The sequence below is a fragment of the Oenanthe melanoleuca genome, unplaced genomic scaffold (assembly GCF_029582105.1).
Source record: "Oenanthe melanoleuca isolate GR-GAL-2019-014 unplaced genomic scaffold, OMel1.0 S011, whole genome shotgun sequence".
Lineage (NCBI taxonomy): Eukaryota > Metazoa > Chordata > Aves > Passeriformes > Muscicapidae > Oenanthe > Oenanthe melanoleuca.
In genome coordinates, this window is record NW_026612660.1 from 19,460 (window position 1) to 81,264 (window position 61,805).

At 51.3% G+C, this 61,805-nt stretch overlaps 5 protein-coding genes and 1 long non-coding RNA gene across 11 annotated transcripts in view; 5 read left to right on the forward strand and 1 right to left on the reverse strand.

Moving 5' to 3' along the window:
* PPP1R16A (protein phosphatase 1 regulatory subunit 16A) overlaps window positions 1-5,874 on the forward strand; it is a 23,852-nt gene extending 17,978 nt beyond the window's left edge. For both annotated transcript variants that reach the window (XM_056515600.1, XM_056515601.1), the window contains exons 10-11: window positions 2,579-2,711; window positions 5,336-5,874. In XM_056515600.1, coding sequence (XP_056371575.1) covers window positions 2,579-2,711; window positions 5,336-5,704 — 502 coding nt within the window. In that variant the 3' untranslated portion in view covers window positions 5,705-5,874. The remainder of the gene's footprint in view (window positions 1-2,578; window positions 2,712-5,335) is intronic.
* A 6,394-nt stretch (window positions 5,875-12,268) lies between these two features.
* On the forward strand, window positions 12,269-27,061 carry GPT (glutamic--pyruvic transaminase). The gene is made up of 12 exons (XM_056515598.1): window positions 12,269-12,543; window positions 16,199-16,288; window positions 16,372-16,480; window positions 16,554-16,687; window positions 18,146-18,180; window positions 18,314-18,525; window positions 19,931-20,010; window positions 20,100-20,236; window positions 21,526-21,700; window positions 23,293-23,448; window positions 25,245-25,357; window positions 26,824-27,061. The coding sequence occupies exons 1-12, from the start codon at window positions 12,343-12,345 to the stop codon at window positions 26,912-26,914; spliced, it is 1,533 nt and encodes a 510-aa protein (XP_056371573.1). The 5' UTR covers window positions 12,269-12,342; the 3' UTR covers window positions 26,915-27,061.
* A 4,373-nt stretch (window positions 27,062-31,434) lies between these two features.
* Window positions 31,435-44,113, forward strand: LOC130266297 (alanine aminotransferase 1-like). 2 transcript variants are annotated; one of them, XM_056515614.1, is made up of 10 exons: window positions 31,435-31,629; window positions 32,485-32,593; window positions 33,811-33,941; window positions 34,723-34,966; window positions 35,896-35,975; window positions 36,658-36,794; window positions 38,394-38,565; window positions 39,266-39,421; window positions 39,550-39,710; window positions 41,946-44,113. In XM_056515614.1, the coding sequence occupies exons 1-10, from the start codon at window positions 31,459-31,461 to the stop codon at window positions 42,034-42,036; spliced, it is 1,452 nt and encodes a 483-aa protein (XP_056371589.1). In that variant the 5' UTR covers window positions 31,435-31,458; the 3' UTR covers window positions 42,037-44,113. The 2 variants fall into 2 exon arrangements, with proteins under 2 accessions (XP_056371589.1, XP_056371590.1); XM_056515615.1 differs by lacking the exon at window positions 39,550-39,710.
* A 430-nt stretch (window positions 44,114-44,543) lies between these two features.
* On the forward strand, window positions 44,544-50,233 carry LOC130266296 (leucine-rich repeat-containing protein 14-like). 4 transcript variants are annotated; one of them, XM_056515610.1, is made up of 5 exons: window positions 44,544-44,674; window positions 44,905-45,030; window positions 45,581-45,902; window positions 45,982-46,602; window positions 47,826-50,233. In XM_056515610.1, exons 3-5 carry the CDS (start codon window positions 45,625-45,627, stop codon window positions 48,388-48,390), a joined length of 1,464 nt encoding a protein of 487 aa, XP_056371585.1. In that variant the 5' UTR covers window positions 44,544-44,674; window positions 44,905-45,030; window positions 45,581-45,624; the 3' UTR covers window positions 48,391-50,233. The 4 variants fall into 4 exon arrangements, with proteins under 4 accessions (XP_056371585.1, XP_056371586.1, XP_056371584.1 ...); XM_056515611.1 differs by having other exon boundaries at window positions 45,612-45,902; XM_056515609.1 differs by having other exon boundaries at window positions 44,544-45,030; window positions 45,612-45,902.
* Window positions 48,605-54,265, reverse strand: LOC130266301 (uncharacterized). Its single transcript, XR_008842814.1, has 2 exons — window positions 54,144-54,265; window positions 48,605-53,192 (listed from the first exon to the last, which is right to left on the reverse strand). It is a non-coding gene; the product is annotated as an uncharacterized LOC130266301 (long non-coding RNA).
* A 295-nt stretch (window positions 54,266-54,560) lies between these two features.
* LOC130266295 (leucine-rich repeat-containing protein 14-like) lies at window positions 54,561-59,691 on the forward strand. The gene is made up of 3 exons (XM_056515608.1): window positions 54,561-55,188; window positions 55,276-55,905; window positions 58,098-59,691. The coding sequence occupies exons 1-3, from the start codon at window positions 54,896-54,898 to the stop codon at window positions 58,651-58,653; spliced, it is 1,479 nt and encodes a 492-aa protein (XP_056371583.1). The 5' UTR covers window positions 54,561-54,895; the 3' UTR covers window positions 58,654-59,691.
* The last annotated feature ends 2,114 nt before the right edge of the window (window positions 59,692-61,805 follow it).

Sequence of the window (61,805 nt, forward strand, 5' to 3'; positions counted from 1 at the left end):
GGAGTGATTGGGGTGACAGTGGGGGTCACTGGGCGAGGGTCCCCATGGCCATAGTGACACTGGGGAGGGATCAGGGTGACACTGGAAGGGTCAGGGTGACACTGGGAGTCACTGGGAGGGGTTCGAGCTGACACTGGGGGTCACTGGGTGAGAGTCCCCATGGCGATGGTGACACTGGGAAGGTCAGGGTGGCACTGGGAGTCACTGGGAGGGGTCTGGGGTGACACTGGGAGTCACTGGGCGAGGGTCCCCATGGCCATGGTGACACTGGGGAGGGATCAGGGTGACACTGGAATGGTCAGGGTGACACTGGGGGTCACTGGGAGGGGTCTGGGGTGACACTGGGAGTCACTGGGCGAGGGTCAGGGTGACAGTGGGAGGTGCTGGGAGGAGATTGGGGTGGCACTGGGAGGTGCTGGGAGGGGATTAAGGTGACACTGGGAGAGTCAGGGTGACACTGGGAGTCACTGGGAGGGAATTGAGGTGACACAGGGGGTCACTGGGAGGGGATTTGGGTGGCACTGGGAGTCACTGGGCGAGGGTCCCCATGGCCATGGTGACACTGGGGAGGGACCAGGGTGACACTGGGGGTCACTGGGAGGGGATTGGAATGTCCCTGCTGACATTGGGAGGGTCAGGATGACACTGGGACATGCTGGGAGGCAATTGGGGTGGCCCTGGTGACACTGGGAGGGTCAGGGTGACACTGGGGGTCACTGGGAGGGAATTGGGGTGACACTGGGAGTCACTGGGAGAGGATTGGGGTGGCCCTGGTGACACTGGGAGGGTCAGGGTGACACTGGGGGTCACTGGGAGAGGATTGAGGTGACACTGGGAGTCACTGGGTGAGGGTCCCCGTGGCCCTGGTGACACTGGGAGGGGTTGGAGTGACACTGGTGACACTGATGGGGATCAGAGGTTGTGTCCCCATGGCCCTGGTGACACTGGGAGCATGTCCAAAATCCCTGTAACTCCTGAAATCCCCATAGTCCAGATATCCCAGAAACCCCATAATCCCCATAATCACAAATCCCCATTAGTTCCCATTAATTACTCCCATTAATTAATGCCACTAATTACCCCATTAATTGCAGGAAGGTGGTGCACAGGGCCAGCGTGTCCAAAATCCCTGTAACTCCCCAAAACCCCATTATCTCATAATCCCATAAATCCCAAATTCCTTGTAATCCCATAATCCCAATTCCCCATTAATTCAGGTTAATTTCCATTAATTCCCATTAACTAATGTCGTTAATTACCTGTTAATTGGCAGGAAGGTGGTGCATAGGGCCAGCCTGTTGGAAATCCCTGTAACTCCCCCAAATCACCATAGTCTCATAATCCCCATTAATCCCCATTAATCCCCTTAATCCCCATTAATTCTCATTAATAATCGTTAATTAATCCAATTAATTACCATTAATTTTAGGAAGGTGGTGTGCAGGACCAGCCTGTTGGAGATCCCTGTAACTCCCCAAATCCCCATAATCCCATAATCCCCATTAATCCCCATAATCCCCATTAATCCCTATTAATCCCCATTAATAATCATTAATTAATGCCATTAATTACCATTAATCACAGGAAGGTGGTGCGCAGGGTCAGCCTGTCGGAGATCCCTGTAACTCCCCAAGTCCTCATAATCCCATAATCCCAAACCCCATAATTCCATAATCCCAAATCCCCATTAATCCCCGTTAATCCCATTAATTAACACTGTTAATTACCATTAATTGCAGGAAGGTGGTGCGCTGGGCCTGCCTGTTGGAAATCCATGTAACTCCCCCAAATCCCCATAATCTCATAATCCCCATTAATCCCCATTAATCCCCTTAATCCCCATTAATTCTCATTAATAATCGTTAATTAATCCAATTAATTACCGTTAATTTTAGGAAGGTGGTGCGCAGGGCCAGCCTGTTGGAGATCCCTGTAACTCCCCCAAATCCTCATAATCCCATTATCCCATAGCCCCATAATTCTGGAATCCCAAATCCCCATTAATCCCCATTAATCCCCATTAATCCCCATAATCTCCATTAATCCCCATTAATCCCTGTTAATCCCATTAATTAATGCCATTAATTACCTCTAATTGCAGGAAGGTGGTGCGCCGGTCCTGCCTGTTGGAAATCCTTGTAACTCACCCAAATCCCCATAATCCCATAATCCCCATTAATCCCCATAATCCCCATTAATCCCCATTAATTCCCCATTAATTAATGCCGTTAATTCCCGTTAATTGCAGGAAGGTGGTGCGCAGGGCCAGCCTGTCGGAGATCCCTGTAACTCCCCAAATCCTCATAATCCTATAGCCCCATAATTCCATAATCCCCATTAATCCCCATTACTCCCCATTAATTCCCATTAATTCCCATTAACTAATGTCGTTAATTCCCGTTAATTGCAGGAAGGTGGTGCGCAGGGCCAGCCTGTCGGAGATCCCTGTAACTCCCCAAATCCTCATAATCCCATAATCCCCGTTAATCCCCATAATCCCCGTTAATTCCCGTTAATCCCCATTAATTAATGCCGTTAATTACCGTTAATTAATGCCGTTAATTCCCGTTAATTGCAGGAAGGTGGTGCGCAGGGCCAGCCTGTCGGAGCGCTCCAGCCTGTACCGGCGGCAGCAGCAGCGCGAGGCGCTCGTGTGGCAGCGAGGGGGACACGGGGACAGCGAGGACGAGGGGACACCGGAGAGCACCGGGGTCAGGGACACTGCTGGGGACAGTGGGGACACTGGGGACACTGCTGGGGACATGGGGGACACTGGTGGGGACAGTGGGGACACTGCTGGGGACACCGGGATCAGGGACACTGCTGGGGACACTGGGGACACTGCTGGGGACAGTGGGGACATTGGGGACACTGCTGGGGACAGTGGGGACACTGCTGGGGACACTGCTGGGGACATTGGGGACACTGCTGGGGACACTGGGGACACTGGGGACACTGCTGGGGACATTGGGGACACTGCTGGGGACACCGGGGACATTGGGGACACTGCTGGGGACACCGGGGACACTGCTGGGGACACTGCTGGGGACACTGCTGGGGACACCGGGGTCAGGGACACGGGGACAGCGAGGACAAGGGGACAGCGGAGGGCACCGGAGTCAGGGACACTGCTGGGGACAGTGGGGACACTGGGGACACTGCTGGGGACACTGCTGGGGACACTGCTGGGGACAGTGGGGACATTGGGGACACTGCTGGGGACACTGCAGGGGACAGTGGGGACACTGGGGTCAGGGACACGGGGACAGCGAGGACAAGGGGACACCAAAGAGCACCGGGGTCAGGGACACTGCTGGGGACACCGGGGATACTGGGGACAATGGGGACACTGGGGACACTTGGGGACATTGGGGGAATGGGGACATTGGGGGAATGGGGACATTGGGGACGTTGAGGGTGCTGAGGGGGCATTGGGGCTTTTGGGGACATTGGGGACATTGGAAACATTGTGGGGATTGGGGACATTGGGGGCACTGGGGACGCTGCTGGGGACATTGGGGACAGTGGGGTCAGGGATGCAGGGACAGCAAGGACAAGGGGACACCGGAGGGGACGGCCAGCACTGGGGTCAGGGACACTGCAGGGGACACTGGGGACATTGGAGACACTGGGGACATTGGGGACATCAGGGACATCAGGGACATTGGGACACTGGGGACATTGGGGACATTGAGACATCTGGGATGAGGGACCTTGGGGACATCATGGGACATTGGAGGTGACATCAGAGTGAGGGACACTGGGGACATCATGGGACATTGGGGACAACGTGGGGGTCAGGAACACTGGGGACATCAGTGGTGACATTGGTGTGAGGGACACTGGGGACAACGTTTGGGGTGAGGGATCTTGGGGACATTGTGGGACTTTGGGGACAATGTGGGGGTTAGGGACAGTGGGGACATCACTGTGGGTGACATTGGTGTGGGGGACTCTGGGGCAATGTGGGACCTTGGGGACATCGTGATGCTCTGGGGACATTGGGGGTGAGGGATCTTGGGGACAATGGGGGTGACATCATGGTGAAGGACATTGGGCATAATGGGGGACATTGAGGGACCTTGGGGACATCAGTGGGGGTGACATCGAGGGGAGGGACACTGGGGACAATGTGGAACATTGAGGACATTGAAGGTGAAGGACATTGGGGACATTGTGGGACCTTGGGGACACGGTGGGACACTGGGGACTTTGGGTGATGGAATTTGGGGACAGTGGGGGGAACTTTGGGGACTTTGGGGACATGGAGGGTGAGGGACCTTGGGGACACTGGTGACAGTGCGGGACCTTGGGGGCAATGTGGGGCCAGGGACAGTGGGGACATTGGGGGTGACATCGAGGGGAGGGACACTGGGGACAATGGGGAACATTGGGGACATTGTGGGACCTTGGGGACATTGGGGCTGAGGGACTTTGGGACATCATGGGACCTTGGGGACATTGTGGGTGAGGGACACTGGGGACATCAGGGGTGACATAGGAGTGAGGGACACTGTGGGACCTTGGGGACATTGTGGGGGTCAGGGACATTGGGGACATTGGGGGTGACATTGGGGGAGGGACTTTGGGACAATTTGGGACACTGGGGACATTGGGTGATGAACTTTGGGGACAGTGGGGGGAACTTTGGGGACATTGGGGACAATGTGGGGATGTGGGACACGGGACATCACTGGGGGTGACATCACGGGGAGGGACACTGGGGACATCATAGGACATGAGGGACATTGGGGACAATGTGGGACCTTGGGGACAACATGGGACACGGGGGGCATTGGGGACATTGGGAACAACGAGAGACCTTGGGGACATCGAGGGTGAGGGACCCTGGGGACATTGGGGTCATTGGGGATGAGGGACCTTGGGGACATTGGGGTGAGAGGCACTGGGGACATCAGGGGACATTGGGGACATCACTGGGGTGACATTGGGGTGAGGGACACTGGGGACAATGTGGGACATTGGGGACATTGGGAACAACATGGGAATGAGGGACAATGGGGACATTGGGGGACATTTGGGACATTGGGGGTGAGTGACACTGGGGACATTGGGGACATCAGGGGTTTGGGGACACTGGGGACATTGGGGACGTTGGGGGTGAGTGACATGGGGGACATTGGGGACACTGGGGACAACCTGGAGGTGACATCAGAGACTTGTGGATGTCAGAGGAGAGCACACTCACTGTCAGGGTGACACTGGTGACAGTGGGAGGTGACAAAAATGACAAATGTGGCACTGGGAGGTGACACTGGTGACATCACCCTGACTGTCCCCATTGTCCCCCCTCCCCCTTTTTGTGTCCCCTCAGGTCCCCTCCCCGCTGCCACCCCCGGACGCCCCCTCGCTGTCCCCTCACCCCAACGGCTCCGCCACCTCCCCGGTGTCCCCAGCGGTGTCCCCAACGTCCCCAGCGTCCCCTCACGGTGACAAAAGCCACCCCCACACCTTGGCCGACCTCAAACGGCTCCGGGCGGCCGCCAAATCCCAGAACAGCGACCCCAAAAACCCCCAAAAAAACCCCAAAACCCGCCCTGGGGACAGTGGGGACACCCTTGGGGACACTGGGGACACCCTTGGGGACACCCTTGGGGACACGGGGGACCCGCCCCTGCTCCGCCTCACGGCGCCGCTTGACGACGCCCCCCCCGAAAAGCAGCGCTGCTGTCGCCTCATGTGACCCCAAATTTTTTGGGATCGCCTCCAGTTTTTTGGGGTCACCTCAAATGTTTTGGGGTCACCCCAAATTTTTTGTCACCCCCTCCTCCTCTCAGAATTTGTCACTTTTTGTCCCTTTTGTCCTTCCCTCCCCCCAAAAAAAAAAAAACGGGGTTGGATTTTTGCAGCAGGTTTGGTGTGGTTGTGGTTTTGTTTTTTTGGGGTCACCCCCCAAAAATTTTTTTTGGGGTTTTAAAATGGGTGGTGGGATGGGGGGACATCAAAAAGTCACATTTTGGGATCCCAAATTTGTATTTGGGGTTTTTGGACCCCCAAATCTCACTGGGAAATTTTGGGGATCCCCTAAATCCATATTTGGGGTTTTGGGATTTCCCCAAATCCTAAATGGGGTTTCCAGGACCCCAAAATCCCATTGAGAACTTTTGGGGACCCTAAATTTTTATTTGGGGTTTTGGAATCCTCAAATCCCACTGAAAAATTTTGGGGACCCCAAATCCACACTGGGGGGGGAGGGTGGGGGCAGGGACCCCCAAATGAATATTTGGGGTTTTGGGATCCCCCAAATCCCACAGGAAACTTTTAGGGACCCCTAAATCCACATTTTGGGGTTTTGGGATCCCCAAATCCCACTGAGAATTTTTGGGGACAACCCAATCCTAAATAGGGTCTCCAGGATCCCCCAAATCCCACTGGGAACTTTTGGGGATCCCCCAAATCCACATTTGGGATTTTAGGACCCCCAAATTCCCCAGGAAAGTTTTAGGATCCCCTAAATCCACATTTGGGGTTTTGGGAGCCCATAAATGCAGATTTGGGATTTTGAGACCCCTCAAATCCCACTGGGAACTTTTGGAGATCCCCTAAATCCACATTTGGGATTTTGGGCCCCCCAAATCCACATTTAGGGTTTTGGGAACCCCCAAATCCCATAGAAAAATTTAGAAACCCCTAAATCCATATTTGGGGTTTTGAGATCCCCCAAATCCAGACTGGGTGGGATCAGGGACCCCCAAATTCATATTTGGGGTTTTGGGGACCCCTAAATCAACATTTGGGGTTTTAGGAACCCCCAAATCTCACAGGGACGTTTTGGGATCCCTAAACCACATTTGGGGTTTTGGGGATCCCCCAAATCCCACAGGAGCGTTTTAGGACCCCCCCAAATTCACATTTGGCGTTTTGGGAATCCCTAAATCCACATTTGGGGTTTTAGGACCCCAAATCCACACTGGGAAATGTTGGGGATCCCCTAAATCCAAATTTGGGATTTTGGGCCCCCCAAATCCACATTTAGGGTTTTGGGAACCCCCAAATCCCATAGAAAAATTTTAGAAACCCCTAAATCTTTATTTGGGGTTTTGAGATCCCCCAAATCCAGACTGGGTGCGATCAGGGAGCCCCAAATTCATATTTGGGGGTTTGGGATCCCCAAATCCCACAGGAACATTTTAGGATCCCCCAAACCCACATTTGGGGTTTTGTGAACCCCCAAATCCATATTTGGGGTTTTGGGAACCCCCAAATCCCATAGAAAAGTTTTGGGATCCCCTAAACCACATTTGGGGTTTTGGGGATCCCCCAAATCCCACAGGAGCGTTTTAGGACCCCCCCCCAAATCCACATTTGGCGTTTTGGGAATCCCTAAACCACATTTGGGATTTTGGGAACCCCCAAATCCACATTTGGGATTTCAGGACCCCCAAACCCCGCAGAGAACTTTTCAGAACCCCCAAATCCCAAAAGGAACCCCCCAAAACCCCAAACCGGGACCTTTACAAACCCCCAAAAAATCCCCCAACCCCCACCCTACAACAAACCCCGCCCGACCCTAAAACTTTTTAAATTTTTTTTTTTTTAATTTTTTGGGGTGGCCCTTTATGGGGGCGGGGCCCCCCAAAATCCCAAACCCGCCCCTCCCCCAATCCCGTTTCTATTTCGGGTCCCGCGGCAGCTGCAGGCGAAGGTCAGAGCTCGTTTTAGGGTGACCCCAAAAACCCCCAAAAAAACCCCAAAAGGGACCCCAGGGGGGTGTGGGGAAAGGGGTGGGGCTGGTTTTGGGGTTTTTTTGGGGTTTTTTTTTGGGGTGCTGGAAGGGGGTGATAAGGGAGGGGGGCGGTCCTAAAAAATCCCCGAGGGCGGGAAGGGGGTGGGGGGAGGATTTGGGGGATCCTAAAAGGGGAATTTGGGACTTGGGGGATCCTAAATGGAGGAATTTAGGGGGGAAATGGGATTTAGGGAATCCTAAAAGGGAATTTAGGGGGGAAATGGGATTTGGGGGATCCCAAATGGGATTTGGGGGATCCTAAATGGCATTTAGGGGATCGTAAAAAGGGAATTTATTGGATCCTAAAAGGGAAAAATGGGATTTTGGGGATCCTAAATGGGGGGAATGGGATTTAGGGGATCCTAAATGGAGAAAAATGGGATTTGAGGGATCCTAAAATGGGAATTTGGGGAGGGGAATGGGGTTTGGGGGATCCTAAATGGGGGGAAATGGGATTTGGGAAATCCTAAATGGGATTTAGGGGATCCCAAATGGGGGAATTTGGGGGGTCTTAAAATGGATTTAGAGGATCCTATATGGGATTTGGGGGATCCTAAATGGGAATTTAGGGGGGAAATGGGATTTGGGGGATCCCAAATGGGATTTGGGGGATCCTAAAAGGGAGAAATGGGATTTGGGGGATCCTAAAAGGGGGAAAAATAGAATTTGGGGGATCCTTAATGGAAAAATGGGATTTAGGGGATCCTAAATGGGATTTAGGGGATCCTAAATGAGGGAATTTAGGGGAAAATGGGATTTAGGGGATTCTAAATGGGGGGAGACAGGATTTATGGGATCCCAAATGGAATTTGGGGGTTCTCAAATGGAAAATGGGATTTGGGGAATCATAAATGGGGAATTTAGGGGGGAAATGGGATTTGGGGGATCCTAAATGGGATTTGGGGGATCCTAAATGGGATTTGGGGGGGTCCTAAAAGGGGAATTTGGGGGGGAAATGGGATTTGGGGGATCCTAAATTGGATTTAGGGGATCCTAAAAGGGGAATTTATTGGATCCTAAAAGGGAAAAATGGGATTTTGGGGATCCTAAAAGAGGGGGAATGGGATTTAGGGGATCCAAAATGGGATTTGGGGGACCCTAAATTGGATTTGGGGGATCCTAAATGAGAAAAATGGATTTGGGGGATCCTGAAAGGGGGAATTTAGGGGGAAATGGGATTTAGGGGATCCTAAATGGGGATTTAGGGATTTGTAAAATGGGATTTGGAGGATCCTAAATGGAAAATCTTGGATTTGGGGGATCCTAAATGTGGGAAATGGGATTTAGGGGATCCTAAATGGGGAATTTATAGGGAAAATGGGATTTGGGAGATCCTAAATGGGGGAATTTAAGGGATCCTAAAATGAGAATTTAGGGGGGAAATGGGATTTAGGGGATCCTAAATGGGATTTGGGGGACCCTAAATAGGATTTGGGGGATTCTAAATGTGGGAAATGGGATTTAGGGGATTCTAAATGGGGGAATTTAGGGGATCCTAAAAGGGGGAAAATGGGATTTGGGGGATCCTAAATGGGATTTAGGGGATCCTAAATGGGGGCAATGGGTTTTGGGGGATTTTTAAATGGGGGAATTTGGAGGATCCTAAATGGAAAAATTTAGGGGGAAATAGAATTTAAGGGATCCTAAATGGGGAATTTAGGGTAAAATGGGATTTGGGGGATCCTGAATGGGGGAAATGGGATTTAGGGGATCCTAAATGGAAAAAATGGGATTTGGGGGATCCCACATTGGGAGGATCTTTTGTGATCCCCAAATGAGGGTTGGGGGTTTTTGGGGACCCCTGTGGGAGATTTTTGGGGTGCCGAAATGAGGGCTGGGATCTATGGGGGGATTTTTGGGGTCCCCAAATGAGCGTTGGGGATTTTTGGGAGGATTTTTGAGGGAATTTTTGGGGTCCCCAAATGAGCGTTGGGGATTTTTGGGAGGATTTTTGAGGGAATTTTTGGGGTCCCCAAATGAGATTTGGGGATTTTTGGGACCCCCCCCAATGGGAGAATCCATTGAGACCCCAATATTGGGGGGGTCCCACACCGATCTCCCCCCCCCGCGCCGCATTTGGATTCTTCCTGCCACGCCCCCTCTATCAACCAATCAGCGTCAAGTGGGCGTGGTCTCCGTGATGATTGACAGCGCGGGGGCGTGGCCGGCGCGGGCGTGGCGGTTGGCGCCGCTGGGGGCGCCATGTGAGCGGGGAATTGGGGATATTTTTGGGATATTTTTGGGATATTTTGGGACATTTTGGGATATTTTGGGGGGATGGGTCTGTGGTCCCAAATTCCCGCATCCCCCCTGTCCCTCCGCCCCACCCCAGTGTCGCCTGTCCCCAACCCAGGGGTGACACGGCCCCGGTGCCACCCCCTGCCCAGTGCCCGTTGTCACCGGTGCCCGTTGTTCCCAACGCCACCCCTCCCCCATTGCCCGGTGCCACCTTCGTGCCCAGTGTCCCTTGTCCCTGGTGCCACCCCCATTGCCGGTGTCCCTTGTCCCCGGTGCCACCCCCATTCCCTGTGTCCCCTTCCCGGTGCCATCCCCATTCCCGGTGTCCCCTGTCCCCGGTGCCACCCCCTTTCCCAGTGCCAGTTGTCACCAGTCCCCAGTGCCAGTGCCAGTGGCCGGTCCCTGTTTGTCCCTGTCCCTGGTGCCACCCCCATTCCCCGTGTCCCCTGTCCCGGAGCCACCCCCTGTCCCCGGTGCCACCCTCATTCCGGTGTCCTCTCTCCCGGTGCCACCCCTTTCCGTGTCCCCGTTGTCCCCCGTGTCCCATTCCCAGTGTCCCATTCCCGGTGCCACCCCCGTTCCCGGTTTTTCCCAGTCTCGGTGCTGGTGTCACCGCTCGGTCCTCGGTGCCACCTGCCCATTCCCGGTGTCCCACTCCCAGTGTCCCATTCTCTGCCACCCCTTTCCCTGTCCCTGTCCCCATTGTCCCCAGTGTCCCATTCCCGGTGCCACCCCTTTCCCGGACCCCGCTGTCCCCAGTGTCCCATTCCTGCGGTCCCATTCCCCTGTTCCCGGTGTCCCATCCCCGGTGCCACCCCTGTCCCTTTCCCCGCTGTCCCCGGTGCCTTTTGCTCTCGGTGCCACCCCTGTCCCTGTCCCCAGTGTCCCATCCCCGGTGCCTTTTGTCCCCTCTTTTCCCGGTGCCACCCGTTTCCCAGTGTCGCAGTGCCACCCCTTTCCCAGTGATCAGTGTCCCATCCCCGGTGCCACCCCCGTCCCTGTCCCCTCTTTTCCCGGTGCCACCCGTTTCCCAGTGTCGCAGTGCCACCCCTTTCCCAGTGATCAGTGTCCCATCCCCGGTGCCACCCCTATCCCCGCTGTCCCCGGTGCTCTTTGCTCCCGGTGCCACCCCTTTCCCTTTCCCAGTGTCCCCGCTGTCCCCGCTGCCACCTGCCCCATCCCGGTTTGTCCCCCCAGTTTCCCGGCGCCACCCCAATTCCCAGTGTCGCTGTCCCCTCTGCCCCGGTGCCTTTTGTCCCCTCTGTCCCGGTGCCACCCCTTTCCCTGTCCCTGACCCCGCTGTCCCCGGTGCCTTTTGCCCTCGGTGCTCTTCGCCCCCGGTGCCACCCCTTTCCCAGTGTCCCTGTGCCACCCCTTTCCTTTTCCCTGTCCCCATTGTCCCCAGTGTCCCATTCCCGCTGTCGCATCCCCAGTGTCGTTTGTCCTCCCTATTCCCGGTGTCCCATCCCATTCCCGGTGTCCCACCCCCGGTGCCACCTCTTTCCCAGTGTCCCTTTCCCTGACCCGGCTGTCCTCGGTGCCACTTGCCCCGTTCCCGGTGTCCCATCCCCGGTGTCCCATTCCCGGTGGGGTTTGTCTCCCCAGTTTCCCGGTGCCACCCCAATTCTCAGTGTCCCAGTGCCGCTCCTTTCCCAGTGTCCCGGTGCCACCCCTGTCCCTGTCCCCGCTGTCCCCGGTGCCTTTTGCCCGCAGTGTTTTTTGCTCTCGGTGCCACCCGTTTCCTTTTCCCTGTCCCCGTTGTCCCCAGTGTCCCATCCCCGGTGCCTTTTGTCACCCCCCGTCCCGGTGCCGCCTCTTTCCCAGTGTCCCGATGCCACCCCTTTCCCTGTCCCCGCTGTCCCCGCTGCCACCTGCCCATCCCCTGTGTCCCATCCCCGGTGTGGTTTGTCCCCCCCTTTCCCGGTGCCACCACAATACCCGGTGTCCCGGTGTCACCCCTTTCCCTGTCCCCGTTGTCCCCAGTATCACGTCCCCGGTGTCCCCGATGTCCCCCCCCCGTCCCGCTGCCACCCCTGTCCCTGTCCCCGCTGTCCCGGGTGCCTTTTGCCCGCGGTGCCACCCTGTCCCCGTCCCCTCCCCGCCCCCCCGGTTGCCCGTTGCCCTCCGCTCGTTGCCCCCCCCCGCCGCTTGCCCGTTGCCCGTTGCCCGTTGCCCGTTTCCCCTCGCGGATCCGCCGCACCGCTCCCTCCAAACTCTTTTGTGTTGGGCTGTGAGAACAACTCTTTGGATTCCTCCGGGTTTATTATTATTATTATTATTATTATTATTATTTTTTGGGGTGGAGGACGTGGTGGGGGGGGTGGTGCCGGCGCTGTCGCGATAGCGGCGCTGTCGCGATGCGGGCGCTGAGGGCGCTGCGGCCCCGCAGGCTCCTGGCGATGGCGGCGGCGGCGGCGGCGGCGGCGGCGTCCGGGGGCGGCCGGCGGGGCCGGGTGCTGACCCCGGACACCATGAACCCCGCCATCCGCCGCGTGGAGTACGCGGTGCGCGGCCCCATCGTCACCCGGGCCCTGGAGATCGAGCGGGAGCTGCGCGAGGTACCGGAAAAAAAAAAAAAACCAAAATAATAATTAATAATAGTAATGATGATAATGGAGCCGGGGAACCGGGGGGTAAACCGGGAAAAGCGCGGGGGAGCGGGAACAGCACGGACCGGACCGGGAGAATGCGGGGGTGAAGTGGGAAAAGAAATCCCGAACCGGGAATAGCCCGCGGGAACCGGGAACAGCACACGGGAACCGGGACAAGTTGTCCCGGAGCGGGAAACGGGATCCCGAACCTGGAACAGCACACGGGAACCGGGACAAGTTGTCCCGGAGCGGGAAACGGGATCCCGAACCTGGAACAGCACACGGGAACCGGGACAAGTTGTCTTGAACCGGGAAAAGCGATCCCGAACAGGGAATAGTCCGCGGGAACCGGGAATAACACCCGGGAACCGGGACAAGTTGTCCCGGACTGGGAAAACCCGCCCTGAACCGGGAAAAGTGATCCCGAACTGGGAACAGCCCCCCAAAAACCGGGACAACTTTTCCCGGACCGGGAGAACCGGGCTGTGAACGGGGAAACGCGATCCCGAACCGGGAGCAGCCCCGGGGACTGGGACAGCTTGTCCCGGACTGGGATAATCCGACCCTGAACCGGGAAAAGTGATCCCGAACCGGGAATAGTCCACGGGAACCGGGACAAATTGTCTTGGAGGGGGATAACCCGTCCCTGAACCGGGAACAGCAAACGGGAACTGGGACAAGTTGTCCCGGACTGGGAAAACCCGTCCTGGACCGGGAAACGCGATCCCGAAGCGGGAATAAGACCCGGGAACCGGGACACCCAGTCCCGGACTGGGAGAACCCGGGTGTGAACTGGGAAAAGAGATCCCGAACTGGGAATAACACCCAGAACCGGGAAAACTTGTCCTGGAGAGGGAGAACCCGCCTGTGAACCGGGAAAAGCGACCCCGAACCGGGAAAAGCGATCCCGAACCGGGAACAGCCCCCAAAAACCGGGACAAGTTGTCCTGAACCGGGAAACGCGATCCCGAAGCGGGAATAACACCCGGGAACCAGGAAAACTTGTCCTGGAGCGGGAGAACGTGACCCTGAACTGGGAAAAGTACACGGGAACTGGGACAGCTTGTCCCGGACTGGGATAATCCGACCCTGAACCGGGAAACGCGATCCCGAACCGGGAACAGCCCCCGAAAACCGGGACAACTTGTCCCGGACCGGGAAAAGCAACCCCCGAACGGGGACAGGTTGTCCCGACTGGGATAATCCGACCCTGAACTGGGAAACGCGATCCTGAACTGGGAATAGTCCACGGGAACCGGGATAAACCCCCCAAAACCGGGATAAACCCCCAAAATCGGGATAACCCCCCCAAAACCGGGAAAAGCTCCCCAAAACCGGGAAACCCCCCCAAAATGGGGATAACTCCCCTAAAATCGGGATAATCCTCCCAAAAATCGGGATAAGCCCTAAAATCGGGATAAAACCTCTCAAAATCGGCATAAATCACCCCCAAAACGGGATAATCACCCAAAAACCGGGATATCAACCTCAAAATCGGGAAAACCCCCTAAAATCGGGATAAAACCCCCAAAATCGGGATAATCCCCCCAAAAAATCGGGAGAATTTCCCAAAATCGGGATAACCCCTCCCAAAATCGGGATAAATACCCCTCCAAAAATCGAGACAAGCTCCCAAAAATCGGTATAAACCCCCAAAAACCGGGACAATCCCCCCAAAAATCGGGATATCATCCCCAAAATCGGGATAACAAAAAGAAAATATTTTTCCCCAAAAAACCGATTTTTTCCTCAAAAAAGGGATTTTATCCCAGAAAAAGAGATTTTTTTTTCCCAAAAAATGGATTTTACCCCCCAAAAATAGCTTTTATCCCCTAAAAAGTTGGTTTTACCCAAAAAAAGGATTTTTCAAAAAAAATGGGGCTTTATCCCCCCAAAAAGAGGTTTTGCTTCTCAAAAAAAAAGTTTTTTTCCCCCAAAAAAGAGAGTTTATCCCAAAAAGGGTTTTACCCCCCAAAACTGGGTTTAATCTCCCCCAAAAAAATTTTTCCCCCAAAAAAAGGGGGTTTACCCCCAAAAAAGGAGTTTTATCCCAAAAAAAAAACTTTTCTTCCCCAAAAAAACCGATTTTACCCCAAAAAAGTGATTATTTTTTTCCCCACAAAAGGGAATTATTTTCCCCAAAACAGGAGGGTTTTTTTCCCCTCCAAAATGGATTTTTTCCCCAAAAAAAGGATTTTTTTTTTTACCCCTCCAAAAAGGGATTTTATCCCCCCAGGATCCTCCCCCAAATTCCAGGAACCCCCCCAAAATCAGGGTCCCCTCTGTCCCTGTTCCCTCCTGGGATCCTTTTTCGGGCGGGGAGGGGTTTGGGGACACGCGGTGGTGGCAGGGGTGACACCGGGTGACACCGGGTGACACGGGTGACACGCTGGGGGCGGTGCCACCCGCGGTGGCCAAAGTCCGGAGGGAGGTGGCGCTGGGGGGTGGGGACAGCGCTGTCACCGTGCCAGGCTGGCCCCAAAGTGTCCCCAAGGTGTCCCCAAGGTGTCCCCAAGGTGTCCCCAAGGTGTCCCCAAGGTGTCCCCAAAGTGTCCCCAAGGTGTTGTCGATGTTCCCAGGGAAGGGACACGGGGGTGACGTCACTCGGCTGGTGGCACTCAGGGGACACTCGGGGGTGGCCCTGGGTGGGGACAGAAGGGTCGTGACCCTGATTGTCACTGTCACTGTGTCACCGTCACTGTGTCTCTGTCATTGTCACTGTGTCACTGTCACTGTTTCACTGTCACTGTGTCACTGTCCCTGTCACTGTCACTGTCACTGTCACTCTGTGTCACTGTTGCTGTCACTGTTATTGTCCCCATCCCTTTGTCCCCATCCCTGTCCTTGCTGTCCCTTATCCCTGTCCTTGTCCCCATTCCTGTCCCTGTCCCTGTCCTTGTCGCTGTCCCTGTCCCTGACTGTCCCTGTCCCTGTCCCCATTCTTGTCACTTGTGTCTTATCCCTGTCCCTCCTCATCCCTGTCCCAGTCTCTCTCCATTCCTGACCCTGTCCCCTGCTGCTGTCCCTGTCCCCTTGTCCTTGTCCCCATTCCTGTCCCTGTCCCTTCCTTCATTCCTGTCCCCTTGTCCTTGTCCCCATCCCACACCCTCTCCCTGTCCCTATCCCTTGTCCCCACTGCTGTCCTCATCCTTGTCCCCATCTCTTGTCCCTGTCCCCTTCCCTGTCCCTGCCGCCTGTCCCCAACTCTGTCCCTTGTCCCTATCCCTGTCCCCATCTCTGTCCCTGTTCCCTTCCCTGTCCCTGCTGTCCCCATCTCTGTCCCCATTCCTTTTCCTCATCCCCATTCCTGTTCGCTTGTCCCCATCCGTTGGCCCCATCCCTGCCCTGTGTACTTTCCCCATCCCTGTCCCTGTCCCTGTCCCTGTCCCTGTCCCTGTCCCTGTCCCTGTCCCTGGCTGTCCCTGTCTCCATTGTTGTCCTTTGTCCCCATCCCTGTGCCTTGTCCCTCTCCCTGTCCTTCCTTTCCCTCTTTGTCCCCGTCCCTGTCCCTTCTCCCAGTCCCCATTCCTGTCCCCATCCCTGTCCCTGTCCCTGTCCCTGTCCCCACCCTGTCCCTGTCCCCACTGTCCCCGTCCCCACCGCTGTCCCCTCTGTCCCTCAGGGTGTCCCCAAACCCTTCACCGAGGTGATCAAGGCCAACATCGGTGACGCGCACGCCATGGGCCAGCAGCCCATCACCTTCCTGCGCCAGGTACGGCCACCCCCGGCTGTCCCCCGGGCTGTCCCCTCGCTGTCACCTCCCTGCCACCTCCGTGTCACCCCCTGTCCCCGCAGGTGACCGCGCTCTGCCTCTGCCCGGAGCTCATGAACGACCCGTCCCTCCCCAGCGACGCCAAGGAACGAGCGCAGCGGCTGCTGGCGGCGTGCGGCGGCCAGAGCGCGGGTGGGTGTCACCTCTGGGGACACGCGGGGGAGGTGACACCGGCCTGGAAGGTGACACCCGGCTGTCCCCGCAGGGTCCTACAGCGCCAGCCCCGGGATACAGATGGTGCGGGAGAACGTGGCGCGCTACATCGAGCGCCGCGACGGCGGCATCCCCTCCCACCCCGACGACATCTTCCTGTCCACGGGCGCCAGCGACGCCATCGTGGTACGGCGACACCGGGCGGCGCCGGTGACACGGGTGACATCGGTGACACCACCCCCATCCCGGGCGCGGTGCCACCCCCCGGCCGTTCCCACGGTGCTCAGTGACAAAGGGACCTTTGTGGCGCTGCTGGCGCCGGTCCCCGGGGGAGGTGGCGCGTCCTTGGTGTCCCCACGGAGCGCTGGAGACAGTGCCAGCTCCGGTTTGGGGACAATGCCAGCTCCCTCCTTGGGGACAGTGCCAGCTCCCTCCTTGGGGACAGTGCCAGCTCCGGTTTGGGGACAGTGCCAGCTCCGGTTTGGGGACAGTGCCAGCTCCCTCCTTGGGGACAGTGCCAGCTCCCTCGTTGTCACCAAGGCCGAGGGGTTGCCGTGGTGATGGTGGCGCTGTCCCCTCCTTGTCCTCTCCTTGTCCCCTCGTTGTCCCCCCGCGTTGTCCCCGCGTTGTCCCCTCGCTGTCCCCGTGTCCGCACGTCACCGCCTGGCTGTCCCCGGGCTGTCCCCAAGTTGCTGAGCCTGCATTGTTCTCACTGTCCCTTGTCCCCAGCATGTCCCCGTGATGTCCCCTGATGTCCCCGTGGTGTCCTCATTCCCATTCCCACCCCAGCCATGTTCCCGTGATGTCCCCATGTCCACATAGAGTCCCCAAGATGTCCCTGTGCCCCCAGCAACCCGTCCCCTCTTTGTGCCCATCCTGTCCCCATTCCCACCCACACGCTGTCCCCTTGCTGTCCCCACGATGTCCCCACAATCTCCTGATTCCCACTGCCTGCTGTCCCCCGTCTCTGTCCCCACACTGTCCCCATGATGTCCCCTTGGTGTCCCTGATTCCCATCCCACACTGTCCGCTCACTGTCCCCATGATAGTCCTCACAATCTCCTGAAGTCCAGCCTATCCTGTCCCCTCACTGTCCCCTCACTGTCCCCACAGTGTCCCGATCCCCACCCCAACCTGTACCCTCACCAACCCCATGTCCCCATGATGTCCCCACGATGTCCCCACAATCTCCCAATCCCCACCTCTCACTGTTCCCTCGATGTCCCGATCCCCATCCCAGGCTGTCCTCTCACTGTCCCCACGATGTCCCCACAATGTCCTCACTGTCTTCCTCTGTCTCCCCAGAACATCCTGAAGCTGCTGGTCGCGGACTCAGGCTGATCCCAATCCCCATCCCAGGCTGTCCCCTCACTGTCCCCTCACTGTCCCACTCTGTCCCCAGAACATCCTGAAGCTGCTGGTGGCGGGCTCGGGCGTGTCGCGCACGGGGCTGCTGGTCCCGATCCCCCTCCCATCCTGTCCCCTCGCTGTCCCCTCACTGTCCCCAGTGACTGATCCCCATCCCAGGCTGTCCCCTCGCTGTCCCCTCGCTGTCCCCTCACTGTCCCCAGTGACTGATCCCCATCCCAGGCTGTCCCCTCGCTGTCCCCTCACTGTCCCCTCACTGTCCCGCTGTGTCCCCAGAACGTGCTGAAGCTGCTGGTGGCGGGCTCGGGCGTGTCGCGCACGGGGGTGCTGATCCCCATCCCATCCCAGGCTGTCCCATCCCTGTCCCCTCGCTGTCCCCTGATTGTCCCCTCGCTGTCCCGCTGTGTCCCCAGAACGTGCTGAGCTGCTGGTGGCGGGCTCGAGCGTGTCGCGCACGGGGGTGCTGATCCCGATCCCGCAGTACCCGCTGTACTCGGCGGCGCTGGCCGAGCTGGACGCCGTGCAGGTCAATTATTACCTGGCCGAGGAGCGCTGCTGGGCGCTGGACGTGGCCGAGCTGCGCCGGGCGGTGGCCGAGGGCCGGCAGCGCTGCTGCCCCCGCGTGCTCTGCATCATCAACCCCGGCAACCCCACCGGTAACGGGGCGGGGACGGGGCCGGGGGTGTGCGGGACGTGGGGTGGGGGACGTGGGGTGGGGTGGGATTTAAGGGATCCATGGGATGGGATCTGGGAGATGGGGTCCGTGGGATGGGATCCATGGAATGGGATCTGTGGGATGGGATGGGATCCATGGGGTGGGATCCATGGGATGGGATGGGATGGGATGGGATGGGATGGGATGGGATGGGATGGGATGGGATGGGATGGGTTCCATGGGGTGGGATTCATGAGATGGGATTCGTGGGATAGGATTTGTGGGATGGGATACATGGGATGGTATTCAAGGGATTTGTGAGGTGGGATCCATGGGATGGGATCCATGGAATGGGATGGGATCCTTAAAATGGGATCCATGGGATGGGATCTATGGGATCCATGGGATGGTGTGGGATCTATGGGATGGGATGGGATGAAATCATTAAAATGGGATTCATGGCATGGGATTCATGGCATGGGATCCATGGGAAGGGATCCATGACATGGGATCCATGACATGGGATCCATGGGATGGTGTGGGATCCATGGTCTGGGACACCTGGAGTGGGATAGAATCCATAGTAGAAGACCTGGAGTGGGATTCTGGGGTGGGATGGGGACCCCAAAACTGGGCTGGGACCCCAAAACTGAGCTTTGATCCATAGACTGGGATAGGGACCCCAAAACTGGACTGGGATCCTGGGGCTGAACTGGGACCCCAAAACTGGATTGGGTTCCTGGGACTGGACTGGGACCCCAAGGCTGGACTGGGACCCCAAAACTGGACTGGGTTCCTGGGCTGGAATGGGACCCCAGGACTTGAGTAGGACCCCAGGACTGGACTGGGACCCCAGATTTGGGACCCCAAAACTGAACTGGGAACTCTGGGCCCGACTGGGACCCCAGAGTTGGGACTCCAAAACTGGACTGGGACCCCAAAACTGGGCTGGGACTCCTGGGCTGGACTGGGACCCCAGGACTTGAGTGAGACCTCAAGACTGGACTTGGACCCCAAAACTGGACTGGGACCCCAAAACTGGATTGGGACCCCAAAACTGGACTAGGACCTCAGGACTGAACTGGGAACTCTGGGCCCGACTGGGACCCCAGAGTTGGGACTCCAAAACTGGACTGGGACCCCAAAACTGGGCTGGGACTCCTGGGCTGGACTGGGACCCCAGGACTTGAGTGAGACCTCAAGACTGGACTTGGACCCCAAAACTGGACTGGGACCCCAAAACTGGATTGGGACCCCAAAACTGGACTAGGACCTCAGGACTGAACTGGGAACTCTGGGCTGGACTGGAAAACTAAGACAGGACTGGGAACTCATGACTTGGACCCCGAGACTGGACTGGGACCCCCAGTTTCCAGTGTCCCCATGTCCCCTCTGGGTGTCCCCAGGCCAGGTGCAGAGCCGCGAGTGCATCGAGGCCGTCATCAAGTTCGCCTACGAGGAGAAACTTTTCCTCATGGCTGACGAGGTGGGCGGGGCCGGGGGTGGGTGGGAGGTGACCCTGGGGTGTCCCCCATTCCCAGGAAAAGGCTGGAATTCCCGGGATGTCCCCCCCAGGTGTACCAGGACAACATCTACGCTGAGGGCTCGGCCTTCTACTCGTTCAAGAAGGTGCTGAAGGAGATGGGGCCGCCCTACGCCGAGGAGGTGGAGCTGGCCTCGTTCCACTCCATCTCCAAGGGATTCATGGGAGAGTGAGTGCTGGGAATTCCTGGGAATTCCGGGATCCCACGGGAGCTCAGGATGGGGCGGGGAGGGTGGAGGGATGGAGATGCCACCAGCACATGGGTGTTCCAGGGTGGGATTGGGGTCATGGATTGTCATGGATGTCATGGATTGGGGTCATGGATTGTCATGGATGTCATGGATGTCATGGATGTCAGGGATGTTGTGGATGTCATGGATGTCGTGGGTTGGGGACGGAGGTGCCACCAGCCCGTGGATCCCCTGGACGTGGATTGGAGATTCCATGGATGCCATGTCCTATCCATGGATCCCATCCCAAACCCCATCCATGGATCCCATTCCAAACCCCCATCCATGCATCCCATCCATGGATCCCATCCATGGATCCACCCGTGGGTCCTTCTCCATAGGTTCCCATCCACAGATTCCCATCCCAAACCCTCATCCATGCATTCCATCCATGAGTTCCACCAGTGGATCCCACCCATGGATCCCATCCCAAACCCCATCCATGGATCCACCCGTGGATCCCTCTCCATAGGTTCCCATCCATGGATTCCCAGCACAAACCCTCATCCATGGGCTCCATCCATGGGTTCCATCCATGGATTCTCACCCACAGATCCCATCCACGGATCCCATCCCAAACCCCCATCCATGGATCCACCCACGGATCCCATCCCAAACCCCCATCCATAGATCCCATCCATGGATGCCATCCGAAATCCCATCCATAGATCCCATCCATGGATCCCATCCCAAACCCCATCGATGGATCCCATCCATGGATCCCATCCCAAACTCCCATCCATGGATCCCATCCCAAACCCCCATCCATGGATCCACCCACGGATCCCATCCCAAACCTCATCCATGGATCCCATCCCAAACCCCCATCCATAGATCCACCCATGGATCCCATCCCAAATCCCATCCATAGATCCCATCCATGGATCCCATCCCAAACCCCATCGATGGATCCCATCCATGGATCCCATCCCAAACCCCATCCACGGATCCCATCCCAAACCCCATCCATGGATCCCATCCATGGATCCCATCCCAAACTCCCATCCACAGATCCCATCCCAAACCCCATCCATGGATCCACCCACGGATCCCATCCCAAACCCCATCCATGGATCCCATCCACAGATCCCATCCCAAACCCCATCCATGGATCCCATCCCAAACCCATCCATAGATCCCATCCATGGATCCCATCCCAAACCCCACCCACGGATCCCACCCCTGGATCCCATTCCCGGATCCGGGTGCGATTCCCGACGTGCGGCAGGTGCGGCCTGCGGGGCGGATACATGGAGGTGGTGAACATGCACCCCGTGGTGAAGGCCGAGCTCGCCAAGCTGGTGTCGGTGCGTCTGTGCCCGCCCGTGCCCGGACAGATGATCCTGGACACCGTCGTGGACCCGCCCAAACCCGGAGAGCCGTCCTACGAGAGATTCCAGGCTGTACGGAGCGGGATTGGGATTGGGATCCATGGGACTGGGATAATGGGACTGGGATAATGGGATTGGGATTGGGATCGATGGGATAACGGGATCCATGGTCATGGACCATCCCAAACCCGGAGAGCCGTCCTACGAGAGATTCCAGGCTGTACGGAGCGGGATTGGGATTGGGATCAATGGGATTGGGATTGGGATCAATGGGATTGGGATTGGGATCGATTGGATAACGGGATCCATGGTCATGGACCTGCTCAAACCCAGAGAGCCGTCCTATCAGAGATTCCAGGCTGTACGGAGCGGGATTGGGATCCATGGGATCCATGGGATCCATGGGATCCATGGGATTTGAATCAGTGGGATTGGGATAATGGGATCGATGGGATAACGGGATCCATGGTCATGGACCTGCTCAAACCCGGAGAGTCGTCCTATGAGAGATTCCAGGCTGTACGGAGCGGGATTGGGATTGGGATCAATGGGATTGGGATAATGGGATTTGGATCAATGGGATTGGGATCAATGGGATTGGGATTGGGATCAGTGGGATTGGGATAATGGGATTGGGATTGGGTTCGATTGGATAACGGGATCCATGCTCATGGACCCACCCAAACCCGGAGAGCCGTCCTACGAGAGATTCCAGGCTGTACGGAGCGGGATTGGGATTGGGATCAATGGGATTGGGATAATGGGATTGGGATCAATGGGATTGGGATCAATGGGATTGGGATTGGGATCAATGGGATTGGGATTGGGATCGATTGGATAACGGGATCCATGGTCATGGACCTGCTCAAACCCAGAGAGCCGTCCTACGAGCATATCCAGGCTGTACAGACTGGAATCAGTGGGATTTGGTTTGGGATTGGGATTGGGATTGGGATTAATGGGATCAATGAGATAATGGGATCCATGGTCATGGACCTGCCCAAACCCAGAGAGATGTCCTATGAGAGATTCCAGGCTGTACGGAGTGGGATTGGGATTGATGGGATTGGGATTGATGGGATTGGGATTGATGGGATTGGGATCGATGGGATTGGGATTTGGATTGGGATCAATGGGATTGGGATTGGGTTGGGATGGAATCCACGGGATAATGCATAATGGGGTAATGGAGTACTGGGGTAACGGGATGGGATGGGATGAGCTGGGATGAACTGGGATGAACTGGAACACGATTCCCACCGTTTTTCAGGAGGAGGCGGTGCAGGGCGCGCTGGCGGGATGGGATTGGGGATGGAATTGGGATGAACTGGGATGAACTGGGATGAACTGAGATGAGCCGGGGTGAACTAGGATGCCCTGGAACACGATTCCCACCCTTTTCCAGGAGAAGGAGGCGGTGCAGGGCGTGCTGGCGGGATGGGATGGAATTGGGATGAACTGGGATGAGCTGGGATGAACTGGGATGAGCCGGGATGAACTGGGATGAACTGGAACACGATTCCCACCCTTCTCCAGGAGAAGGAGGCGGTGCAGGGCACGCTGGCGGGATGGGATTGGGGATGGAATTGGGATGAGCTGGGATGAACTGGGATGAGCCGGGATGAACTGGGATGCCCTGGAACACGATTCCCACCCTTTTCCAGGAGAAGGAGGCGGTGCTGGGCGCGCTGGCCGAGAAGGCGCGGCTGACGCAGGAGATTTTCAACCAGACGCCGGGGATCCACTGCAACCCCGTGCAGGGCGCCATGTACTCCTTCCCCCGCATCGACCTCCCGGCCCGCGCCATAGCGGCTGCAAAGGTACCGGAGCAAACACCGGGATTTGAACTGGGAGCGCTGGGATGGGAGCTGGGAACACTGGGATACAGACTGGGAACACTGGGATACGAACCGGGAACACTGGGATACGAACTGGGAGCACTGAGATACAAACTGGGAACACTGGGATGGGAGCTGGGAACACTGGGATACAGACTGGGAAAACTGGGAGATGTGGGAATGGGCAGGATCCAAACTGGGAGCATCGACATCCCGCTGCGCGTCGTGGCGGCTGCAAAGGTGTCGGAACTGGGAGTGCTGGGATACAAACCAGGAACACTGGGATACAAACTAGGAACACTGGGATACGAACTGGGAACACTCGGATACGAACTGGGAACACTGAGATATGAACTGGGAACACTGAGATACAAACTGGGAACACTGGGATACAAACTGGGAACACTGGGATACAAACCAGGAACACTGGGATACAAACTGGGAACACTGGGATACAAACTGGGAACACTGAGATACGAACTGGGAGCACTGAGATACAAACTGGGAACACTGGGATACAAACTGGGAACACTGGGATACAAACTAGGAACACTGGGATACAAACCAGGAACACTGGGATACGAACTGGAAACACTGAGATATGAACTGGGAACACTGAGATACAAACTGGGAACACTGGGATACGAACTGGGAACACTGGGATACAAACCAGGAACACTGGGATACAAACTGGGAACACTAGGATACAAACTGGGAACACTGGGATACAAACTGGGAACACTGAGATACGAACTGGGAGCACTGAGATACAAACTGGGAACACTGGGATACAAACTGGGAGATGTGGGAATGGGCAGGATCCAAACTGGGACCATCGACCTCCTGCCACACGCACTGGCGGTGGTGAAGGTATGGGAATGGATGGGATCTGAACTGGGAACACTGGGATACACACCGGGAACACTGGGATACCCACTGGGAACGGATGGGATCCACACTGGAAATGGGGGGGATGGATGGGATCCAAACTGGGAGCATCAAAATCCCAGTGCAGACACTGGTGGCGGCAAAGGTACTGGAGCGAACACTGGGATCTGAACTGGGAACGCTGGGATCCAAACTGGGATGGGCAGGATCCCAACTGGAATGGACGGGATCCAAACTGGGAGACGTGGGGATGGATGGGATCCAAACTGGGACAGACAGGATCAAAACTGGGATGGGTGGCATCAATCCTGATCCCTATGGGATTCATTGGGATTGATCCCAGGATTTGTGGGATTTTTTGGAATCAGTCCCAGGAATTGTGGGATTCATTTGGATAGATCCCAGGAATTTTGGGATTCGTTGGGATAGATCCCAGTAATTGTGAGATTATTTGGGATCAATCCCAGTAATTGTGAGATTATTTGAGATCAATCCCAAGAATTGTGGGATTCATTGGGATCAGTCCCAGGAATTGTGAGACTGGTTGGGATCAACCCCAGGAATTGTGGGATTCATTGGGATCAACTCCAGGATTCGTGGGACTTTTTGGGATTGATCCCAGGAAATTAGTGATTCATTGGGATCAATCCAGGAATCGTGGAATTCATTGGGATCAATCCCAGGAATTTCGGGATTCGTTGGGATAGATCCCAGTAATTGTGAGATTATTTGGGATCAATCCCAGTAATCATGAGATTATTTGGGATCAATCCCAGGAATTCAGTGACTTTTTGGGGACTGATCCCATGTGGGGCGTGTGGGCCCATCTCCCACCCCGCTGTGGGGTCAGATCCTGTTTTCCTGACCCTGTTCCCAATCCCGAATCCCAGGAGAAGAAGCAGGCCCCGGACATGTTCTTCTGCATGCGGCTCCTGGAGGAGACCGGGATCTGCGTGGTGCCGGGCAGCGGCTTCGGCCAGAAGGAGGGAACCTTCCACTTCCGGTGGGTTTGGGATCCCCCACCCCAAATCCACAAATTCCTGGGATCACCCATCCCAAATTCACAAATTCCCCAGGTTTGGGATCCCCCACCCTGAATTCCCTGTTCTTGTCCCCCACCCCAAATTTTCCTGGTTTTGGGATCCCCCACCCCAAATCCACAAATTCTTGGGATCCCCCATTCCAAATTCCCTGTTCTTGGGAGATCCCACCCCAAATTCCCCGGGTTTGGAATCCCCCACCCCAAATTCACAAATTCCTGGGATCACCCACCCCAAATTCCTCATTCCCAGGATCTCCAACCCCAATTTCCCTGGTTTTGGGATCCCCATCCCAAATAACCCGTCTCTACCCCAAATTTGCTGGTTTTGGGATCATTCACCTCAAATTCCTTGGTTTTGGGATCCCCATCCCAAATTCCCCGTTCCAAGCATCCCCCATCCCAAATTCCCTGTTCTTGGGAGATCCCATCCCAAATTCCCTGTCCTCACCCTAAATTCCCTGGGTTTGGGGTCCCCCACCCCGAATTCCCAAATTCCTGCGATCCCCAACCCAAATTTCCCTGTTCTTGAGATTCCCTTTCCAAATTCCCCGTTCCCAGGATGTCCCATCCTAAATTCCCTGTTCTTGGGAGATCCCATCCCAAATTCCTGGTCCCCAGCCCAAATTCCCTGTTCTTGGGATCCCCCATCCCAAATTCCCCATTCTTGGGATTCCTTTTCCCAAATTCCCTAGTTTTGAGATCCCTCACCCCAAATTCCCTGTTCCTGGGATTCCCACCCCCAACTCCTCATTCCCAGGATCCCCCATCCCAAATTCTCTGTTTTAGGGCTCCCCATCCAAATTTCTTGTTCTTGGCATCCCCTGCCCCAAATTCCCTGTTCTTGGGATTTCCCCATCCCAAATCCCCAAATCCCTCATCCCATATTCCCAAATCCCCCAAATCCCAAATTCCCAAATCCCCACAACCCAAATTCCCAAATCCCCCCAAATCCCCAAATTTCCAAATCCCCACAGCCCAAATCCCCCTACCCCAAATTTCCTGTTCTTAGGATCCCCCACCCCAAATTCCCAAATTCTTGGGATCCCCACCCCAGATTCCCTGTTCTTGGAATCCCCCACGCCGAATTCACAAATTCCTGGCATCTCCTACCCCAAATTCCCAAATGCCCTCATCCCAAATGCCCTTATCCCAAATTCCCAGATCCTCCAAATTCCCAGGTCCCCCCAAATTCCCAAATCCCCAAATTCTCCCACCCCAAATCCCCTCTCCCACATCTCAAATCCCCAAATCCCCCCACCCCAAATTCCCAAATTCCCAAATCCCCACCCATTGCTTGCCCACGATTTTTGGGATTTATGGATGGATTTCATCTCCCAGTGGGGGATTTTTTTTTTTTTTTTAATCCCATAAATATTTGAGAATATTTGGGAATATTTGGGAATATTTGGGAATATTTTCCCGCCCAGGATGACGATCCTGCCGCCCACGGAGAAGCTGAAGATCCTCCTGGAAAAGCTCAGCGCCTTCTACACCAAGTTCGTCAATGAATTCTCGTAACGAGGGCGCGGCGCTAATTAACGTCACCCCTGATGTCACCTCCCCATTCCGGGGGAATCCAGCACTTTTTATCTTTTGGGAATTCCGGGGCAGGTCCCCCCATCCTCAGGGAGGTGTCCCCAAATAAAGGACAGTGACCAGCGGTGACTGGAGTTGTTTTTTTGGGATAGGAGGGAATTTGGGGGAATTTTGAATTAGGGGAATTCCCGCGGGTTTTTCTACGTTGGGAATTACAGATCTTTCAATATTTGGGAATTCCAGTTCCTCCAATCCTTGGGAATTGCAGGTCTTTCAATATTTGGAAATTCCAGTTCCCCCTATCCTTGGGAATTTCAGCTCCAATCCTTGGGAATTCCAGTTCCTCCAAATTTTGGGAATTTCAGCTTCTCCAACCCTTGGGAATTCCAGCTCCCCCAAATTTTGGGAATTCCAGCTCCAATCCTTGGGAATTCCTGTTCCTCCAATCCTTGGGAATTACGGCTCCTTTAATTTTTGGGAATTTTAGCTCCAAGCCTTGAGAATTCCAGTTCCTCCAATATTTGGGAATTCCAGCTTCTCCAACATTTGTGAACTCCAGTTTCTCCAGTCCTTGGGAATTCCAGCCCCTACAATTCTTGGGAATTCCAGCTCAAATCCTTGGGAATTCCGGCTCCTCCAAATCTTTGGATTTCCCAGTCCCAGATTCTGCAATTCTCCCCCTGATTCCCAAAAAATCCTACCCAGATTCCCAAAATCCAATCCCAGATTCCCAAATTTGCTTCCAGAACTCCAAGAATGCAATCCCGGATTCCCAAAATCCTCAAATCCCAAATTCCCAAGTCTCCAAATCCACAAATCTCGACTCCCCAGTATTCCAAAATCTCAGCATCCCAAAATCCCAACATCCCAGGATTCCAGCATCCCGAAATCCCAACATCCAACAGTCCCAAATTCCAACAAGTCCCAATCCCAATATCTCAAAATCCTAACACCCCAAAATCCCCAAATCCATCACCCCGAAATTCCAGCACTCAACATCCCAAAATCCCAAAATCCCACTATCCCAAATCCCAATGACCCATCCCAAATCCAGCACCCAGCTCCAATATACAGCATCCCAACATCCCAAAATCCCACATCCCAAACTCCCAAAATCCCACATCCCAAACTCCTCCCAAAATCCCACATCTCAAACTCCCAAAATCCCCAAATCCCGAAATTCCCAACATTCAATATCTCAAAATCCAAGACTCAACACCCAAAATCCCAACAGGCAACGTTCCCAAATTCCCGAATCCCCAAATCCCAAAATCCCAAAATCACACCACCAAACGCCCAACCCCCTGTCAGCCCCCACCCCACAATGTCCCCAATGTCCTCAATGTCCTCAATGTCCCCAATCCTCAAATGTTCCCAATGTCCCCAATTATCCCCCCACTGTCTGCAGTCCCCTCAATGTCCCCAATGTCCCCCAGTGTCCCAACAGCTCCCAATGTCCCCCCAATGTTCCCCCACTGTCCCCAATCTCCCAATGTCCTCACTGTCTCCCCAGTCCTCCCAAATCTGCCCAAAGTCCCCATGGTCCCCAGTCCCCCCAGTGTCCCCCTTGTCCCTGTCCCCTCTGTCCCCGCTGTCCCCTGTCCCATACCCCAGCTGTCCCCGCTGTCCCCTGCCCCCAGCCCACAGTCGCTCCCAGCTGTCACCCCACCCGTGTCAGAGTGCCCCCAGTGTCCCCACAGTGTCCTGGACATCCCCAGTGTCCCCAGAGTGTCCCCATGTCCCCAGGACGTGCCACACCCTTGAATCCCTGCAGTGTCCCCTGTGCCCAGGACGTCCCGTGGGGACATTGACCCTGGAGAGCACCATGGACCCTCAGTGTCCCCAGGGTGTCCCCAAGGTGTCCCCAGGGTGTCCTCAGGGTGTCCAGGACATCCCCAATGTTCCCAGGGTGTCCCCAAGTCCCCAGGATGTGTCCCTGTCCCCTCTGTCCCTGTCCCTGTCCCTGTCCCTGTCCCCTCCCTGTCCTGTCCCCCCGGTCACACCCGGGCCTGGCTCCGGGCTCGGGGCGGGATCTCGAATTTTGGGAACACTCGGGATCCCTTGGCTGGGGGCTGGCACCGGAATAATGGGATTGGGATAATGGGAATGGGAATAATGGGACTAATGGGATTAATGGGATCAATGGGGTTAATGGGGTTAATGGGATCAATGGGGTTAATGGGGTTAATGGGGTTAATGGGGTTAATGGGTTAATGGGGTTAATGGGGTTAATGGGTCAATGGGGTTAATGGGGTTAATGGGTTAATGGGGTTAATGGGGTTAATGGGATCAATGAGGTTAATGGGATTAATGGGGTTAATAGGATCAATGAGGTTAATGGGGTTAATGGGGTTAATGGGATTAATGGGGTTAATGGGGTTAATGGGATTAATGGGGTCAATGGGGTTAATGGGGTTAATGGGGTTAATGGGATTAATGGGATCAATGAGGTTAATGGGATTAATGGGGTTAATGGGATTAATGGGATCAATGAGGTTAATGGGGTTAATGGGATTAATGGGGTCAATGGGGTTAATGGGGTTAATGGGATTAATGGGGTTAATGGGATTAATGGGGTTAATGGGATTAATGGGATCAATGAGGTTAATGGGATTAATGGGATTAATGGGATCAATGAGGTTAATGGGATTGGGATGGGATCCAGCTGCTGCAGCACCTGGCGTGAGTTGGAGGCCAGATCCCGCCATAGGGCCCGGCATTGCTGGAATTATGGGATTTATGGGATTTATGGGATTGGGATTAATGAGATTGATGGAATAATGGGATTAATGGAATTAATGGGATAAATGAGAGAAATGGGATTATTGGGGAAATGGGATTGAGATTAATGGGAAAATAGGATTATTTGCATTAATGAGATAATGGAATTTGGATTAATGGGATTATTCTCATCGGGATTAATGGGATTGGGGCATTAATGGGATTATTTGGATTATTTTAATTAATAGGATTGTTTTGATTTATGAGATTAATGGGATTAATGGGGTTATCATGATTAATGGGATTATTAGAATTATTAGGATTGGGAAAATATGATTTGGATTCATGGATTATTCAGATTAATGGGATTATTCAGATTAATAGGATTAACAGGATTAATAGTATTTACAGATTGATGGGATTAATAGTATTCATGGGATTATTGGGATTTGTATTAATGGGATAAATTTTTTAATAGGTTTAAAGGGTTTAACGGGATTAATGGGTTTAATTGGGTTAATGGGATAATTTGGAATAATGGGATTACTTGGATTAATGGGATTAATAAAATTAATGGGATAATGGGATTGATGGGATACTGGGATTTGGGTTAATGGGTTCAATGGGATAATGGAATTTGGATTATTTGGATTATTTGGATTTTTTTGATTATTTGGGTTGTTGGGAGTAATGGGAATGGGATTAATGAGGTTAACAGGATTATTTGGATTACTGGGATAATGGGAATGGGATTCATGGGATTAACAGGATTATTTGGTTTAATGGGATTGACAGAATTGATGGGATTGGGACTGGATTTCCTCAGGGAAACTGAGGCACGTGATGGGTTTAAACTGAGTCCAAAGAAGAAACTGCTTTAATTATATGTTTATTGGATAAATTGAATTAATTAAAAAAAGAAATTAAAATTATTTTGCATTTTACATTTTATATTTATACAAATATTTGCAAAAAGACGTACTTAAAATATGGATTTAAAACAGGGGAATCCCCATTCCCAGTTTGAATTCCCCATTCCCAGTTTGGGGTCCTCACTCCCAGTTTGGGGTCCTCACACCCAGTTTGGGGTCCCCACTCCCAGTTTGGGGTCCCCAATTCCCATTCCCCAAATTTTTCCCATTTTCCCTTTTCCAACCCAAATGCCCTCCCCCAATTTCCCCCAAAATTTCCCTTTTCCAGTCCCAAATTCCTTCCCCGTTTTCCCTTTCCCAACCCCAAATTCCGACCCCAAATTTTCCCGATTTTTTGCCCATCATTCATTTTCCAACCCCAATTCCCTGCCCCAATTCCCATTCCCCAAACTTTCCCCAAATTTCCCCCATTTTCCCTTTTCCAACCCCTAAATCCCTTCCCCAAATTTCCCCAATTTCCCTTTTCTACCCCCAAATCCCTCCCCCATTTCCTCCAAATTTTCCCCATTTTCCCTTTCCCAACCCCAAACCCCTCCCCCATTTCCCCAAATTTTCCCTAAATTCCTCCATTTTCCCTTTCCCAACCCCAAATCCCTTCCCCAAATTCCGCCAAATTTTCCCCAATTTCCCTTTCCCAACCCCAATTTCCATTCCATTTCCCCAAATTCCTCCAAATTTCCCGCATTTTCCCTTTCCCAACCCCAAATCCCTTCCCCAAATTTCCCTTTCCCATCCCTAAACTCGCCCAAATTCTCCCAAATTCCCCCCGAATTTCCCTTTCCCACCCCGAATTCCCGCCCCCTTTCTCCCGTCCCGTCCCGTCCCCTCCGTGTCGCCTCCCCCTGGCGCTTCGCCACCGCCGCCGTCACCGCCATGGCGGCCGAGGCGACAGCGGGGACCGAGGGGACACCGACAGGGCCACCCCCGGGGCCACCAGGGCCACCCCCGGTGTCACCCCCGGTGTCGCCGTTCGTGCCACCCCTGGACTGCAGCGGTGACGACGCTCAGGCCATGGGCCGGGAGCCGCTGCCCGTGCTGCGACAGGTACCGCCAGTGTCGCTGCTGTCACCTGCTGGGTTCTGCTGTCACCTTCTGTCACCTGCTGTCACCTGCTGGGTTCTGCTGTCGCCTACTGTCGCCTACTGTCACCTGCTGTTCTCTCCTGTCCCCCAGGGATCACCGGGATTGTCCCCTCCTGTCAACCCCTGTCACCTCCTGTCCCCTGGGATCACCGGGAATGTCCCCTCGTGTCCCCCCGTGTTCTCTGGGAATGTCCCCTCCTGTCGCCTCCTGTCCCCCCAGGTCGCGCGGGGAATGTCCCCTCTTGTCACTCAGGGATCACCAGGAATGTCGCTGCTGCCCCCCCGTGTCCCCTCGTGTCACCCAGGGATCACCGGGAATGTCCCCTCCTGTCCCGCCCTGTCCCTGCGTGGCCCCCAGGTCCCATTGGAAATGTCCCCTCGTGTCACCTCCTGTCCCCCAGGGATCACCAGGAATGTCGCTGCTGCCCCCCCGTGTCACCTCCTGTCCCCCATGGGACATTGGGAATGTCTCCTCGTGTCCCCCATGGATCACGCGGGAATGTCCCCTCGGGTCCCCTCCTGTCCCTTCATGTCCCTCTTGTCCCCTCCTGCCACCCCGGGGATCACGGGGAATGTCCCCTCCTGTCCCGCCATGTTCTCTGGGAATGTCCCCTGCTGTCCCCTCCTGTCATCCCAGGTCCCACCGGGAATGTCCCTCCTGTCACCTTCTGCCACCCAGGGATCACCGGGAGTGTCCCCCAGGGCTCCAGGTCCCCTCCTGTCCCCCTGTGTTCTCTGGGAATGTCCCCTCGTGTCCCCTCGTGTCCCCCCGTGTCCCCCCCTGTCCCCAACTCCCGATCCGTGTCCCCGTTCCCAGATTTTGGCCGCCTGCGCTTTTCCCGAACTTTTGGACTCGCCCTCTCTGCCCGAGGCCGCGCGGGATCGCGCCCGGAGGATCCTGAGGGATATGGACGCCGGGAATATCGGTGGGAATATCCCAAAAAATCCCAAAAAATCCCCAAAAAATTGGGGGTTTTGGGGTCACTGGGGAGGGAAATGGATGGCGGGAATATCGGTGAGAATATCCAAAAAAATCTGGGGTTTTGGGGGGAGGGAAATGGATTCTGGGAATATTGGTGGGATTGATCCCATTGGATTTGGGGCTGATCTCAAAAGTTTTGGGGCTAATCCTACAGGATTTGGGTCTGATTCCATTTGATTTAGGGCTGATCCCACTGGATTTCGGGCTGATCACATGGAATTTTCCTGCAATCCCTCTGGATTTGGGATCCTCCATGGTTTGGGATCCCACTGAATTTGGGGCTGATCCCATTGGATTTGGGATCTTGCTGGATTTGGGGCCAATCCCATGGGATTTCCCAGTGTTCCCACTCTTTTGAGATCCCGCTGGATTTTGGGCTCAATCCTTTCTGCATTTGGGATCTTACTGGATTTGGGATCCCATTGGATTCAGGGACAATCCTGTTGGATGGGGCTGATCCCATTGGATTTGGGGCTGATCCCATGGGATTTGGGACAGATCCCATTGGATTTGGGGCAGATCCCATTGGATTTGGGATCCTGCTGGATTTGGGGATGATCATGCTGGATTTAGGGCTGATCCCATTGGATTTGGGGCTGATCCCGTTGGATTTGGGATCCTGCTGGATTCAGGGATGAACCCATTGGATTTATGGTCAATCCTATTGGATTTGGGGCTGATCCCATTGAATTTGGGGCCAATCCCATGGGATTTCCCTGTGATCCTGCTGGATATGGGATCAAGCTGGATTTGAGATCCCATTGGATTTGGGGCTGATCTCATTGAATTTGGGCTGATCCCATGGGATTTCCTAGTGGATTTTCCCACTGGATTTGGGATCCCGCTGGATTTGGGATCTTGCTGGATTTGGGATCCTGCTGGATTCAGGGATTATCCCTTTGGATTTGGGACTGTTCCCCTGCATTTGGGGCCGATCCCATTGGATTTGGGGCTCATCCTGCTGGATTTGGGATCCCACTGGAATTGGAGCCAATCCCATTGGATTTATGGCAAATCCTATTGAATTTGGGGCCGGTCCTATGGATTTGGGGCTAATCTCGCTGGATTTGGGGCTGATGCCATTGAATCTGGGGCTGATTCCATGGGATATTCCAGTGATCCCGCTGGATTTGGGATCTCACTGGATTTGGGTTCACACAGGTGGATACAACCACGAGCACCGATCCCACGGGGTCCCCGCCAAAATTTCCCGGTTCCTGGAATTCCGGGATGGAATCCCCTGCGACCCCAAAAACATCGTCCTGTGCAGTGGGACAGCAACGATGATCCCAGTGAGGAACGGGAATGGGATTTGGGATTGGGATATGGGATATGGGAATGGGATATGGGATATGGGAATGGGATATGGGAATGGGATATGGGAATGGGATATGGGATATGGGACATGGGAATGGGATATGGCGAATGGGATATGGGATATGCGATATGCAATATAGGATTGGGATATGGGAATGGGAAGGGGATATGGGATAACGGAATGGGATATGGGATATGGGAATGGGATTGGGATATGGGATATGAGATATGGGAATGGGATATGGGAATGGGATATGTATTATGTAATATGGGATACGGAAATGGGATAGGGGATAGGGAATATAGGAATGGGATATGGGAATGGGATATGGGAATGGGATTGAGATATGGGATATGGGATGTGGAAATAGGACATGGGGTATGGGATATGGGAATGGGATACGGGATATGGGATATGGGAATGGGATATGGATTTCAAATCCCGAAGTGGGAATGGGGACTCAAAACTGGGAATGCAGGCCCCAGACTTGGAATTCCCCCATCCCAATCCCGATCCTATTCCCCAATGCCATTTTCGATCCCAATCCCAATCCCCATTAATCCCGATCCCATTCCTGATCCCTTTCCCCATCCTAATCCCAATCCCCATTAATCCCAATCTTTATCCCAATCCCAATCCCCATTAATCCCGATCCCATTCCCATCCCAATTGCAATCCCATTCCCATCCCAATCCCCATTAATCCCAATCCCCATTAATCCCGATCCCATTCCCATCCCATTAATCCCGCCCCAGTTCGTGCTGTCCCTGTTCGTGTCCCCCGCCCCGTCTCCGCCCCCCGGGGTTCTGGTTCCGGTGCCGGGCCCGGCTCTGTGCCGCGCGGTGCCGGTTCTGGCGGGCGCTGAGCCGGTTCCGTTCGCGCTGAGCGAGTCCCGGGGCTGGGCCGCGAGCGGGGCCGAGCTGCGCCGGCGGGTCCGGGAGAGCCGGGGGCGCTGCGAGCCGCGCCTGCTCTGGGTGCTCAACCCCGGCGACCCCACCGGTGAGTCTGGGCTCGGACTGACCTTGGGCTGCGCTTAAACCCACCTCGGGCATCAGTTTCACCTTTAGGCTCGGCTTAAACAAATCCCGTGCCTCAGTGTCCCCTTTAAACTCAGTTTAAACCCATCCCGTGCCTCAGTTTCCCCTTTAGACTCAAAGTCATCCTGTGCTTCAGTTTCAGTTTAGGCTCGTCTTAAACCCATCCCGTGCCTCCATTTCCACTTTAGCCTCATCTTAAACCCATCCCGTTTCTCAGTTTCCCTTTAGGCTCATCTTAAACCCATCCTTTACCTAATTTTCTCTTTAGGCTCATCTTAAACCCATCCCATGCCTCAGTTTATCCTTAGGCTCAACTTAAACCCATCCCATGCCTCAGTTTCCCCTTTAGGCTTAGCTTAAACCCATCCCATGCCTCAGTTTCTCTTTAAGATCAGTTTAAACCCATCCTATGCCTCAGTTTCCCTTTAGGCTCAGTTTAAACCCATCCCGTGCCTCAATTTCCCTTTAGGCAGGGATTAAACCCATCCCGTTCCTTAGTTTCCATTTAGGTTCAGCTTAAACCCATCCTGTGCCTCAGTTTCCCTTTAGGCCCAACTTTAACCCCTCCCGTTCCTAAGTTGCCCTTTAGTCCCAGCTTGAACCCATCCTGTGTCTCAGTTTGCATTTTAGGCTCTGCTTAAAACCATCCTGTGCTTCAGTTTCCATTTAGGCCTGGCTTAAACCCATCCTGTGCTTCAGTTTCTCTTTAGGCTCAGCTTCAATCCATCCCATTCCTTAGTTTCCATTTAGGCTCAGTTTAAACCTATCTCATGCCTCAGTTTCCATTTAGGCTCAGTTTAAACCCATCTCGTGCCTCAGTTTCCCTTTAGGCTCAGCCTAAACCCATCCTGTGCCTCAGTTTCCCTTTAAGCCCGGCCTAACCCCCCTTAGGTCACGTTTTAAGCCGGGCTGAGATGCAGGAGCTGCTCGAGGTCGCGTACGAGGAGTCGCTGGTGGTGCTCGCGCACGAGGTCAGCGGGAATTCCCAAAAATTGTTTGGGAATTTTTTGGGAATCTTTGGTGAATGTTTTTGGGAATTGTTTTCGAGATTTTTTTAGAAATTTTTCAGGGTATTTTTGGGAGTTTTATTGGGAATTTTCTGGGAATTCTTTTAGAGAATTCTTTTGGGAATTGATTCAGGGAAGTTTTTTGGGGAATTTTTTGGGGAATTGTTTTGGGAATTTTTTAGGAATTTTTCAAAACTTTTTGGGGGATTTTTCTGGAAATTTTTGGGAATTTTACTGGGGATTTTTTTAAATTTTTGGGACGTTCTTTGGACAATTTTTCGAATTTTTTCTGGGGTTTTTTTAGGAATTTTTGGGAATTTTGTTGGAAAGTTTTTGGGAATTTTGGGAATTTTTTCAGGAATTTTTTGGGGCAGTTTTTTGGTAATTTTTTTTCACTGAATTTTATTGTTTCGAGGTATTTTTGTTCACCGAATTTTATGTTTTTTGGTGGAAATGTTTTCCACTGAATTTTATTTTTTCGGGCTGGAATTTTTTAAGGGGAATTTTTTTTCCTGCCATTTTATTTTTTTTTTCTGGGAAGTTTTTGGGGGAATATTTGCTGAATTTTTTTTTCCAGATAATTTTTTCCTGGGGAATTTCTCCCACTGACTTTTTGTTCCGTTTTGTGGATTTTTCGGGAATCCAGGTGCACCAGGATCTGTGTTTCAGCGCCGAGCGCCCGTTCCTGCCCTTCCGGCGCCTCCTGGCCGAGCTGGGACCGCCCCTGAGCGACGGCGTCCAGCTCGTGTCCGTCTATTCCCTGAGCAAGAGCGCGGCTGCCGAGTGAGGAACCGGAATTTGGGAATTTTGGGGAATTTTTGGGAATTTTTTGGGAATTTTTTGGGAATTTTTTGGGATTTTTTCGGAATTTTGGAGAATTTTTGGGGGGGGAATTTTAGGAAATTCCTGCCACTCCCTGAGCGCCACCGTGGAGTGAGGAACCGGAATTCGGGGGGAATTTTGGGGATTTTTGGGAAATTTGGGGAATTTTTTCAGAATTTTTGGGGGGGAATTTTTGGGGAATTCCTGCTAGTCTCTGAGAAAAAGTGCCGCTGTGTAGTGAGGAACTGGGAATTTTGTGGGGGGATTTTGGGAAATTTTTGGGAATTTGGGGATTTTGTCAGGGATTTCTCAGAAGAACGAGTGAGGATTCAGGAACTCCCAAAATTCCCAAAATTCTAAAATTCACAAAATTTACAAAATTAAAAAAAATTCACAAAAGGCCCAAAATTCAAAAAAATTTCCCAGAATTCACAAAATTCCCAGAATTCACAAAACTCCCAAAATTCATGGAGTTCCCAAAATGCCCAAAATTCACAAAATTTGTAACATCCTCAAAGTCTGCAAAATTCCCCAAATTAGTGGAATTTCCTAAATTTGCAAAATGCCCAAAAGTTGCAAAATGCCCAAAAATTGCAAAATGCACAAAAGTTGCAAAATGCACAAAATTAGCAAAATTCCCGAAATTCCCCAAAATCCTGGAATTCAAAAAATCCCCGAAATTCCAAAAATTCCCAAAAATCCTGGGATTTCCAAAATTTTCAAAATTCCAAAAATTCACAAAATTCCCAAAAATTCACAGAATTCCCAAAATTCCTGGAATGCCCAAAATTCCCGGAATGCCCAAAATTCCAAGAATTTCCTAAATTCAAAATATTCGCAAAATTCCCCCCAAAAAAATCCCCGGAATTCCCAGAATTCCCAAAATTCCCAGGATTCCAAAAATTTACCAAATTTGGGGAATTTTAGGAATTCCTTGGATTTTGGGGAATTTGGGAATTTTAGGAATCCTGGGCATTCTCAAAATCTTGCTAATTTTTGGACTTTTGCTAATTTGGAGAATTTGTCGGGAATTTGGGGAATTTTTGGAATATCAGGAATTTTGGAAATTCTGTGTATTTGGGAGTTTGGGGATTTTGTGGGATTTTGGGGTTTTTGTGAGGAATTCTGGGAGGAATCTTGGGAATGTTTCAGGAGTGGGTTCCAGGCCAGGTTCCTGGAATGGGAATTTCAGGAATATGGGGAATTTGGGGGATTTTTGGAAATGTTTCAGGAGCGGGTTCTGGGCAGGGTTCCTGGAGCTCAAATTTTTTGAATTTCGGGAATTTTGGGCATTTTGGGAATTTGGGGGTTTTTGGGAATTTTGGGCATTTGGGGGACTTTGGGAATGTTTCAGGGCCCGGTTCCCGGAGCTGGATTTTGGAGATTTTCAGGATTTTCAGGATTTTGGGGGATTTTCCAGGAGCGGGTTCCGGGCGGGGTTCCTGGAGTTCCTGAACGTGGATCCCAGGATCCTGGCCCCGTTCCAGCTGGCCCAGTCCCTTTCAGGAATTTTGGGATTTTGGGGAATTTGGGAATTTCGGGAATGTTGGGATTTTCCAGGAGCGGGTTCCGGGCAGGGTTCCTGGAGTTCCTGAACGTGGATCCCGCCATCCTGGCCCCGTTCCAGCTGGCCCAGTCCCTGCCCCGGCCCTGCGTCCTGGGCCGGATCCTCCTGGAGCTGGTCCTGGAGCCGCCGGACGAGCGGGATCCCATCAGCAGGGAGCTGGAAAAGGTGGGACAGCCTAAATCCTATAAATCTCATAAATCCTATAAATCTTATAAATCCCATAAATCTTATAAATCCTATAAATTCCATGAATCCTATAAATTCCATAAATCTTGTAACTCTCATAAATTCCGTGGATCCCGTAAATCCCATCCCGTGAATCCCATAAATCCCATAAATCTCATCCCATTATGCCATTATCCCAATTCCATCAATCCCATTAATCCCTTCAATCCCAGTTCCATTAATCCAAACCCCAATAAACCCAATCCCAGTCCAGTTAATACCAATCCCATTAATCCAATTTATTCAATGAATCCAAATCCCATTAATCCCACGAATCCAAATCCGATTAATTCAGATCCCATTAATACCAAGAACCTTCATTTCAATCCAATTAATCCCATCCATCCCAATCCCATTAATCCCTTTAATCCCAGCCCCATAATCCTATTAATCCCATTAATACAAATCCCATAATTCCAAACCCAGGATCTGAATCTAATCCCAATCCCGTTAGTCCAATTAATCCCATTAATCCAAATCTCATTTTCCCATCACTGCCTGGATCTGTGCTGGGATCTGGCCTCCAATACCTGCCGCGTGCAGCAGGAGCTGGATCCCATCCCAGTCCCATTAACCCCATTAACTCCATTAATCCCATTAACCCATTAATCCCATAATCCCGTTATTCCCATTATCCCAGCACCGCCGTTCCCTGTGCCGGGATCTGGCCGCCAACGCCCGCCGGGTGCAGCAGCAGCTCGGCCGCGCCCTCGGGATCCGGTGCCAGCCCCCGGCCGGGGGACCCCGAGTGTTCCCAAAATTCGAGATCCCGCCCCGAGCCCGGAGCCAGGCCCGGGTGAGACCGGGGGGACAGGACAGGGAGGGGACACGGACATATCCTGGGGACACAGGGACACCCTGGGGACACCCCGGGGCCAAGGCCACCCCGGTGTCCCCTGTCGCAGCCGCTCTGTCCCCACGCAGGCGCTGGGTCTGGAGCCCGACGGCTTCTTGTGCCAGTGGCTGCGGGAGAGAGCGGGGCTGGGGGTGACAGCGGGGAGCGACTGCGGGCTGGGGACAGGGGACAGCGGGGACAGCGGAGACAGCGGGGACAGCGGGGACAGCGGGGACAGCTGCCACCTGGGGTACGGACAGGGGACAGGGGACAGCGGGGGGACATTGGGGGGAGTGGGGACACTGGGGACATGGGAGGACACTGGGGGGAACTGGGGACATTTGAGACAGTGGGGGATATGGGGACATTTCGGGGATTTGGGGACATTGGAAGGACATTGGGGTGACATGGGGACAGTCGGGGGACTGGGAGGAGTGGGGGACATTTGGGGAGTGAGGACATTGGGGGATTGGGGGACACTGCTGGATGGGGGATGGGAGGATGGGGGCGGGAGGAGAATGGGGTTGGGGTTGGAATTTTGGGATTTGGGGATTTTGGATTTTAGGGTGTTGGGATTTTTGATTATTGGGTTGTGAGATGTTAGGATTTTGGGGTGTTGGGATTTTGGGGTGTTGGGATTTTGGGATGTTGTATAACAGAATTGGGTGCTGGATTTGGGACTTTGGGGTGTTGGGAGTTGGGATTTTGGAATGCTGAGATTTTGGGATTTTTGGTGGTTGGTCTTGGATTTTGGGATGTTGAATGTTGGGATTTTGGAATTTTTGGCCGTTGGGATCTTGGGATTTAGGGATTTGGGGTTGTTGGATGTGGAATTTTAGGACTTTGGGATGTTGGGATTGTTGGGATGTTGAGTGCTGGAATTTTTGGATGTTTGGATTATTGGATTTTGGGTTGTGGGCTGTTGGAATTTTGGGGCGTTGAGTGTTGGGATTTTGGGATTGTGGGATTATTGGGATGCTGTATATGAGAGTTGGGCACTGGATTTGGGGTGCTGGGATTTTGGGATTTTGGGGTGTTGGGATTTTGGGATCTTTTGTGTTGGGTCTTGGATTTTGGGATGTTGAATATTGGGATTTTGGGTGTTGGCATTTGGAGATCTTAAGACTTTGGGGTTTTGGGATTTCTGGATTTTGGGATGCTGAATGTTGGGATTTGCGTTTGTTGGATTTTAGGATTTTAGGTGTTGGGATTTTGGGATGTTGGAATTGTGGGACGTTAGGATTTTGGGATTTGGGCATGTTGGATTTTGGGGTGTTAGGATTTGGGGATTTTTGGCTGTTGTGTGTTGGTTTTGGGATGTTGGAATGCTGGGATCTTGGATGTTGGGATTTGGGGCATTGGGATTTTGGGATGTTGGGATTTTGAGGCATTGGGATTTTTGGTCCATTTTTGGGATGTCAAATGTAGGGATTTGGGCTTGTTGGATATTGGGATTGTTGGATGTTGGGATTTCGGGATGTTGGAATCCTGGGATTTAGGAATGTTTTGATGCTGAGATTTTAGAATGCTGGGACACTGGGATTTGGGGATTTGGGATTTAGGATTTCGGGATTTGAGATTTAGGATTTTGGGATTGGGGATTTGGGATTTAGGATTGAGGATTTCGGGAGAATTTTGGGATTTATGGATTTGGGATTTGCAGGTTTGGGGATTTGTGATTTGGGGATTTGGGCATTTTAAGATTTGTGGATTTGGGTAGATATGGGAATTTAGGATGCTGGGATTTGGGGATTTGGGTATTTAGGATGTGTGGATTTGAGATTTGGGGATTTTGGAATTTGGAAATTTGGTGTTTAGGATTTGGAACTTTGCGAATTCGGGATTGGGGATTTGGTGATTTGAAATTTGGGATTTGGGGATTTAGGATTTGGGGATTTTAGGATTTAGTGATTTGGGAAGTCTCAGATTTCAGAATTTGGGAATTTCAGGATTTGGGAATTTGGGGATTTTGAGAATTTCAGGATTTGGGGATTTGAGATTTGGGGATTTTGGAATTTGGAAATTTGGGGTTTAGGATTTGGAACTTTGTGAATTCGGGATTGGGGATTTGGTGATTTGAAATTTGGGATTTGGGGATTTTAGGATTTGGTGATTTGGGGATTTGGGAAGTCTCAGATTTCAGAATTTGGGGATTTCAGGATTTGGGGATTTAGGAATTTTGAGAATTTCAGGATTTGGGGATTTTGGGATTTTTGGATTTGGGGACTTTAGGATTTGGGGATTGAGGATTTTGGGGTTGGGGATTTTGGAGATTTGGGATTTTTGGGGATTTGGTGATTTGCCATTTGGGGATTTGGGTTTTGGGGATTTTCGAAATTGGGGATTTTGCGATTTGGGATTTGAGGCGGATTTTGGGGACTTGTGGAATTTGGGGATTTGTGGACTTGGGATTTCGGGCATTTGGGATTTTGGGAATTTGGAGTTCGTGGACAGCTGCTCCCACAGCCTGTCCTGCTCCCCCCAGGCTGTCGCTGCTGCTGCCGCCGCCGGTGATGAATCGAGCCCTGCAGCTCCTGTGCCACTTCCACGGGGAATTCCTGCGGGAATTCTCCTGAACCCCAAATTCCAGCTGGGAATTCTCCTGAACCCCAAATTCCTGCGGGAATTCTCCTGAACCCCAGATCCCTGGGAATTCTCCTGAACCCCAAATTCCAGCTGGGAATTCTCAGGAAGAGGCTCCAGATCTTCAGGATTTTGGAAAAAATTTCCAAGGATTTTTGGGAATTTTCTGAAATTTCTGTGGTTTTTCCCTGAATTCTTCACAAATTCCTGATAAATCCCCCCAAAATTTCACCATTTTCTCAGATTTTTCCCCAGAATTCCCAGATTTTTCATTAATTTTTTCCACAATTCCCCAATTTTTCCCCAAGTCCAATTTTCCTGAATTTTTGCAATTTCCCCCCAAATTTTCCCATATTTTCCAAATTTTCTCCCAAATTTCCCCATTTTCCCCAAATTTTCCCAATTTCCCACCAAGTTTTACCCAATTGTTTTCAAATTTTTCCCAGTTTTTGCCCCAAATTTTGCCAGTTCTTACCCAAGTTTCCCCATTTTTCCCTGATCCCCTAGATTGTCCCAAATTTCCTCATTTTTTCCAAATCCAGTGTTTCCCAAATGTCCCCATTTCCCCCCAAAATTCTTTGAAATCCCCCATTTCCCCCAAATTTTTCCAAACTTTCCCAATTTCTGTTTTATTCCCAAATCCCTCAAATTTTCCCTACTTTTTCCAGAATTTCCCCAAATTTCTCCCCAAATCCCTCAAATCTCCCCCAGATTTTATCCCAATTTTTTCCAGAGTTCTCCAGAATTTCCCAATTTCCCTCAAATCCCTCAAAATTTTCCCAGTTTTCCCCCCAAATTTCCCCCAGTTCTCCTCATTTTTTCACAAATACCCCAAATTCTTCCATTTCCCCCTCAAATTTTCCCAACTTTTCCCACAAATTTCACCATTTCCCGCCCAGATTTTCCCCATTTTTTCAATTTCCCCCCAAAATTCCCCCCCAAATTTCCTTGAAATCCCCCATTTCCCCCAAATCCCTCAAATTTCCCCAAAATTTTCCAGAATTTCCCCAATTTTCCCACAAATTTCCCCATTTTTCCAAAATCCCCCAATTTTCCCCATTTTTTTCCCAAATCCCTCAATTTTCCCTCAGTTTTCCCTCAATTTTCCCTCAATTTTCCCCCAGATTCCTAAAATTTTTCCCCAAAATTTTCCAGAATTTCTCCAAATTTTCCCCAAATTCCTTGAATTTTCCCCCAAATCCTGCAAATCTCCCCTAAATTCCCCAATTTTTCCCCAACTTTTTCCTTGAATCCCTCAAATTTCCTCCAAGTTTTCCAGAATTTCTTCCAATTTCCCACAAATTTTCCGCCTCCATGTCCACCAAATTTTCCAGGATTTCCCCAAAATTTTCCCCAAATCACCCAAAATTCTCCCAATTTTTTTCCCCCAAATTTCCTTTAAATCCCCCAAATTTCCCACAGATTCCCCTCCCAGCCCGGATTTTTCCCACCTTTTCCTCTATTTTTCCAGGTTTTTTCCGGGAATTCCCGTTGGATCAGCACCGCCAGCCGCTCCCTCTCCTCCCGCCGGGTGCAATAAACGATCACAGAATTCCCAAAATTCCCAACATTCCCAAAATTCCCCAAATTCCACCCTCGGAGCAGCTCCAGCAGTGCTTGGACAAGAAAAAAATGGGATTGGAAAAGAAAAATTGGGAATTGGCCCCAAAAAATGGGGACTTTTCCCCAAATAAAAGGGATTTTATGGCATAAAAATGGGGAAATTACCCCCAGAAACTGGGATTTTTTTTTCTCATAAAAATTAGGAATTTATTCCCAAACAAATCAGAATTTTTAGCCAGAAAAATTGGGAATTTGTCCCCAAAAATTTGGATTATTTTTCCATAAAAATGGGGAAATTGTCTCCAAAAACACGGATTTTCTTCTCATAAAAATGGGGAACTTGTCCCGAAAAAATTGGCATTTTTTTCACCATAAAAATGGGATTTTAGAGAGTAAAAACTGGGAATTTGTCCCCCAAAATTGGAATTTTTTCTCATAAAAATGGGGAATTGATGACAAAAAGTTGTGAATTCTTTTCCCATAAAAATGAGGAATTTGTGACAAAAATTGGGATTTTTTTTCCCCCATAAAAATGGGGAATTTCACAAAAAAATTTGGAATTTTATTTTTCCAGAAAAATTGGATTTTAGGGTATCAACATGGGGAATTCCCGCCGCGGCCCCTCAGGAGCCCCTGGCTGGGTTTCCGCCGCCGTTCCCGCAGGAATTCCGCTTCCCAGCACTTCAGCAGCACCTTCAGCTCCTGCTGCCGCTCCATGGCCGCGGGAACCGGGATCGGGGATGAGGGATCGGGATCGACATGGAGGGAGACTCGGTGGGGACCGCAGAGTCGCCTCAGAGCGAAACTCCCGCTCCCCCCAGCGCTAACCAATAGGAAAGCAGGAAATAGTGACTGACAGCAAAAAGAACCAATGGAAAGGCGGAAATCAAAGGGTTTGCCCACAACGCTGTAGAGCCAATGAGAATTAAATAAAGCAATGACAGACAGCTGAAAGATCGAATTAATTCGCCCCCTGGGTGGGTCTCGCTCCCTGATTGGTTGTTACACGCAGACACGGAAGTGAAGCTTCAGTACAGGCTGAGGGCGAGTTGGGACTGCGGGTGGGCAGTGAGTGGGGGGCGCCATGTTTGGGGTTGGCGGCAAAGCCGGTTTTGGGAATTCCTGAGGGGACTTTGGGATAATTTTGGGATCCCTTTGGGAATTTCGAGATTCCCGGAGGGGCTTGGGATCCTTCAAGGATTTTGGAGTGGCCTGGGTGTGGTGTGCGTACTCCGAGACCCTCGTTAGGAGCTCCATTGAGGGTAACCTCACAACACCGCCCTCACCTTCTCCCACAGCTTCATCTTCCTTCGGGATATCCTTGGATTCGGAGTTTCCCGGTTATTCTCTCTAGTGGTTCTGAATCCTGAGGGTGAAGCACGGAAAAACTCTCTATGAACCGCAAAAAATACTTGTAAGAGTAGGTATGTATTTATTCAGTGTTCAGGTGCATGGGGATAGCTCCTCCAAAACCATGCACACCTTTGGCAACCTGCACTTCTCCTTTTATTCTCTACAAACTGGGACTACACAATACGCCTAATACACATCCATTGCCTGTCTGTGCTTCATATTAAAATTAACTCCACGTCTCTTTCTTTCTGCGCATTGTTCCTTTCTGGTTGCTCTGGTGTTCAAATGGGGTTCTTTGGGATGGAGTAAATAGTCTTCCTCTCAGATGAACTTTTCACTTTGCCTCCCTTGCCCTTGCTGTCTTTTTCATCCTTTGGTCATCATCTAGACTTTGATTCCAGTTTTCCTGCTTTCAGGGGTCTGAGGACCCCCTTATCCTGTGGTGCCTTTGTCCTTGCATCCTGTCTGTGCACTCCAGCTCTTGACCTCACCTTGTAGCCTTGCTTTGCTTCTGCTCTTGTCAGCACCGTAAATTACAGTAAATGCATAGTTTTGTGAGGCCCCTTTTAGTGAAAGCATTTCTTGAGGCTTGATTATTAATTCTCAGTTTCTCTGTCTCAGAGGTTCACCAAATTTAATCTACTTCCCACAGCCCCCCAGAATCCATGGATTCTCTCCTTCTCCTCTGCGCCCGCCGCATCGTCGCCCAGCGCCCTCTTCCTGCCCTTCCTGCTGATTTCTATCCCGTCCTTTTCCAAGCGGCATTCCTGGATGGAAGAGCCCTGGTCCTGCAGGATTTGGTGGCCACTTGGCCTTTCCCGGTGCTCAACTTCCAGCAGCTCCTGGGACACCTGGACTGTGCTGGGATGATCCCTACATTGACTGTGTCCAAGCCGTCATGCGGGCGTATGCAGGAGCTGGTAGAACCCAGGCACCAATCGAGGTTGGTTTTGGGAATTCCAGCATGGCCGCAACCTCCCATACTTCCGGGTATTTTGATGTTATCTTCCTATTTTTTCCAGCGGGTGCTGGCTGCATGTTCTGGACATGACAGCAGTTATGGATGACCCAGAGTGGAGGAGCGAGTGGACCAGCACAAAGGCTTTGGCCAGGGCTTGTGTGGAGGTGTCCAGGCACCAGCAGAAATTCCAGAGGCGAGGATCCAAGAGGCACAGTGGATGCTCTGGAGCCACCACCGGTGAGGCTACTCCGCGTCCCCCGGGCATGGACGTCCACGCCGACCTGGTCATTGACAGAATTGCCTATGGGTTCCTGTGTGAGGCGCTCCAGCCCGGAGCTGTTGGCCTGCTGCGCCTCAAATGCCGTGAATTCCAAGCAGTGAACATCTCAGCATTAGAGATCGTGACTTTGTTGGAATCTCTGGATCCCTCCTGTCTGCGGAGAGTGGAACTACCTGTCTATTTGGGACTGGCAGACCTCTTGATGATCCTGCCGCACCTCTCGCGTTTCCCGGAGCTGCGCAGCCTCAAGGTCCGGTACAGCAAATTGGACCTGGAGCACCTGACGCCAGAATCAGCCATCAGACTCCGCTGCGTGGCCCGGCAGCTGGGAATGCTGAGCGGACTCCGAGAGCTCAACCTGAATTCCACCAGGCTCTCTGGGAATCTGCACCAGATCCTCTGGTGAGTTTCCTATGGAACAAGGCCTTCCTGTGCTCCGGGGGTATTTCCAATGGTTGGGCTCGTGGACCTTGAGGGTCTTTTCCAATCTGAGTGATCCCGTGTTTCCAGGAGTTCATTATCTCAATGTTCCCAAGATTCCATTATTCCAACAGTTCGTGACTCCATAGTCCCATAATGCCATGATCCCAGAATTCTGTGATTCCAGGATTCCCAAAGGCTGAACTTCAGGATCCTGGAGGTCTTCTCCAATGATTCCATGATTCCAGGATTTCGTTAATGCATTATTCCCATGATCCCATGATTCTTTTATCCAGTAGTTCATGACACAATGTTTCCATTATCCCATAACTCATATTCCCAAAATTCCATGTTTCCAGGATTCCCAAAGTTTGGGCTTGATTGGTCTTGAAGGTCTTGTCCAGCCTGAAGGATCCATTGATTCCAGGAATTCATTATCCCAGTGTTCCCATGATCCTGGTATTCCGTTATCGCAATAGCTCATGACTCAATTATTCCATCATCCCATAATTCCATGATCTCAAAATTCCGTAATTCCAGCATTCCCAAAGGCTGAATTTCAGGATTTTGGAGATCTTCTCCAATCTTAGTGACTCCATGATTCCAGGATTTCATTATCTCAATATTCCCACGATTTCATTATGCTAATCCTTAGGTACAGAATTCCTAAAGTTTGGGCTCGAAGGTCCCAGAGATCTTTTCCAACCTTAGTGATCCCTGGTTCCCATGATCCCATGATCAAATAGTCCAGGACTCCATGATTCTATCATCTCATAATTTCTTGATTCCAGTATTATCAAAAGTTGAAGTTGATACTCCTGAGCACTTTTCCAACTTCAGTCGCTCCGTGACCCCATAACTACATGTTAACTCTGTGATTCCAAGACCTCATAACTCCACAATTCCACAATTCCTGAACTCCATGATCCCATAATCCCAGGATTCTGAAAGCTTGGAGATTTTGCCCAAACTAAGTGATGCCATTATTTTATGATTCCATGACCCCATCATTTCAAAATTCCAGAATTTTCAGAGGTCAAACTCAATGCTCTTGGTGCTTTTTCCCAATCTCACCCATCCCACAATCCTGTGATTCCACAGATGGAATCCCAGCTCACACTGCCGCATTTCCCCAAGAATTCCTAAACTGCCACTTCCCACCAATCCTCCCTTGGGCCTCACCTTCCCCTTTTCCCTTCTGCCAGCGACCTCCAGGCTCCGTTGGAAAGCTTGGATTTGGGCAACTGCTGCCTTGTTCCTGACGACCTCACCTTCCTCTCCCAAAGCATCCACGCTCCGGCCCTCAAAAGGTTGGATCTTTGGGACTTCAACATCTCCCAAGATCTCTTGGAGCCATTCCGGCTGCTCCTGGAGGAAGCCTCGGCCTCGCTGCTGCACCTGGATCTCACTCATGGCCGCATGGACGACTCTCACCTGGCCGCGCTGCTCCCGACGCTCCTGTGCTGCTCCCGCCTGCGCTTCCTGGGACTCTACGGCACATCTCTGTCCATGGCCATGATCAAGAATCTGCTCCAAAAAACCTTGAAGCTGCCAGATCTCCACCTGGTCGCGTATCCCATCCCCGAGGATTGCTACAAATGGGACCAAACAAAATTCGATCGGAATATATTTTTTAAGTTTGTGGATTGGGAGCTTTTGTCAGCAGCCGAGGAGGACATTTCCCAGCTGCTGGCAAATTCCGGGAGAACCGACCTCGTCTGGACTTTCAGAACCTTTGACCATGGAGCCCTGGACTTCTTCTCCTTGTGATTTGGGAAAACCTGAGAGGCAGGAAAAGCTCAGAGCTTCCATCGCAGAAAAGCGTCCCCACCTCCTTCCTGAAATCTGTGTTTTCTGCCACATCCCAGTGCTTTTCTGCCTCATCCCAGTAGTTCTTTTTCCTTCATTTTGGTGCTTTTCTGCGTGGTTTTGTTAGCTTTCTCCATCATCCTTATGTTTTTCACACCTCTCCCAAAATTTCTCCCTGGTTTTCTAGTTTTCTGGTTGTTTTTTTTTTTTTTGAGGTTTTTCCTCCCCATCTCGAGAGTTTTTCCTTCATCTCAATATTTTCCCCCTCATCCCAGCATTTTTCTGCCTTTCACAGTATTTTTACCCCAATTTCATTATTTCTCCTGGCATTTTTTCAGCTTCTCCTTGTTTTTTTCTGCCTCATCCCAGTATTTCTCAATCCCATGTCATCATTTTTCCATCCAATCCTGGTGTTTTTTCTACCAGGATTGGCTTTGTAAGGCCAAATTCCAGGAGACTCCAAGGTTGGATTCCACGGGAAGCTGCCAGAAGAGTCTCCTGTGTCTAGCTGATCCCTTTGGGAACAGCGGCAATACCTCTGGAATAAGAATTGAGTCAGAAGCAACCAGTCATTGCACAGCTGGAATTCAGGAACAGGAATTTGGGAAAGGAGCAATTCCGGAGACAATTCCAAAGTGCTGGAGTGGAAATACCCAAAATTCCTTGGTGCATCCAAAGGGAAGCTCATCCTGGAGCTCGATATTAGGAGGGATCTGCGGATCCATGGAAAAAGGAGTAGATTCCTGGCACGAATCCCATGGTGGAAAAAACCTCTGGAGCAGGATATTCCTGACGGATTGATCCCTTGGAAAAGACCATGAGGAGTTGTCTTCCATGGGAATGACACACTGGAGAAATCCATGGAAAACTCTTGCCATGAAAGGGATTTGCAATACAAAATGCCTTGAAAAACTGATTTTGGGATGGATTCACAGAGAAATCCATGGAAAACTCCCCTGGGATGGTCCCAGCTCCCAGTGCTGCTGGAGGGATTAAGGGAAAGCTGAGAAAGAGTGAATTGAGGGTGGGAAAAGTTGGATTTGAGGTCTTTTTATGCTGCTCTGATCCTGTTGGGAAGAAACTCATCCTATCCCAGATCCTGAGTCAGTAGCGCCTAGACAGGATTTACAGAGAGATCTTTCCCAATCCTGATACCGATCCATGAATCTTCCAGGTTTTCCTTCATTGCCACCTTATTTTGGAGTTTTCCCACCTAATCATGGTGGTTTTCCACCTCATTCTGAGTTTTTTTCACTTTTTAGCTCTGTTTTCCTGTGGGAATCCTTAAAATCAGAGGGTTTTGGGAAAGCTGCAAAAAAGCCTCAGAGACAACAGAACTGCAATTAGAGCTAAGCTGAAAGCATAAGGCATGTCAGCAGAAAAGTTCTATGAGATGCAGAAAGCAAATACAAATAGAACAATGGTCTGTGAATTAACTCTTGGCTAGAATAACTCTCTAAGCTGCAGAAAAGATATCTAGCAAGATATTAGGAAGATCTAAGCTTAATAATGGAGCTCAGTGCATTGTATTTTAAAGCTTACATCAGGTATTGTATTTGAAAGAAGCAAGCATTGATTTAACCAAAGGTACATGTACTTACAGTGGTTGGATAGAACTACTGTCAATATGCTTTTGCTTTGGTGCTTGGTCAAAAAACTTTCAAAGTTCCTTGTAACATCACATTCTCTGGCTGTTGCCAAGGACATGAGCTGCTGGCATCTTCCCTCTGTCCCATCCATGTAATGAGTCTGATGGTTGGGTAAGAAAAACAAATAATAAAGCAGCTCGAGACGCGTTCCACAGCAGTCCCGTCCCGTTTGTGACTCTGTGCATAAACCCATGGCTGGCATTATTTTCCTACCTCATTTTGGCAGGTTTTGCCTCATCCTGGTGTTTTTTCACCTTTTCCCAGTGTTTTCAGCCTCATTTTTCTATTTTCCCCTGATCCCAGTGTTTTCCTACCTCATATCACTGTTTTCCGCCTCATTTTGGTGTTTTTCCAGCTCATTTTGGGATTTTTTCCTCATCCCATTCTTTTTCCCCTCGCTCTGGTGTTTTCCCCCTTTATTTTGGTTGGTTTTCACCTCATTTTGGGTTTATTCTTTTATGTTATCCCAGTATTTCCCCCCTCATAGGTGTTTTTCCAACTCATTTCTGGTATTGCGAGCCTCATTCTGTAGGTTTCCACATAATTTTTTTGTTTTAGTAATCATCCCATTATTTTCCTCCCTTATTCTGGTGTTTTTTCTCATCATTACGGTTGTTTTCCACCCCATTTGGGTATTTTTTTTTGCCATCTCCCATTATTTTTACCCTCATTCGGGTGGTGTTCTCCTCATTCCAAGTTTTTTCCACCTCATTTTGGGTTTGCCTTTTGTGTTTTTTTGCCTTTTCCCATTATGTTCTCTCTCATTCTGATGTTTTTCCACCTAATTTTGGGGTTTTTTTCTTCATCACTTTTTCCAGTTCATTTTGGTATCTTGGGCCTTCACCTGCCAGATTTCTACATAATTTTGATATTTTTCTTTTTATCCCTCTGGTTGTCCGCTTATGGTTTTCCCCCTAATTTTCATGTTTTACCACCTCATCCAAATCATTTTCCATCGAATTTTCGTATTTCAGGACTTAATCTATGTGAGGTTATTTACCTTGTTTTTGGTCGTTTTCCACCTCATTTCTCTGTTTTCATCCTCATTTTGGTGTTTCCCTGATCACTGTGGTATTTTCTCCCTCATTTTGGTGCTCTCCCATCATCCCGATATTTTCCCACCTGCGTAATTTTGCCTTTTTTTTGCCGGGGTTTCTTTGGGATATGGGTTTTTTTGGGATTTGAAGGAGTACTCACAGAATCACCAGGTTGGAAAAGACCTTCAAGATCATCGAGTCCAACCCCTGCCCTAAGACCTCAACTAGACCATGGCACCAAGTGCCACATCTAGACTTTTTTAAACACATCCAAGCATGGTGACTCCAACATCTCCCTGGGCCGACCATTCCAGTACTTGATCACTCTTCCCGTGTAAAACTTTTTTCTAATTCCAAACCTAATTTTCACTTGATGCAGCTTGAGACGGTGTTCTATGGTTCTGTCAGTTGCTGACTGGAAAAAGAGAGCAACCCCACCTGGCTACAGCCACCTTTCAGAGAGCTGTAGAGGCTCAACAACCCCAGCTCCCTCAGCCGTTCCTCACAGGGTTTGTGTTCCAAGCCCCTCACCAGCCTCGTTGCCTCCTCTGGACGCGCTCGAGCGTCTCAACGTCCTTCCTAAACTGAGGGGCCAGAACTGGACACAGCACTCAAGATATGAGCTCACCAGTGCTGAGTCCAGGGCAAGAATGACCTCCCTGCTCCTGCTGGCCACACCATTCCTGATCCAGGCCAGGGGCCATTGGCCTTCTTGGCCACCAGGGCACACTGCTGGCTCATGTCCAGCTGCTGTCCTTCAGTGCCCCCAGGTCCCTTTCTGCCTGGGCACTGTCCAGCCACATGACAGATATTATCATTCACACCATCACTATCAGAAACCAACTATTTCCTAATTACAATTCATGAGAAGTTTATTGGCCTACCAGCTTTTGTCACATCCTACTGTCAAATGCCTTAAAGACAATCATCTGAAATCACCCCTTGTGGGTTCCATGACAATGCATCTTTCATAATTCTATTTCTCCAAAGTATCCAGTCTGATTTGCAATGCCATCCTTTGAAACTTCTTTCTAGGTCCAATTCTCTCTCAACAATACCTCTCCTATTCCATAGCATTTCTAAGTCAGCATTTCTTATCTCCATGTTTGCACACAGATGCACACAGTGTGAGCCTTCTGGCAGGCCCTGAGAACTCTCTAGAAAACCGTTTCCCACATTTCCCTCTCTGTCTTGAACAGAAAGAACTTCTTGGATGGTTTTGTTAATTATTCACCGTGCACAGTGAAGTGCACAAGGCACTATCACTAACATTGCCACTATAACAATCCATGCATAAAAACCTATTTTGCAAAGCTCTTTTAGACAAGGGACAAAACCCCATCCTTCAAACAAGTCGTCTAACCATGATCCATCCTTTGTTTTAATTGGATTTGTTCAATCTCTCCATTTTTGAAGTTGGTTGTGGATGGACACTGAGTGGTCAGATAAGTTTATACAACACAATCTTTCAAAATCCTCACAACACGCCCACATGCCAGTGAAAGAAAATCGATGGCAGCTCTGTTCTGTAAGATTTCATGTCTGACAGCACTGACATCTGTCATCCTGTCACTAATTACAATGGAAGTAGCATTGGCATCCTTACTCATCTAACGCCCCACTCGGTAGAATTATTTCCATGCCTCACCTGAGGTGAGTTGAGGGAGAAATAAAGCTCATGTGACTTGTTTTGATGAGTCCCCAGATTTGAAATTGCTATTCCAGTTTTCTTTATAAAGATGGGCAAATCTTTTTGCTCTATGTTTTCTCTTGATGGCTTTTTTTAGCACTAGGTCCTGTCTCAGTGAGCTGTCCAATGCTACATGGGCCATCTTGAATTTTTGAGGGAATTTTGAGGCCTTCTGTCAGGCCCTAAAACTCTCTACAAATCCATTTCCCACAGGCCAGCAGCGAAAGGAGATCGTTCACCTGTTCACACCACAGACCCCTGGAACCACTGATCAGCTCAAACACTGCAGGCAGGAACAGCTCTGCACAGACTCATCCTTTTCCAAGGGTCCCATTTGGTTACATGCACTTGTACCCACCCCAGTTTTCCATGATGTAAAAACCATTCCTAACAGAAAATCCCAAACCAAGAAGCCAATAGAAACACAGCAAACAGCACACAGCAAACCTCACTGGTGTGAAAACCTGCAGCCCTGCCTGCTCACCCTGCCTGCGCCAACTGCCGGCAAAAACTGCCGAGCCACGGCCCTGTTTGCCCGCTCTGGGTCACCGTGGGACACCCCAAAAAGTCCCAGGACCCCCTAAAATAAACATGCCCCATTTCAGGAACTGTCTAAACCAACCCAAGGATGCTCTCAGACCCAAAAACCACAACAAGTATCCTAAAATTCACTCTGAAGGACAACCCATATCCCCCAGTACCCTCCCCAGATCAGTTCTCATCATTGCAGGGATCCCCAAATCAGCTCAAAGACCACTCTGGTACTGCCAAACCACCCCACTCACACCCCAAAACACCACATGACCCCCCTAAACCAATCCTACTCATTCAAGGGATCCCTTAGCAACCCCTAAGACTCTCTCATACCCCCTAATATACCTCAGGTACCCCCAAATATGCACCCCCCTCATTCCAGGGATATCACAAAAACTATCAGTACCCCACCAAACCAAACCTGCCCCATTCCAGGGCCTTCTAATCCCAGCCCAAAAACCCCAAAACCACCCCAAAGACAGCACAAAAAACCCCAGGACTCCCCTACTCTAAATCCTGCATTCCAACACCCCCCCAAAACCATCATAAAGACCCTCTAGCATCTCAAAACCAGCCTTAGGACCCCCTAAACAAATTCAGCTCATTCCAGGCAATACCTAAATCACCCCAAACAGACCCCAGCAAACTTAAACTACCTGCAGGACCCCCTCAGCCACCCCAAGCACCCCTCGAAAAGACCCCCAAACCAGGCCCCCGCCCCGCCTCCCCTAATTCCAGGAATTCCCTTCAGGGATTTCCCCTTCGTTCACGCAGGAATTCCGCTTCCCAGCGCTTCAGCAGCACCTTCAGCTCCTGCTGCCGCTCCGTGGCCGCGGGAACCGGGATCGGGATCGGAATTGGGGATCGGGAATCGGGATCGAGCTGGAGGGAGGCTCGGCGGGGACGCGAGATCGCCTCAGAGAGACCCTCCCGCCCCCGCCAACCGCCAGCCAATAGAATGGCAGTGATTGTTGATTGACAGCAACGTGAGCAAATGGAAAGGCAGAATGTTAAAGCGTCCCCCCACCAACGTCGCTCTTAGGCTAATGACAGTTAAATAAAACAATGACAGACTGTTTAAGATTCTATTAGATGTAAGGAATCCACCTCCAGAGTGAATCTCTCTACTTGATTGGTTGCTACAACAAGTAAATACGGAAGTGAAGCTTCCCTACGGCCCGGGGGCGGGTGGGGGCTGCGGGCGGGCGGTGAGTGGGGCGCGCCATGTCGGGGAGGGGCAGGGCCGGTTTTGGGCATCCCTGAGGGGACTTTGGGACAACTTGGGGTTCCCTGTGAGAATTTCGGGAGTCTCAGAGAGATTTGGGATTCTTGAGGGATTTTGGGTTGGCCCTGGTAGGGTGGGGGTACCCCGGGATCCCCTTTTTAGGGAGCTGCGCTGGGGGTACCCTCACAACACCGCCCTCATCTTCTCCCACAGTTTCCCTTTCCTTCGGGATACGCTTGGATTCGGAGTTTCCCCGGAATTCTCCTCTGGTTCCTCCTCATCCTGGGCGGTCCCTCCAATTTCACCTAATTCCCACAGCCCCCCAGAATCCATGGATTCTCTCCTTTTCCTCTGCGCCCGCCGCGTTATCGCCCAGCGCCCTCTTCCTGCCCTTCCTGCTCATCTCTATCCCGTCCTTTTCCAAGCGGCATTCCGTGCTAGAACAGCCCTGGTCCTGCGGGATTTGGTGGCCGCTTGGCCTTTCCCGGTGCTCCACTTCCAGCGGCTTGTGGGGCCCCGGGAGCTGCTCCGGGATTATTCCTGCACACTCTGCGTTGAGTCCGTCATCCAGGCCGTGGTGGTGCAGCTTCGGCGGGAGCTGGAAGAGCCCAGCAGGGCTTCCAGGTGGGTTGTTGGAATTCCAGCATGGCCACAACCTCCAATTCCTCCAATTCCTCTTTCTATCCTAAAGGTTTATTCTCGTTTTTCCAGCCTGCGCGTGCTGGACATGACCAGACTCTCAGACTCCGTGTCCGGTGACACTCCTGCCGGGTTGACCGTATGGTTCATCACCGAGGCTTTGGCCAAGGCTTGTGTGGAGGTGTCCAAGCACCAGCCAGAATTCCAGAGGCACGGATCCAAGTGGCCCAAAGCCTGCTCTGGAGTCGCCACGTCCGCGGCAGCTTCGCAGCCCCTGGGCGTGGATGTCCACACCGACCTGTCCGTCAACAGAACGTCCTATGAGATCCTGCGCGATGCGCTCCAGACCGGAGCCACCAGCCCCCTGCGCCTCAAGTGCCGGGAATTTGAAGCAGTGGACATCTCAGGATCTGAGATTGTGACTTTGTTGGAATCTCTGGATCCATCCTGTCTGCGGAGGGTGGAACTGTGCTTCAACAATTTAGGATTGACCGGGCTCTCGGTGATCCTGCCGCACCTCTTGCGCTTCCCGGAGCTGCGCAGCCTCAAGTTCCGGTACAGCAAGGTGGACGTGCGGCACCTGACGCCGGAATCAGCAATGACAATCCGTTCCGTGGCCAGGCAGCTGGGAATGCTGCCCAGCCTCCGGGAGCTCAACCTGGGATCTTCACAGCTCTCCGGGAATCTGCACCAGATCCTCTGGTGAGTTCCCCACAGAGCGGGGCCTTCTCGCACTCTGGGGCGATTCCCAAGGGCACAGGGATTGTGGGGGTCTTTTGCAAGCTGAATGATCTTGTGGTTCCAGGATTTCATTATCCTGATGTTCTCGAGATTCCGTTATCCCCATAGTTTTTGACTCCACTATTCCATAATTCCATGATCCCAGAATTCCATGATTCCAGGATTCTCAAAGACTGAACTTCAGGGTCTTGGAGGTCTTTTCCAGCTTTAGTGATCCCGTGATTCAGGGATTTCGTTATGCCAATATTCCCATGATCCCATGATGCTGTTATCCCAGTAGTTCATGACTCAACATTTCCATTATCTTATAAATTCATGATCCCAAATTCCTTGTTTACAGTATTCCCAAAGTTGGGGCTCAATGGGTCTTGAGGATCTTTTCCAGCTTGAAGGATCCATTGATTCCAGGAACTCATTATCCCAATATTCCCATGATCCCGTGATTCTGTTATCCTAGTAGTTCATGACTCAATGATTCCATCATCCCATAATTCCATGATCCCAAAGTTCTGTGATTCCAGAATTCCCAAAAGCTGAACTTCAGGATTTTGGAGATCTCCAATCTTAGTGACCCCACAATTCCAGGATTTCATTATCTCAATATTCCCATGATTCCATTATGCCAATCCTTGATTCCAGAATTCCCACAGTTGTTCTTGATGGTCCCTGAGATTTTTTCTAACCTTAGTGATCTCAGGTTCCCACAATCTCATTATCCCAATAGTCCAAGATTCCATGATGCCATAATTCCTTCATTGCAGGATTCCCAGACGTTGGACTTGATGATCCTGAAGGCTTTTCCAACTTTAACTGCTCCGTGACCCCGTAACTCCATGATCCTGTAATTCCATGACTCTCTCATCCCAATATCCCCCGATCTTATAATTCCTTTACTCTGTGATCCCAACACTCTGTAACTCCACAATTCCACAATGCCCTGGCTCCATGATCCCATAATTCCATGATTATAAAACTTGAACTTGATGGTCTCAGAGATTTTGCCCAACCTCTGTGATTCCAGGATTTCATCACCCCATCATTCCAAAATCCCAGGATTTTCAGAAGTCAAACTTAATGGTCTTGGTGACTTTTTCCAAACTCACCCATTCCGTAACTCCAAGTCCCCATCATTTCAAAATCCCAGGATTCTCAGGGGTCAAACTCAATGAGTCTTGGAGATGTTCCCCAGCTTCAGTCATTCTATCATTCCATGGCTCCATGATCCCATAATTCCCTGATTTTCAGGCTTTGATGTGAGGTTATGAGCAAGGTACCAGACACGGGGCACCAAAATGTGAGGTTACAAACCTCAGGTGCTCTAGGCACCTACTTTGTTGGGTTATCTTAAATGAGCAAAGCAGCTAATAGTTGCTAAAAGGTTATTTATTGCAGAAGCACATCAGTCTCAAAAGGCAAGCAGAAAAGTGATGGCAAAAAGCAATGGCAAAGAGCAGAAAAGGCGATGGCAAAAAGCAATGGCAAAAGCACTAACTCTCCCCAGTACATATTCTTATATAGAATATTCCCAACAAGCTAAGACAGAAACTCAAACCACCACTTCCTAAACTATTAGAATTCTGGTTTCTTAACACGCCAGGTTACGTATAGACTATGCATACGACCTATCTTGTGTCTGAAAAATGTAAGCAATATTTTTACTATAGCTCTAGTACGTCTAAGTATTGTCTACAACTATGGTCCTAGAGCTTCTACTGAAAACATCAGTATGTTTTTCAACCTTCACTAGAACTCGCACTTCTAGTTTGGCATTTTAACCTTTCACTTACTAAAAGCACTAGAGCTCATATTAAAACTTACTGACTGACTGACTTACTTATTCTAAAACGTAAACTTACACCTCTACCTTATGTGTGAGTGGCTTAATATACATCAGTCTATCCACAGGATTTAATTCAATCCCCGCACTCTGATTTCTTTCTTAAGAATTCAGAGAGATCCCTGACTCACTGACTCCAACACCTTCAACTCGATGTTCTTGGAGCTCTTTCCCAACCTCACCCATCCTACAATCCCATGATTCCAGGGGTGCAATCCCAGCTCTCATTCCCCGCATTTCCCCCAGGAATCCCGACATTCCCAGCTCCCACCAATCTTCCCTTGGGCCTCACCTCTCTTTTTCTGCCTCCCACCAGCGACCTCCAGGCTCCGTTGGAAAGTTTGGAATTGGGCTACTGCTCCCTCCTTCCCGCCGACCTCACCTTCCTCTCCCAAAGCTTCCATGCTGCAGCCCTGAAAAGGTTGGATCTGAGTGGCCACAACATCTCCCAAGGTCTCCTGGAGCCGCTCCGGCTGCTCCTGGTGGAAACCTCGGCCTCGCTGATGCACCTGGATCTCACAGATTGTGACATGGATGACTCCCACCTGGCCGCGCTGCTCCCGACGCTCCTGCGCTGCTCCCGCCTGCGCTTCCTGGGACTCCACAACAATTCCCTGTCCACAGCCACAATCAAGGATCTGGTCCAGAAAACCTTGGAGCTGCCGGATCTCCACCTGGTCATGTATCCCATCCCCGAGGATTGCTACAAGCTGGAGCTGTGGGACTACGTTTCGGATGTTGTAGAGGATGAGGAGCTTTTGGCAGCGGTTACTGAGGAGATTTCACAGCTGCTGGAGAATTCCGGGAGGACCGACCTCATCTGGACTTACAGTATCTTTGGCTACAGAGACCTGGACTACTTCACCTTGTGATTTGGGAAAACCTCAGAGGCGGGAAACGCTCAAAGCCTCCACCTCGGAAACGCACCTCTACCTCACTCCTGAAATCTGGGCATTTCCCACCTCAGCCCAGTGCTTTTCTGTCTCATTCCAGTGCAATTTTCCTTTCATTTTTCATCCATCCATTTCCTTTTCTGCCTGCTTTTCTTAGTTTTCCACCTCATCTGAAGTTTTCCACCCCATCCCAAGATTCTTCCCTGGTTTTGTAGCTTTTCTACCACATTTTGAGGTTTTTTCCTCCTTATCCTGATAGTTTTCCCTTCATCCCGATAGTTCCCCCCTCATCCCAGTATTTTTCTGCCTCATCCTAGTATTTTTCCATCCCTTTTCATGATTTATTCAGCTTATCCCAGTGTTTTTTCCATCATGATTGGCTTTCCACAGCAAAATTTTATGAGGCTTCAGGGATGGATTCCACAGGAAGCTGCCGGAAGCTTCTCTCATGTCCGGCAAATCCTGTCATGAACAGCGGCGACACCTTTGGAATAAGAATGAAGTTGGAAGAAGCCAATCATAGTACAGCTGGAATTCCGGACTAGCAATGTGGGAAAGGAAGGAGTCAGGAAATGATTTCAAGGTTCAAGTCGAAATTCTCAAAATTCCATGGTGGGTCCAAAGGGAAGCTCATCCTGGAGATGGAAGCTGGGAGGGACCTGCAGATCCATGGAAAAAAGGAGCAGATTCCTGGCAGGAATTGCATAGAGGAAAAAACCTTTGAAGTATTGACCCCTTGGAAAAGAATTGTATTCCATGGGAATAACACATTACAGAAATCCATGGAAAACTCTTGCCGTGGGATGGATTTGCATTTTAAAATGCATTGAAAACTGACCTTGGGATGGATTCACTGAGAAATCCATGGAAAACTCCCCTGGGATGGCCCCGGCTCCCAGTGCTGCTGGAGAGATTGAGGGAGAGCCGGGAAAGAGAATTGTGGGAGGGAAAAGTTGGATTTGGGGTCTTGTTATTCTGCTCTGATCCTGTTGGGAAGTAAACTCATCCTATCCCAGATCCTGAGTCTGTCGTGCCCGGACAGGATTTGCAGAGGGATCTTTCCCAATCCTGATACTGATCCATGAATCCTCCATGATTTCCTTCATTTCCACATAATTTTGGAGTTTTTCCACTTCATCATGGTGGTTTTCCACTTCATTCCAGGTCGTTTTTTCACTTTTACTGCCATTTTCCCACCTCAGTTTGGCAGGTTTTCCCTCATCCCAATGTTTTTGCACCTTTTCCTAGTGTTTTTCCCCCACATTTTTATTTTTTGCCTCATTTTGGGATTTTCCCCACATATCATTCTTTCTCCTCCTATTCGGGTGTTTTTTTCCTTATCCTGCTCATTTAGGGTTATATTTTTGCCTTTTCCCAATATTTTTCCCCTCATCCTGGTGTTCTTCCACCTCATTTTCTTATTTTTTGCCCCATCCAGGTGTTTTTTCACCATGTTTTGGTTGTTTTCTGCCTCATTTTGGTGTTTTACCATGTCATCCCAGTGGTTTTCCAATTACCAACTTTTGGTATCTTGGGCATTATTTGGTTGGGTTTTTGCCTTATTTTTGGTGTTTTTTCACCTCATTTCTCTCTTTTTATGCTCACTTTCATATTCACCACAGTTTTGTATTTTTCCCCTCATTTTGGAGTTTACCAATCATCCCAATATTTTCCCGCCTCAATTTGGTTTTTTTTCTGTACTCATTTAACATTTTTTCCCCTTATCCTGATACTTTTTCCACAACCTGCCATTTTTCCACCCGATCACAGGTGTTTTTCTGCTTCATGCCGATATTTTCCATGCTCATTTTCCATCTTTTTCCCTCATCCCGCTGCTTCTCCTGGTTTCTGTGGGGCCCTGAGGGCTGAGAGGGGAAAATGGTGGGAAAATGAGAGGGGGATCTATGAGGGCACACAGCATCAGGAGCTGCTTATAGGGGATTTTTGTGGGGTCATTGAACTTCTCAAGGGCTTTGAGACCCTATAGGGAAGCTCTGAGGGGTCTATAGGGTGATCTGGGGAGTCTATAGGGTCTGGAGATCTATAGGCGCCCCTATAGCAGCAAGTCCCCTCCCCCAGCCCCTCTCCTTCCACTTCCACTTCCCCCCAGAACCTTTTCACCGCCGCACCACCCGAGGTGTGCACACATCCTGGTCCCCCAGGTGCCAACGTCCAGGTGGCACTGGTGGCGCTGCTGTCGCTGTCACTGTCGCGACAGGGAGGTGGCCCGGCCGTGTCGGGGGTCGCCGGTGGCTGTCGCGATGAGGGTGGAGGCGCTGCTGCGGCCAGGTCAGGACCTGGAACCAGCGAGTATTTTTATTATGTGGATCAACATGAACAAGTCAGGATGAATCGATAAGATTTTTATTTGTTTTGGCAGTTTGGAAGCTTCCATATCCCCAAATTTCCCCCAACACTCACTGCAGGTTTCCTACGGAGCCTCCTTGATGTCAACTTGGAAGGGAAAAATGGCCTGGAATTAGGGATTTGGGGATTATGGAGGATTTGGGTTTTTTTTTAATTTGGATTTTTGGTTTTTATGCATTTGGTGTTTTTGAGGAGGAGATGGATCTTTTGGGAGGTGGGGATGTTTGGGGATTTGGGGGTTTTTGGGATTCAAATTTTTTAGGCCTTGGGGTTTCTTGGGGGGCATTTTCGGTTTTCGGGGGTATTAGTGATTTTCTGGGCATTTGGGGTTTTTTGGGATTTGGGGATTTGAGGGAGGTCTCACAGAATCCACAGAATCACTGCAATGTAAGAAAACTTCAAGATCATCGAGTCTAAACCTGCCCTAACACCTGAACTAGAGGATGACACCAAGTGCCACATCCAGCCTTGTTTTAAACACATCCAGGGATGGTGACTCTACCAGTTCCCTGGGCAGACCATTCCAGTACTTTATCACTCTTTCTGTGAAAAACTTTTTCCTAATTTTGAACCTAATTTTCACTTGACACAGCTTGAAAATGTGTCCTCTCTTTCTGTCAGTTCCTGCCTGGAGAAGGAGACCAACCCCACCTGACCACAGCCACCTTTCAGGGAGCTGCAGAGAGTGATAAGGTCACCCCTGAGTCTCCTTTTCTCCAGGCTCAACAACCAGCTCCCTCAGCTATTCCTTGTAGCTGGGTTTT

Coding starts and splice junctions, on each gene's coding strand:
- GPT (XM_056515598.1), top strand. CDS start 12,343: ATGCGGGCGCTGAGGGCGCTGCGGCCCCGCAGGCTCCTGGCGATGGCG. Junction 16,289..16,371: donor CCATCACCTTCCTGCGCCAG/GTACGGCCACCC, acceptor CTGTCCCCGCAG/GTGACCGCGCTCTGCCTCTG. Junction 20,237..21,525: donor TCCAAGGGATTCATGGGAGA/GTGAGTGCTGGG, acceptor GACGTGCGGCAG/GTGCGGCCTGCGGGGCGGAT.
- LOC130266297 (XM_056515614.1), top strand. CDS start 31,459: ATGGCGGCCGAGGCGACAGCGGGGACCGAGGGGACACCGACAGGGCCA. Junction 31,630..32,484: donor CGCTGCCCGTGCTGCGACAG/GTACCGCCAGTG, acceptor CCCCGTTCCCAG/ATTTTGGCCGCCTGCGCTTT. Junction 33,942..34,722: donor GGACAGCAACGATGATCCCA/GTGAGGAACGGG, acceptor ATCCCGCCCCAG/TTCGTGCTGTCCCTGTTCGT.
- LOC130266296 (XM_056515609.1), top strand. CDS start 45,625: ATGGATTCTCTCCTTCTCCTCTGCGCCCGCCGCATCGTCGCCCAGCGC. Junction 45,903..45,981: donor GAACCCAGGCACCAATCGAG/GTTGGTTTTGGG, acceptor TATTTTTTCCAG/CGGGTGCTGGCTGCATGTTC. Junction 46,603..47,825: donor AATCTGCACCAGATCCTCTG/GTGAGTTTCCTA, acceptor CCCTTCTGCCAG/CGACCTCCAGGCTCCGTTGG.
- LOC130266295 (XM_056515608.1), top strand. CDS start 54,896: ATGGATTCTCTCCTTTTCCTCTGCGCCCGCCGCGTTATCGCCCAGCGC. Junction 55,189..55,275: donor GAGCCCAGCAGGGCTTCCAG/GTGGGTTGTTGG, acceptor TCGTTTTTCCAG/CCTGCGCGTGCTGGACATGA. Junction 55,906..58,097: donor AATCTGCACCAGATCCTCTG/GTGAGTTCCCCA, acceptor GCCTCCCACCAG/CGACCTCCAGGCTCCGTTGG.